This window comes from Lathyrus oleraceus, chromosome 1 (genome assembly GCF_024323335.1).
Source record: "Lathyrus oleraceus cultivar Zhongwan6 chromosome 1, CAAS_Psat_ZW6_1.0, whole genome shotgun sequence".
Taxonomy (NCBI): domain Eukaryota; kingdom Viridiplantae; phylum Streptophyta; class Magnoliopsida; order Fabales; family Fabaceae; genus Lathyrus; species Lathyrus oleraceus.
In genome coordinates, this window is record NC_066579.1 from 455,702,631 (window position 1) to 455,774,719 (window position 72,089).

General features: G+C 33.6%; 2 protein-coding genes across 6 annotated transcripts; both read right to left on the reverse strand.

Moving 5' to 3' along the window:
• Positions 1–20,434: 20,434 nt before the first annotated feature.
• Positions 20,435–34,265, reverse strand: LOC127084454 (probable DNA helicase MCM9). Of its 4 annotated transcripts, none has more exons than XM_051024905.1 (20): positions 34,000–34,264; positions 33,808–33,910; positions 33,575–33,680; positions 33,347–33,485; positions 32,279–32,345; positions 31,739–31,916; positions 29,028–29,127; positions 27,695–27,792; positions 27,344–27,409; positions 25,777–25,869; positions 25,305–25,421; positions 24,898–24,970; positions 23,859–23,925; positions 23,650–23,731; positions 23,299–23,420; positions 23,154–23,221; positions 21,920–22,029; positions 21,668–21,715; positions 21,430–21,582; positions 20,435–20,729 (listed from the first exon to the last, which is right to left on the reverse strand). In XM_051024905.1, the coding sequence occupies exons 1-20, from the start codon at positions 34,128–34,130 to the stop codon at positions 20,650–20,652; spliced, it is 2,001 nt and encodes a 666-aa protein (XP_050880862.1). In that variant the 5' UTR covers positions 34,131–34,264; the 3' UTR covers positions 20,435–20,649. The 4 variants fall into 4 exon arrangements, with proteins under 4 accessions (XP_050880862.1, XP_050880870.1, XP_050880877.1 ...); XM_051024913.1 differs by having other exon boundaries at positions 31,739–31,913; positions 34,000–34,263; XM_051024920.1 differs by lacking the exon at positions 20,435–20,729 and having other exon boundaries at positions 21,668–21,711; positions 34,000–34,265.
• Positions 34,266–52,773: 18,508 nt separating this feature from the next.
• LOC127084478 (tRNA (cytosine(38)-C(5))-methyltransferase 2) lies at positions 52,774–56,101 on the reverse strand. 2 transcript variants are annotated; one of them, XM_051024938.1, is made up of 10 exons: positions 55,935–56,101; positions 55,742–55,852; positions 55,497–55,590; positions 55,304–55,422; positions 55,090–55,212; positions 54,355–54,691; positions 54,125–54,219; positions 53,629–53,691; positions 53,397–53,461; positions 52,774–53,212 (listed from the first exon to the last, which is right to left on the reverse strand). In XM_051024938.1, exons 1-10 carry the CDS (start codon positions 55,986–55,988, stop codon positions 53,137–53,139), a joined length of 1,137 nt encoding a protein of 378 aa, XP_050880895.1. In that variant the 5' UTR covers positions 55,989–56,101; the 3' UTR covers positions 52,774–53,136. The 2 variants fall into 2 exon arrangements, with proteins under 2 accessions (XP_050880895.1, XP_050880903.1); XM_051024946.1 differs by lacking the exon at positions 55,935–56,101 and having other exon boundaries at positions 55,304–55,414; positions 55,742–55,857.
• Positions 56,102–72,089: the final 15,988 nt, after the last annotated feature.

A 72,089-nucleotide genomic window follows, 5' to 3' on the forward strand; every position in this document is an offset into this window, starting at 1 on the left:
TTCAGACGTGGTTGAGACTCATTGGATTGTCCAATAGGGATATCAATTTTTATTGGAGTATTTGCAGCTGGTATATATGATTTAGTCACACCTTTTGGATCAGTGAATGCATTTGATAATTGATTTGCTAAGTTTTGCAGCTGGATTATCTTTTGAACTTCTAGTTCACATTGTTTTGTTCGAGGATCAAGATGAGATAATGATAATTCATTCCAACTAATCTCTTTTTCCAACTTCCTATTCTCTCCCCATAATGCTGAAAAGTTTGATTCATCAAAATGACAATTAGCAAAACGAGCAGTGAATAAATCTCTTGTTGTTGGTTCAAGATACTTTACAATAGATGGAGATTCATATCCACCATATATTCTCATTCTCCTTTGAGGAACCATCTTATTGCTTTGTGGTAGAGAAATTGGAACATACACCGCACATCCAAAAATTCTTAGATGGAAAATATTAAGTTATTTATCAAAAACTAATTGTAAAGGGGAAGAGGTGTGGTAATTCGCTGGTCTGATGCGAATCAATGTTGCAGCATGCAAAATTGCATGTCCCCAAGCAGAAATTGGGAGTTTGCATATCATAATAAGTGGTCTTGTAATTAATTTTGTTCGTTTAATAAATGATTATGCAAGTCCATTTTGTGTATGAACATGTGCTACTGGGTTTTCGATGTCAATTCCAATAGACATACAATACCATTAAATGCTTGAGATGAAAATTCTACAACATTATCAAGATGTATTTTCTTGACAGGATAATCGGGGAAATGAGCTCTTATTCGAATCAGTTGAGCTAGCAATCTCGCAAACGCCTGGTTGCGAGTTGACAACAAACTAACATGTGACCATCTAGTTGATGCATCAATTAAAATCATAAAATGTCTAAATGGTCCACATGATGGGTGTATTGGCCCATAAATATCACCATGTATACGTTCTAAAAAACTGATAGATTCATTTCCAATTTTTGTTAGTGATGGCTAAATTATCAACTTCCCTTGCGAGGAAGAGTTGAATGAAAACTTATTTTATTGAATAATTTCCCTACTCATTAATTGATGATCGCATGAACTTTCAATTATTTTTTGCATCATTATATAACCGGGATGACCCAACCGGTCATGCCAAATTAAAAATTTATCATTATTTGTAAACTTCTGGTTGACAGTTGTATGTGCTTCAGTTGTACTGATATAAGTGTACTACAAGCCAGATGATAAAACCGATAGCTTTTCCATTACACATTTTGTGTCTGAATTGTGTTTTGTAATACAAAGATATTCAATCCCTCCATCATCTATTGTTTCAATATGGCATCCATTTAGGCGGATATCTTTGAAACTTAACAAGTTTTTATGGGACTTTGGGGAATATAATGCATTATCAATGTGCAATATTATTCCTCCATGTAACAACATATTGGCTCTTTCGGAGCCTTCGATTATTTTCGAGATGCTAGATATAGTACTAAAATCAGTCTTTCAATTCACTAAATTATAGAAATATCTTTTATTCTTGAGAATTATGTGGGTTGTTGCACTGTCAGCAAGGCACATATCTTCATTGCTGGTGCTAGTGTCCATACTCATTCTAAAAGAAATAATAATTTTTAACAATAAGTTATAAGTTCACTTTAAAAACACAAGTCATTTAAATAATAAATTATGTAAATAAACAAGTAGAAAACACACTTTATTATTATTAAAAAATAAAATTCAAAACATCCATAAACGCTTATTTAATAACTAAAAAGGAGATTTCCATAAATTTTATTTCTTGACATTTCCATCTCCAATCAGGTGATCAATTTTTCTATCCGGAGCAGCAAAGAAGTCACCAATATCTAAATAGGTAACATGCATATTAACGTAATCTGGATCATCATCTTCATTAGCAAAGTGAGTCTCAATCCTTGCCCTTTTATTTTTTTGTGATTTTTGATAAAGATCAATAAGGTGTTTTTGAGTACGACTAGTGCAACTCCAATGACGTTTTCCTCCACAACGGTATCAAGTATTTTCATTGGTTTTGATACTCTGACACTCTTTTTCATTCTTTTCAATATTTTTCCACTTATGGTGGAAATATGTGTTCTTATGATTACCATTGCGACCACGATCAAAACGAAGACCATGAGCATAATTATGACCATGTGCGCATGCACAACCGGGACCACAGTTTTTCCCATAGTGATTGTGTCTTGCCACATTCACTTTTGGGAATGGAGTTGTACCAGTGGGACGAGTCTCGTGATTTTTCAACAATAATTCATTATTTTGCTCAGCCACAAGAAGACAAGATATTAGGTCAGAATATTTATTAAACCTTTTTTCTCAATATTGTTATTGCAGGAGCACATTGGATGCATGAAAAGTGGAAAATATTTTTTCTAACATATCTTCATCCGTTACTTTTTCTCCACATAGTGTCAGCTTAGAAGTTATTCTAAACATTGCAGAATTATAATCACTTACACTTTTAAAATCCTGCAAACGTAAATGAATCAAATCATATCGAGCTTTTGGTAGGATGATCGTTTTTTGATGATCATATCTATCTTTCAAATTTTTCCATAGAACATGTGGCTCAGTTACGGTAAGATATTCATTTTTAAGATCCTCATGAAGGTGACGATGAAGAAATGTCATTATTTTTGTCTTTTGTGGATCAGATAATTTATTTCCTTCTTTAATAGTGTCACCGTGACCTTCTGCATTTAAATGAATTTTAACGTCTTGAGCTCATGTCAAATAGTTTTTTTCCGAAATATCAAGAGTCCCAAAATCCAATTTTGTAAGATTTGACATACTTAGTTCTATCATAAAAAATAAAAATTAGATAAAATATTAAGTATTAAATATTATAATGAGATAATTATCATAAAGACAATATTCAATATTAATATTTAAAATAACACTTTTGTAAATTCCAATATTTAAAATAACACAATAGTAAACTAAATTGTTACATTGGTCTTAAAATTATCTATTTAAAAAATACCAAATTAGAGACAAAATACATCTTGCATTTTCTTTTAATTGTTATAAAATCTAAATTGCTAACTCGATCAAAATCATGAAGTAATAATATTTCAAACAAATTTCAATCTTTTGACACAATAATAAATATAAGGATTAATAAATTCCGGTATTTTAAAAATAACAACTAATAATCTAGAGTGTATACTTTAACAACAACAAAATTCTCAACTTCCTTCCTTATGAGAAACAAAAAATTTCTTGCTTCATCTTAAACAAAAAATAGCAAATAGAGCGTTACAAGTTCTTCAGGAACTATACAATATTATTTTCCTATCCTTCAGGGATGCTATACTTTATAAGTTCTTCAGGAATTATATAAATGATTTGTTACAAACAATGATATAAAAATTATAATCATCCTTCTGGAATGCGTTAAAATTATTTGTGTCATTCTTCCGGAATGACAATCTTTTGGCAACTTTTTAAAATTACAAGAATTCATCAATAATAGTATACTTTTCTAATGTTAAATAAATTATATCACATACTCAACTATTTTTTCTTATTTTCATGATTCTAAACAAATGATGGTTCAAGATTAATTTGATATGGAAACGAAAGAATCATACTTGAGAGCTTCGTGCTAATAACGTGTTATAAAACTAAATGAAACAATATAGAGATCAAAGAGAGGAAGAGAAGAGAGAAAGTAATATTATATTATCTCCTTCAAAAGTACATTTTACATTGCAATGTGGATCTTATTTATAGGACCTAAAGGAAATGGAAAACCAGAGCTATTAATAGGGAATAAGAAGATGAAAAGAAGAATAAGGATGAAAATCAACTTTTATCTTTATTCATAACAAATCAATAGATATACGTGAATTTTAGTTAGAGGAATATTAGGAGATGAATCATGAAATATGAAAATAGACGTGTTTTAACTAATATAGTTTATAAATGAAACGTTACACATTTTTCTCAAATGAATAGTTGAAGTTTTAGAAGGTTGTATTTTGAAGAGTGTTGCATCATATTTTTAGTGATGTGGCAAGAGAATGATTTGTCAAAACAATAGTTTGTGACCCAATTTTAATATATTATAATAATAGATAGATTGTTAAATATTGATCTACTCCCTCAGTTATAACATAAGTGTCGCATTTGAGTATTTCATATAGATTAAGGAAGTGTGATAAATAAAATAGAGAGAATATCAATTTTACCATATTGTTCTTATTCGTTATTGGTTATTCTAACTAATTATCATAGATGGTAAGTGAGAGAATAGTAAATTAAGAGGGACGTAAATAGTTTTTTTGAATGAAGGCCAAAAAAAAAGGAAAAGGTGAGCATAAAATGAGAGGGGGCTATACAAGACCCTCTCAAAAGGAGACAAACCTATAGAAAATCAATCTCAGTATATTTTTTTTTACAAAATCACTTCTAATTGCTAATGGGATTGAGTCAAAAAGAGTTAGTGAGTGAGAAGTACAACCTAAAGAAGTAAAAAGAATCCGCATAAGAGTTGTCTTCCCTGTAAATATGAGTTATGACAAAAGACATATTAGAAATAATATTTTAACAGTGAAGCCATATATTTCTAAGACCCGAGGAACTAAATCATCATTTGAAAAAGCTAGGTAAATAATGATATAGTCACTTTCCATCTAAAGATTAAGTCATGTTCTTTCCCTAGCAATTTCGATGGCCCTAAAATCTGCAGAGAACTCCGCATGTAAGGAGTTTGGGCTATTTGTTTTCTCAGTGAAACCTAAGATGAAGTTACCTTTCTTATCTCTGAAAATGCCACCGATCCACTAGCTTGAGAGTCAAAAGAGCCATCGCAATTGCATTTGAGTCATTTGTTAACAGGTTTTCGAAATGACATTTTTCACCCATGGTACTTTTGGTGGGCGAAAGTTAACATTAAAGGATTTGAGGAGCTTTAAGTCAGACATGGAAGAGAAAGAATGAAGCAAAGAGTTGTTTCCAGACAATCTGATTTGAGTAACAATGTTTGAGATAGTTGTATGAGTAGGCATACTCTTATTATGATACTTTGCCTGATTGTGAACTAAAGGAGAATTGCGATCCAAAACGAAGCGGAATTTAAACTTTTCTCCTTTAATGATCCTTATGAATGGGCATGATCAGTGATAGAATCGTTACCTCTTGTGGCGATCACGAACGTTGAACAATGACAACGCCTCTACTCAGTCCACACGAACAGATTCCTTCAATCTCAGTGCTAGCTGCTATGAATGAAGGCTTTGAGTGAGAGAGAGAGAGAGAGAGAGAGAGAGAGAAACGAAATTCAAGAGTGACAATGCTTCTACCCAAGGGTTCTATTTATAGAGCCACTTGTGTGGGCTTCAAGCTAAAAAGCCCACTTAAGTGTATTTTGGCCCATATCTTATAATATGCCCAAAATCACTTAAGCGTGTGGTACCTTACCATATTTCATATTCCATTTAAGTGCACCGTACCTTACGGTGTTCCTTAGTTACTCTATCTCTCATCAATCTGTCCTTTGTGTGTGACCCTGTAGGTTTTCGCGACGTTGGTAATTATATTAAATCACGCATTTAACATAATAAACAGTGAGCGGTATCTAGCAACACATCACTGCTACCCAAGACACGAAAATGTCATGTGATCTGACAATTCCTTCTGTGATAATAATTATGTGTATAATTACTCTTTTGCCCTTATGTCTATATTGAACACAAGGCATAGACCGTGTCATCCTTGTCTAGTTCAATATTTGGCCCATAGACATTTATCCTGTTACGCAGGATGGGCAAATTCCATCTAGGTCACTCATGTCCCTTAGTATGCTTTGTGGAGTACCCATCAACTATCTTTATGGTTATCTAGTTACGGACAACGTTGGATCAGCAATAAAGCACTCGACTCTACATCTAGGGTCCATAGTGGTTTCAGGTCGAAGAGTGGTATACACCATTATCACCATGAGAATAACTTATGACACTTTGCATAACATTCTATATAGTATTCTCATAGCGGGTCAATCCAGTATAAATATTACTCTTAGTATTCATACCTATGTTTAAGACTTGATAACTCTTTATCCATGATCCATGAGATGTGATCATCAGTCTACAAACATAATAGTCTTCATGCTTTAATGTTATCCCACTTCACAATAAAGCTTGACTACGGATACTTTAAGAATAGTGTCCTTATGTTTAATGTGATCTCATGATTAAGTCATACTTGATACATTAAACGGACTAGCAATTCTAGGGACTTTATTAAACAAACATAATAAGGAAAAATCCTTTTATTATTAATAAATAATTCGATACAAGTACCAAAAGTATTTGCCTCTAGGGCTTACACCAACAATCTCCCACTAGCACTAGAGCCATTTAGGCATACCCCTAATGCCCATAGATCTAGTATGGCCATCATGCTTCTGCTGCTCAAGAGGCTTTGTCAGTGGGTCAACGATATTGTCAAGTGTAGGTACTCTACAAATTTTCACATCTCCTCTATCTATTATCTCTCAAATGAGGTGATAACGCCTAAGTATATGTTTGGATCGTTGGTGAGATCTAGGCTCCTTAGCTTGTGCGATAGCACCATTGTTATCACAATAGAGACCAATGGGATCCACAATGCTAGGAACTATGTCAAGTTCACTAATGAACTTTTTGATCCAAACAGCTTCCTTTGCTGCACTTGAGGCGCAATATACTCGGCCTCGGTTGTAGAATCAGCAACTGTATCTTGTTTTGAACTTTTCCAGCTCACAGCGCCACCGTTTAAGCAAAACACATAACCAGATTGCGATCTAAAGTCATCCTTATCTGTCTGGAAGCTAGCATCGGTGTATCCAATTACAGCCAACTCTTCCTGACCTCCATATATCAAGAATGAGTCCTTAGTCCTTCTCAAGTACTTAAGGATATTCTTGACAGCTACCCAATGGGCATCACCAGGATCAGATTGGTACCTACTCGTTGCACTTAAAGCATACGAGACATATGATCGAGTACATAACATGGCATACATGATAGATCCTATTGCAGATGCATATGGAATCTTATTCATGCGATCCCTTTCTTCCTTAGTTGAAGGGGATTGTGTTTTTGATAGACACAGGTCATGTTGCATATGTATGAATCCTTTATTGGAATCATGCATGTTAAAGCGTCTCAGCACTTTGTCTATGTACGTACTCTGACTTAGGCCAAACAGTTTTTGTGATCTATCTCTATAGATTCTGATTCCTAATATATAGGCTGCTTCACCTAGGTCCTTCATAGAAAAGCATTTCCCCAACCAAGACTTTACTTGTTGCAGGGTAGGGACATCGTTTCCAATGAGTAATATGTCATCTACATATAATACCAGGAACACGATCATGCTCCCACTAACCTTCTTGTAGACACAAGGCTCATCTTCGTTCTTGATGAATCCATATTGTTTTACTGTTTCATCAAAACAAAGATTCCAGCTTCTGGAAGCTTGCTTCAATCCATAGATTGACCTTTGTAACTTACATATCTTTTGGGCTTCTTCTGGTATGTCAAATCCTTCAGGTTGTGTCATGTACACATCCTCAAGAAGATTCCCATTAAGGAAAGCAGTTTTGACATCCATCTTCCATATTTCATAATCATGATATGCAGTGATAGCAAGTAAAATCCGAACAGATTTAAGCATTGCAACTGGTGAAAAGGTTTCATCATAGTCAACCCCATGAATTTGTTTATATCCTTTTACAACCAGTCTTGCCTTATAGGTATGTACCTTACCATCCATGTCAGTCTTCTTTTTGAAGACCCACTTGCATCCTATAGGGTTAACTCCTACAGGAGGCTCTACCAAGGTCCAAACTTGGTTTGTGTACATGGAATCCATTTCAGATTTCATGGCTTCTAGCCACTTCTCAGACTCGGGACCACTTATGGCCTCTTGGTAGGTCACAGGCTCATCTTGATCCATGAGTAATACATCACCTTGATCTGTTTTGAAATATCCATATCTCTCAGGTAGGTGACGTATCCTGCTTGACCTACGCTGGTCTTGTTCTACTTGAGCAGGTTGCTCTTCCACAACCACTTGTGTTTCCTGCTCTAATTCCTCCATAGGTGTATCGATGCTTTGTGATTCTTGAATTTCTTCAAGCTCTACTTTCCTCCCACTGATTCCTTTGGAAATAAAATCCTTTTCTAGGAAAACTCCAGTTCGAGCGGCAAACACTTTGCCCTCATAAGGATTGTAGAAGTAATACCCTCTTGTTTCTTTAGGATACCCCACAAATAAGCATTTGTCAGATTTTGGCTCAAGCTTAGTTGAAATTTGTCGTTTCACATAAACTTCGCAACCCCAAATCTTTATGTAAGACATATGTGGTTTCTTACCACTCCATATCTCATATGGTGTCTTCTTAACCTTTTTGGATGGAACATGGTTAAGTGTGTAAGTTGCTGTCAATAGTGCATGTCCCCAAAAGGAGTTTGGAAGATCGACGTGACTCATCATGGATCGGACCATGTCTAACATGGTTCGATTTCTTCTCTCAGATACACCATTCCATTGGGGTGTTCCAGGAGGAGTGAGTTGGGATAGGATCTCACACTCTTTCAGATGGTCATCAAACTCTAGGCTTAAATACTCACCACCTCGATTTGATCGAAGAGTTTTAATATTCTTACCTAGTTGGTTTTGTACTTCATTCTTGAATTCCTTGAACTTTTCAAAGGACTCTGATTTGTGTTTCATTAAATACACATAACCATATCTACTGAAATCATCAGTAAATGTGATGAAGTATTGAAAACCTCCTCTGGCTGGTATATTCAGTGGTCCACATACATCAGTATGTATGAGGGCCAAAGATCATTAGCTCTTTCACCTTTTCTTGTGAATGGAGACTTTGTCATCTTTCTAATTAAACAAGATCTGCATGTCTCATATGATTCATAATCAAAGGAGTCCAAGAGTCCATCTTTATGGAGTTTGGAAATGCGTTTCTCATTTATGTGACCTAATCGACAATGCCAAAGGTAAGTTGGATTTAACTCATTAGGTTTCATCCTTTTAGTATTAATGTTATAAATAGGCCTTTCAAGATCAAGGACATATAGTTCATTGTTCATTTGTGCAGTAGCATAGAATATATCATTCAAAAAAATTGAGCAACAATTATTCTTTATTATAAATGAAAAACCAAACTTGTCCAAACAAGAAACGGAAATAATATTCCTGCTAATTGCAGGTACATAATAACAGTTCTCTAACTGAATTATTAAACCACTAGGTAAAGGCAATACATAAGTTCCTACGGCTAAAGCAACAATCTTTGCTCCATTGCCAACTCGTAGGTCGACTTCACCTTTTGCCAAATCTCTACTCCTTCTTAGTCCCTGCACATTTGTACAAATGTGAGAACCGCATCCAGTATCTAATACCCATGATGCAGAAGTAGATAAATTAATTTCAATAACAAAAATACCTGAAGTTGAAGTCTCTACTCCATTCTTCTTATCTTCCAGGTACTTTGGGCAGTTTCTCTTCCAATGTCCGGTCTTACCGCAATGGAAACAGGTGCCTTCTTTTGCTATGCCTCCACTAGGCTTTAAAGCAGCAACGGTGGGTTTGGGTTTAGCAACTTCCTTGCCTTTCCCTTTATCACCCTGCTTAGTGGGCCTTTTGTTCTGTCTCTTTCCATTTCTGATCATCAGAATGGACTTCCCTTTTGACTTCAGATTCTGCTCAGCAGTTCTTAACATGGCGAGCAGTTCAAGAAGAGATTTATCCATATCATTCATATTAAAATTTAGGACAAATTGACTGAATCTATCTGGCAACAATTGCAAGATCAAATCAGTTGCAAGTTCCTTTCTGAGGGGAAAACCCAATCTCTCAAGGTTTTCCACATACCCAATCATCTTGAGCACATGGGGACCTACAGGGGCTCCCTCAGCTAACTTGCCTTGAAAAAGGGCTTTTGAAACTTCAAACCTCTCATGCCTATCTTGCTCTTGATAGAGCATCTTCAGGTGTTCGATCATATCGAACGCTGCCATATTCTCATGTTGCTTTTGCAATTCTGAGTTCATGGTAGCTAGCATGAGACAAGCAGTTTCATTGGCATCATCGACATGCTTCTTATAAGCATCTCTTTCTGCCTTAGGTGTAGAACTGGGAGGTTCCTCTTCAGGAACAGGTTTCTCCAAGACATACAGCTTTTTATCATGTTTGAGGACAATCCTCAGGTTTCGGTGCCAATCCAGAAAATTTGTCCCAGACAATTTTTCTTTGTCAAGGATTGATCGCAAGATGTTGTTAGAGGTGTTTGTTGTCATGGTAATCTACATAAGAATTAATGAAAATATAAGTATCATTGACATATTTAATTAGGCTTTTAATTAAATATGCTCCCACTATTTTACTCAAAACAAATGACCCTCATCATTTGATTCGGAAAATTCCGTTGGAAGATTTTCTAGTGGGTCGAGATCCATATTTCACTTCGTTCTAAGTCCGCGTAGGCGGATTACACAAAACTAGGTTATTTAGGTAGGAACTCCTTCCAATTGTATCTAATACAACTCTCGAATATTTTAGTTGGGTGAATAACTCCTTATTCCAATCCATCACATGGATAATTTCCAACTATTGCTTCTAAACATATATAATCTTATTATAATTTGTTTAGTCAAGTTTGACCCATTGTTTTAACATTTGGATATTACAATTATCCCATCGCACCTTACTAATATAGAACATGCACCTCACGTAGGCGAAACCTACATTATCCGATACTAGTCTTGATGAGTGTTAAAACTTGGAAAACATAAACTTAATATTTAATTTTGAGGGAATTGCAATTATTCTGATCTCACCGGCTTATTTATCATATAAATCGTCTCTCACATGCATCAACATACATACACATGCATCAACATACATATATAATGAAACAGTTATGGCCCCTAGCGCAATTGTTCTCCCAAGCCAATGAAAGAACCTAAGCTAACCTAATAACGATCTAAGCTTCTCCAAGCAAGACCTTTAAGGTTGTCCTCCTTTGGCACTGACTTCTTTGCTTTCTTCATAATATTATATTACATAAAGAAACTCATTTTACATACGAGGGAGTGAGATGAGAAAAGAAGTTACATTGAGAGATTAAAAGAGAGGCACGACACGCAGGTCGTATTTTAAAAACCCAAAACAAAATAAAGGAAAACTAAGGCCATAACCGATCACCACAAGACAATAATAAACACATTATTATTATTATCAATTTTAATTCTTTTAATCAATTAAAACCAAATTAAATCTCGACGACCGATCACATTACGCAGAGTTAGCCGAACGGGTGAATTTTGCCTTGCGTTAACCGGTTAACACTGTTTGAAAGTCTGTTCATAATTTGTATTCTGTTTTGCGTTAACCGGTTAACCAAATACGTTAACCGGTTAACACTGTTGAAAAACTGTTAGAAAGTTGTATTCTGTTTCGCGTTAACCGGTTAACCATATGCGTTAACCGGTTAACACTGTTTGAAAATCTTTTAGAAAACAGTATTCCGTCTTGCATTAACCGGTTAACCATATGCGTTAACCGGTTAACACTGTACGAAAATTTGTTAGAAAGCACAACTCTTGTGCAGTCACAACCCCAATCGCATAACTCTCTGACAACACAACCCTTGTGCCGTCACTAACCCTGATGCACCAATTTTAGACCGTCAATCACATCTCGATTGTTGATTCAGTATGATTGATCAACACGTCATTGCTTCACCGTACTAATGTCAGATCAAAAACCAAACGACCATTGATCGCTCAAAGGAAAATAACCATTGAATGTTTGAATGAACGAAATAAGAACACTATATCATATATAATGTATTTTGCATCAGGATTACTTATATCATATATATAACTTGATCGATCTCAATTTAATCTTTGATTCATTCTGTCCTTAATCGTATTAATACAGAAAATAAACAGTTAACAGATTCATGGTTTCGTAAGTGGCTCTGATACCACTGAAGGAGAATTGCGATCCAAAATGCAGCGGAATTTAAAATTTTCTCATTTAATGATCCTTACGAATGGGCATGATCAGTGATAGAATCGTTACCTTTTGTGGCGATCACGAACGTTGAACGATGGCAACGCCTCTACTCAGTCCACACGAACAGATTCCTTCAATCTCAGTGCTAGCTGCTATGAATGAAGGCTTTGAGTGAGAGAGAGAAACGAAATTCAAGAGTGACAATGCTTCTACCCAAGGGTTCTATTTATAGAACCACTTGTGTGGGCTTCAAGCTAAAAAGCCCACTTAAGTGTATTTTGGCCCATATCTTATAATATGCCCAAAATCACTCAAGCGTGTGGTACCTTACCATATTTCATATTCCATTTAAGTGCACCGTACCTTACGGTGTTCCTTAGTTACTCTATCTCTCATCAATCCGTCCTTTGTGTGTGACCCTGTAGGTTTTCGCGACGTTGGTAATTATATTAAATCACGCATTTAACATAATAAACAGTGAGCGGTATCTAGCAACACATCACTGCTACCCAAGACACGAAAATGTCATGTGATCTGACAATTCCTTTTGTGATAATAATTATGTGTATAATTACCCTTTTTCCCTTATGTTTATATTGAACACAAGGCATAGACCGTGTCATCCTTGTCCAGTTCAATATTGGGCCCATAGACATTTATCCTGTTACGCAGGATGGGCAAATTCCATCTAGGTCACTCATGTCCCTTAACATGCTTTGTGGAGTACCTATCAACTGTCTTTATGGTTATCCAGTTACGGACAACGTTGGATCAGCAATAAAGCACTCGACTCTACATCTAGGGTCCATAGTGGTTTCAGGTCGAAGAGTGGTATACACCATTATCACCATGAGAATAACTTATGACACTTTGCATAACATTCTATATAGTATTCTCATAGCGGGTCAATCCAGTATAAATATTACTCTTAATATTCATACCTATGTTTAAGACTTGATAACTCTTTATCCATGATCCATGAGATGTGATCATCAGTCTACAAACATAATAGTCTTCATGCTTTAATGTTATCCCACTTCACAATAAAGATTGACTACGGATACTTTAAGAATAATGTCCTTATGTTTAATGTGATCTCATGATTAAGTCATACTTGATACATTAAACGGACTAGCAATTCTAGGGACTTTATTAAACAAACATAATAAAGAAAAAACCTTTTATTATTAATAAATAATTCGATACAAGTATCAAAAGTATTGGCCTCTAGGGCTTACACCAACATGAACATGTCAGACGGTGTAGATAATGTTGACTACAGTTGCTTTGATAACTAGAAATCCTTTAGGGGAGTAACTCTTATTACATCAGGGCATATATCATCTTTAGAAGAGATATTGCTTGAACAACTGATCTTATTGCCAAACCAATTCCATATTTTGATAGCATATGGGAAGAGGAAGAAAACATTAGTCGAGGTTTCGAAGTTATACTTACAAATGGAGAAGATGGAAGCCAAGTTGAAACCCCTTTATTGAAGCATATCGTCAGAAGTAATTTTGTTGTACATTAAACGCCATATCATGAAGGACTTTTAGTTGCATGTCCCTAATACATTCACAGAGAGCACCCCAATCAGATTATTGTGTTACTTGTTTTTTCGCTTTCATCTTTTACTTACTTTCTATTATTGAGTCTCTTTCATGATTGCACGTCTAGAAATCAAGTTTTAAAATTATTCGTTTTAGCATGCATAAACCATTGGTTATGTTTGATCTTGATCATGATATTTTCAACCAATTGTATGAGTAAGTGGAATAAAAACTTTTTATGTTTTTTTATTTGATTTGGATTCAAAGAAAAATCTCAAAAGTGCTTTTAAAATTATGAAAATTTGAGATTTTATGTGTTTGATTCGAATCATCAAAATCAAATACACTTTCTGATTCAAATCAAATCGGGCAGAGGCAAACCGTGGATTTTTTAACCATTTGATCCTAATCATTTTTTGCACATGATTCAAATCAATTTTTCACTGGTCACCTCTTCTTGATTTGATTCGAATCAGACAGTTTTTCAGCATTTTCCAGTTGGGCCTATAGCATCTGATTCGGATCAGCATTTGCACATGATTGAATCACGAGGTCCTTGATTTGAATCACACTTTCCTCTGATTTAAATCAACTGAAAATGGGTCAAAACTATGGTTTTTTGTTATTCCACTATACTTGTTCATTTGATTTAAATCAGAAATTGTTCTTGATTCAAATCTAACTGACTTTTTCAAACATTTTCAGCACTTAATCTCAAGCATATATAAAACATTTTTGTCATCATTTTTAATCATATCATAATCAGAATTCTGATTTAGTGAAAAATCAGTTTCCTCTGTTTTGAAAGTTCAAAGTCTTGCAACGAAATTCTTGCATCTTCAACTTCAATTTGATTCAGATCTTGACAACGAGAGATTTGTAATTGATTGAAACAGGTGTGTTCTTGAAACCAATAGTTCCTGAAGGGGATTGTCAAGTTGTTTGCAAGATTGAGGGGATTGTCAATGGTGATGACAAATTCCATTTAAAAGAAGTAGGTTCTTCTCTCCAAAATTGACTTAATTGTGACTGTGTGGAAGGATACTGATAAAGTGGAGTTCTTCTCAAATATTCAGACAATTCGTCGCTCAAGGAATCGGTAGGATAAAGGGGTTGATTGCTATATATGAAGGCTTGGAGCAGATTGGTTATATTGGAATATTCAAGAAGCATTAATCGATTAAGTATTACGTAAAAGAGTTTGGCATTGTGTTATATACAAGTCAAGATCCAGATAGGAGATTTTAATTCTCTCAGTTGTATTTTGATTGGTTATTATATGAAATTTCGCAAACATTTCTCAAATATAAAGGAACTATGCAAGTTCTAATGGGAAACCATTGAATAGTGCTCGTAGGCAAAATGAGGGCGAACATCGAAGCACTACAAATTTTGGTGTCCTCTCTCTCTCTCTCTCTCTCTCTCTCTCTCTCTCTCTCTCTCTCTCTCTCTCTCTCTCTCTCTCTCTCTCTCTCATATTTAATTTTATAATATTTGCATGCTTAGGTATTTCAATTATAGCGTAGTTTATCGTTGATTCAATTTATAGCGATTTATTACGTAAGCATTAGATTTTGTTGGAATTGGATACCTTTTAGAGTTGAATTGGTGATTAAAATTCTAATAAACAATTGACGTTAGAACTCTTCACATTGATTCATTGTGTAAACACACCTTGTGGATTACACAATCTAATTAATTGAATACCTAGTGTTTCATCATATTCGTATTTGGTGTTTGTACAGCGATCTAGTGTTAACGTGATCGAAATTTTGAATAGTATATTTTTTACATTTTTGCATCAAACCTTCCACTCGTAATTACTTTTGAAAACACAGTGAATTTTTTTGTAAACGACGGTTGAATTTTATTTGGGTCTATTCACCCCCCTCTAAACCATTTTTCTACTCTCATATTCACACCCAACAATTGACATCAATAGTTGGTCTTTTGATTGTGTATAATTGACATCCAAATTTTATGAATATGGCGGAAGATGACGATCCTAAGGGATCGTATAATATAACACCTATTTTCAAAGGCGAAAATTATACTTATTGGAAAGCGAACATGTATGTACACTTGTTATCGGTTGACAAAGATTTGTGGTGTATTGTCATCGAGAGACCATATATTCCCAAGGGAAATGACGACGTTATTAAACATCCAAAAGATTGGGATGATGTTGAAACCAAAAAGGCTTCATATAATTTGAAAGCGAGGAACATATTATGGCAAGTCCTATCAGAGGCAAGTAACTTCAAGAATCGGTCGCATCAGAGGCAGATCTCTTGAAGACCTTGTTAAGTAAGGGCAAATGGCTTCCAAATTCCTTTCGAGGTCATATTATGGCAAATGGATTCCAAATTCCTTTCGAGGTAAACTTCTTCAAAAATCCAACAGACTGGGACAAAATGAGCTACATATGGGCAAGTCCTCTCCAGACCTTCAAGTTGCTCAAGTAAACCTTATCATACATTAACAACTGTTGAGTTTAAAACGAGTGTTGGGAGATCATGCTAGTACCTATCCTATAACCTTTGCCTTTTGACAAGAAGCTTTGTTGCAAAAGAACCCTTACATCCATTACCCACCACATATGCGCTTTTGGAAACCCTCAAGTTAGTGCATAAATCATCTTCATGCATCATCCATGTTTGCACTGCATCTAGCATCAAACCATACATCTCATCATGCACATCATTGCATCACACATGTGCCAAAGGTCTAAAAGCGTCATAACATAAACAAAAACAGACATCTACAATCAAAAGGCCCAACCTTCAGTGGCACAACCCGAAATCAACATATCACATGCATCGATTAGTCATCACACTTCATGCATTTCTAAAACCAATATCGCCTAAACGATCATCATACTTCATAAAAACAAATCTCATGCATAGCACGAATCGTGAGTGGCGCTCACCCTTATTCCCAAAGACTGGCACTCATCTGGGAAAGTTGAAACTCTTTCCGAATCTGATGCTTGTTCGGAATTTGTCAAATCTAAAGTCCAGTTCTCGTATGGCAGTTCAATTTAAAGACCAGTTCCCGCCTGGTGATTTAATCCAGTACCCTTTTGGAATTTGAACTTTTTCATTTGTAGGACCAGTTATCATATGGAATTTAATTCAAAGTCATGTTCCCTTCAGGCGTCTTATCAGTTTCAAAGTCTAATTCATGTCTAGCAATTTTCATTTTTAAGTTCAATTCCCGTCTGGAAATTCTCATCTTTAAGTCCAGTTCCTATATGACAATTCTCATTTTTAAGTTCCAGTTCCTGTCTAGTAATTCTCATTTTTAAGTTCCAGTTCTCGTCTATCAATTCTCAATTTTCAAGTCCAATTCTCGTCTGACAGTCAAATTTCAAAGTATAATACTCGTTATGTGATCTCCATTTTAAAAACTAGTTCTCGTCTGGAAACTTAATATTTTTCACCAATTCACATCTGGTAGCCTATTTATAAAATTCAGTTCCCAACTGACAGTTCAACGTCAAAGTCCATATTTTATTGGCACACACATCCATTAACCCATCACATGCATTGACCATGCATTATATTTCTTGCATCATCATAAAGCATACATGCATAGCATAAGTAAGGATTATGTGACTGCTCATGGAAGTCCAAATTAATCCCCAGCAAAGCCAATGACCGTCTAAAAATCAGCATAAGTGGTTGATGACAACCTGTTTTCTCAACGAGTCTCGACATTAGATTCGTCAGCAAACCTCGGCAGTAGGTACTTATCTCCATGCCTCCCTGATTTCACATGCCCCCCCCCCCTCTCTTGCATTTTGTTTCTATTTCATTATTTATGTCATTATTTTCCTTTTTGTTCTATTGATTGACTAATTAATGAAAAATAAAATAGAATCAAAACCTTTTTCCACTTCGAAATCTAACTTGTTTTTATTAAATTCAAATCATCTTTCAAAATAAAATCAAACCTATTTTTTAAATAAAAATTATTTAAAAAAATAGTTGATCAACATCAAGTTAATTTTCAAAACAAAAGCATTTCATCACTCCTTCATCAAATTCAAAATCACTTAACCATCAAATCAAAAACTTTTCAAAACAAAAACCAATCAAATCACTTGAGCAAGTTCAAGTCAATTTTCACACTTAATCAAACGCTTCGAAATATTTTTTTTCAATAAAACCGATTGAAAAGGGAATGGGGTGCACATCCTTCCGCTCCTCGAATAAATGAGTGGTTGACGTATGCTTCATTGCTCGAATATTTGTCTTCCGAATAAAACACTTTAATCATCTTGGATGAAAAAGGAATAGGGGATGCACATCCTTTTGCTCCTCGAATAAACGAGTGGTTGACATATGTTTCATTGCTCGAATATTCTTCTTCTGTCAATAATTTTCAAAATTCTAAACTTGACCGAAAATGGAATGTGGGATGCACATCCTTCTGCTCCTCAAATAAACTAGTGGTTGGCGTATGCTTCATTGCTCGAGTATTCGACGTCCACCTAAAAACAATATCAACTCATCAAACCACTTTTCGCCCAAGTGCGACTTCAAACTTTTTCATAAACGACCGGTGTTTTATCTATTCTACCATGATATAAACAAACGCTTAAGCCTCCCACACACGAGCATACAAGTATTGTTTAACCTCTACAATGCGATCAAACAAGATTAATTCTACTGTGATACAAACAAACTCTTAAGCCTCCCACGCGCAAGCATACAAGCAACATTTAACCGCTAGAATACGACCTAAACATCATTCACTAAAATCAACCAATAAACAACATTTGTTGTCTATAACTACGTAGCTTTGAATTCCTCATCACCAAACAAGATTAATTCTACCGCGATACAAACAAACGTTTAAGTCTGCCACGCGCAAGCATAAAAGCAACGTTTAACCGCTAGAAAACGACATAAACATTGTTCACTAAAACCAACCAATAAACATGCGTTTGTTGTCTATAACTACATAGTTTTGAATTCCTCATCACGCTAAAGGATACATAGGAGTGCGATTCAACGTCTCGTCAAACACTATAATAAAAAATCCAAAATTATCTTTTTCTTGCATAGAACTATGTAGCTTTGAATTCCTTATTGCACCAGATGATACAAAGGAGAAAGATTCAACGTCTCGTCAAACACTATAATAAAAAATCTAAAAATATATTTTTTTTGCCCAGAACTATGTACCTTTGAATTTTGCATCGCACTTTAGGATATGTAAGAACAAAACTCACAATCTTGTCAAACCCCCTAATAAAAAACTTATTTTTAGTCATGTTCTTTTTTTCTTTTAAACTTTTAATAACTATAAAAAATCATAAACACTTACGCTAACTCTTATTTGCAAAGTTGACTAAATGATTTCCGTTGAGTACAATGAATGTGAGCGGTGTTAATATCTTCATCTCGCATAACCAACTCTCGAACTCTAATTTAGTTGCGACGATCATATTTTTGTTTTTTAAGAATTTTATCAATATTTTTCTTTTTCTTATAAAATAAATAAACTTCGCTGAGGACTCTATTATATTTCAAGCGTTCTTTACACTCCGGTATTTTTTCGCGCCGCGAAAATAAGTTAAGCTCGTTCTCTCTATACAACTTTGCATAATGATCTAGTTGATCTAATTGCTAAACATGATAGTGTACTGAATGGTCAAACACCAGATTGTTTTTTTTTGAAAGGGAAGTATGATGAAAGTTATTCAGTATCATAAGATTATGCATGGTTGACGGAGAAGATAGTTAATTTGAACTATGAGTTTTCTTGGTCTCAGATATGGAAGATTAGTATCCCCAGTTTTTGTCATCAAGCGATTCCAACACTTAGTCTACTACATAATTGGAACGTGGTTGCTACTAATTTTTGTCCTCGCTGCTTGATTCATGAAGAACATATTCTCCATTGCCTACGTGATTGTAATGTGGCCAGTTGGATTTGAAAGGTCATATGATTCATTAATTTAGCTTTTGTTGCTAACCCTAATATTGTTAGTTGGATTGAAGAAAACTGGGTGGTCCTAAGTCCAATTTGTTTCTTTCAGGTCTATAGTAGAGTTGGAGGAATAGAAATATGTTATGCATTGATAAGGACACAAACACACTTCATCAATTGGTTTCTTATATTCCGAGGAATAGAAATATGGTATGCATTGATAAGGACACAAACACACTTCATCAATTGGTTTCTTATATTCCAAGGCTTGAAGCTGATATGGGCAAAGTATTTCCTCTCTCTTCAAATGATGTTATTCTGTGGTGAATGTAGATGGAAATTGTTATGGTAGCCAAGGTAGAGCTGGTGCAGGAGAGGTCATTCGAAGTAGTTATGGGAGCTGGATTATTGATTTTAGCAACTTCATTGACATATCCAACGTGCTGAACTTTGGCTCTCTTAGTCTGCTTAAAACTGGCTAGATTGTAAGGTCTCAATAACATTTGTTGCTATTCCGATTCTAAAACTATTATTGAATTGGTCTTCAAGTCAATCTTGAAACTTCACATACTCCATTCAATTATAGAAGAGATTCAAGATATCCTTAGTGCAGATTTAGTGGTGAATATTAAACACTCTTTTAGAAAAGAAAATGCAAGTGCAGAGCAAAAAATGATGATCATCTTAAAATTTAAACTTCCCCCCTTAATGGAATGAATGAGTTGCTCTTGAAAGACTCCTCAAAAACCCCTCGGCTCTGACATTTTTTCCTTTTTATTCCCTCGTTTTTAGCAAATATGCTAAAAAAAACTTCTAACTTGTGAAATCACGGCAAGCTACTGTAATTTTTACAATCACACCATTATTCCAAACATGCACCAAAAGATAACACAAGTAATTTTTAGAATCATTTTCAGTTAAATAGACAATCATTCTTCTATCAATATAAATATACATCTCAGAAGTACTTAACTTCAGTCACCCAAAATTACACAAGAAATGGAAATATATAACAAAAGAATAAGGTATCTATCTACATACACAATCTTGGAAATGGTTTCATCGACCCGATCTTCAATTTTGTTTTTCTTTTCTTTGCCTTCAGTCTTCCATGATATTCATATCAGAAAAGTTGTCTTTGCATCCCAGTTTTTCTAGGATCAACCTTTCTTGCTTTGCATCTGTTGTATTGTGTATTAAAGAATTGCTAATTGAAGCAAATCAAAATGCTGTATTAACAGGTGCACATACTAGCTTAGTAGAAAATGAATGGTCGTTCACATGCATTGACTATCCCTAAGATTCATTTCTACTCCCCCTTCTCCACTGGAGATAGATTCCCTTTGATTAGGATGAATTAAATTTCTCTATGAAAAAATGACACCAAATATACAATCCAAATAGTAAAATGAAATGGAGGAATTTTTTGGGTTTAATCTGCAATAGAAAAAAAGTACAAGTATAAAAGAAAATGTGCAAGACCTACAGTCTTGTAAATGGACAAAATTATCATTAAGCAATTTAATTTAATGCCGCTCACATAAAAATCTAAGTCAGATGAATGATTAGTTATACAAAATAAGATATGATTAATTAATATAACTATTAGAGAGAAAACTGAGATAGTCTCCATTGTAAAAAAAAAACTGTAGTTTTGTCAGTGATTTGAACATGGGTGGAAAAAACTTATAACAGCACTAAGGAAAGTTGACTGACCAAGTAAAACATAGTTTAATAGTTAGAGATATAGGAGACCTTGAAGCACTGATGCCATCAATTGATCTATGTACTCCGGCCCCGCAGTCTTAAAAACTAAAAAGATATCAGTTATTGAAGCAAAAAGTTATGTAAAACTCCATTATGCAAAGAAAGCAAGGATACATTCCTGATCAGGGTTGTCAGTGAAATTGGAATGCAGAGCATTCCCAATGCAATCCACAATAGCTGAGGTGGTCATGGAAGATTCTATACATAAAATAGCTGTAATGGCATCTAGCCGAGTCACCTCGTTTCTGAACATCAGCCGTGCATGAGCTGTGACATTTAATGAGTAATAGCGCATAAGATAGGGAAGTTGACTGGGGAGTTGGACTGAGAAGTTTCAGTGACAGTCACGTACCTTGAGCAAGGCGAATCAAACTTTCAAGCATGCGGACAGTTGTTCTAGCTACATTGCAAATTTACAACTAAATAAAATGACATGAATAAGTGTTGGACTCAATTAAGAAGCTACATTGTAAATTTACAACTAAATAAAATGACACGAATAAGTGTTGGACTCAAAGAAGCTACATTGTAAATTTACAACTAAATAAAATGACATGAATAAGTGTTGGACTCAATTAAGAAAAAGATCATTTTTAGATCAAACCTGCATTATCGGTGGCAGATCTCCTTTGAAGTTGATAATAGCTGGATATAACTGCTTCGGCCTCTCTCGTAAGGACTGGTCTGAATTTTTCTTTTAAATAGTGTACATATCTGCAAGGTTCTTTTCACTACTATAAATAATCACAAACATCTTACATAGTCATCAATATTAAAATCAAGAAATTTGGATAAGTTCAGATCAATCAAATTTTAGAGCATTCTATTGGACCAAATGTACTCAATAGACATGATTTTGCAAGACTTAAGATCGATATATTTTTGTTACTTGTCCATACTACACAATGGTTTATCATGTTTTAATTTTCTTTCTTTTTTTGAAGCTATTAGGAGTCTGCATACCAAAAGGAAGAAAAAGGATATGCAAAGGAAGTTAGATTAGAGTGTATCTTTTGTTAAAAACCTAAGCCCCGTGTTGGTTATAGATAGAGTCAACAAAGGGTTTATAGAGAGTGACCCCCCTCACCTTATAAGTCGGTTTTGTAAGGATGAGTTATGTCAAATTCTAATTCTATCATGGTATCACAAGCCTATCAATTTGGGTCACCCACCATTTATATGCGCATCGAGCCCAATAATACTGAGCATAAGAGGGTGTATTAGAAAAACCATGTCTCGACAATTCGGGTCATCCATTGTTTATATCTCTACACCAAGCCCAAGTCCAATAGTGTTGAACGTGAGGAGTGTATTGGAAAAAACTCAAGTCCCACATATCGACAATTCATACCACTTACCGTTTATATCAACGCACCAAACCCAATAGTGTTGGACGTGAGGGGTATACTGGGAAAAACTCAAATCTCACATTGATGATAGATAGAGTCCACAAAGAATTTATATAAAATGACACCCCTCACCTTACAAGCCGGTTTTGTAGGGATGAGTTATGACATACTCTAATTCTATCAGTACCAACCATCAACAAATCAAAGCATCCATTATATGATATTCAAAGTTGGGAAAAAAAGATGGGAGGCTACAAGTTATCATTAAAAAATGGAGCACAGAATCAAGTTAGATAGAACAGATACCAAAATTCTAGATCCCTAATTTGCTGACAGAGTTTAACCATGACCAATTTTCGAAAGTCATCTATCATGCAGTGTAATACCAATGAAAGACAGGTTCAAACATCCTTTTGAAAAGAAAAGAAAAAGAGATTCACTTGCAAACAGTGTTAGTCAATATCCATTAGCATTAACTTCGTACTTTACCTCTTAAGAGTAGAAAGAGGCCAGATATTTGCTAGATCTTCATCATTGGATGTTCTATCTGGTTCTGCCTGGATATTAGTTTTCATACAAGTATTATAATCTTAATCATAGGAAGCTGAATGCATTGTACAGGGATCCAGATTACCTCAGAAAGAATATGAGATGAAACTACTGCATCCCATTCAGGATTCTTTGTATCCAAGAGCACTAGGACTATATCAAACCTGCTTAACAAGGGGCCAGAGAGGGTTGTATTGACAGACAGAGCTACCTTGTGTTAAGTCAGACAAGTAATCAATCGAAGCAAACTACAATAAACTACTTCAGACATTTAGCAGCAACCAGCATGGTTTATATATCATGGTTTGGAAATTCCTAACCAAACGGCAAGAGGATAGAATTATATCCACCTCAAAGTGTACATCAAGAATAATAGAGACTGTAACTCGACAGATTTGAGAAATATTAAACTAAAATATATTGACTAAAGTGATACGTTGGTCAGGATCATAATGTCCCTTAGGATTTGTGGCGCCAAATACTGTTGTTTTGGTGCTGAGGGTTGTTACAAGACCAGCCTGGTTAAAACAAGAGTTAATCAGTAGCTAAACTTTTTTACGCCAAACCTACCAGGACAAGTTGACTTCTATTTTGAACAAAGATGAAGTTCATTCATATTTTGTATAATTGATTAAAATAGTATACCTTGGCAACACTTATTGTCTGCTGCTCCATGGCTTCATGTATTGTTGCTCTGTCATGTTCCCTCATACTGCCAAATGAACTCTTAGTTTCATACCCAATACCAGCATGTTAAAGAATCATAAACAGTTCTGGCAGAATTTACATTAAGTCTATACTTTCACAAGTCTAAAGAAAACAACCACACTAAAATGTATGGAAGTTTTGAGGTAGTTAAAACTATAGATATTGTTAAATATGCTTGGATCTCAACCCCAAAAACTAGCTCAAACGGTGAGGTTGTCCTCACATATTTATATGTTCAACAGCCCGAGAACCTAAGCAATGTGGGACTTCAAACAAACACCAAAAGCACAAATACATATTCAACACCCACCCTTACGGCTATCGTGGATCTGAGTCAAATGCCCATATTGTAGTCCAACCCGGCTCTGATTTCATGTTAAAAATGCTTGGATCTCAATCTCAAAAGCTAGCTCAAAGGGTGAGGTTGCCCTCACATATTTATACATTCAGCAACTTAGAAACCTAAGCAGTGTGGGACTTCAAACAAACACCAACAACACAAATACAAATTCAACAGAACTATTAAGTGTGTATCTTGTTGAGTTATTTGAAGTTCCAAATGCAAAAGAATTTGGTGTAGTTAGTATTTAAACTTTAGCTGCTCTTAAAACGGAGAATGCTTTCGTATGACAGACACTGAGCTTTATTGTGTCGCTCATAAGCAGTAAAGATGAAAATAATGATTAGTTAAGGCACTGTGTAAATGATATCATCTCTTTGCAAAGATAATCATCCAATATTTAAATATAATGAACAAAACAAAAACAAAATAAGTTTTGTAATTCTTACCAACACCATATGTCATGTATGTAATATTCAATCTAAACCTCCAAGCTCCAACCATAAATATACTTTTAATTTTATTTTGTTTTCCAGCTTCACAATTGGGTATTACTTGGCCACATATTACATTTTGGTCAAAGACTAAAGCTCCAGAAAAAAATATCAAACCCAAAGCAATTATACCCGAGCTTACCTATCAAATTCATCTATGCAACACAATCCTCCATCTGCCAAGACAAGGGCCCCGGCTTCCAACATCCACTCACCTAAAGATTCCATAAATTGGTGTAGCACTCAGAATAACCAACTACATGGTGCAGATTCATGCATATTGAAATTTATAATCAACAATTTATGGTAAATTGTAAGAAAACAGAGCTATGACACAATAATTGGAGTTTCTTCTGTATGACCAGAAGATCATAAGTTCAAAACCTCATGCAAAGGTAGGACTTCCTATAAGAGATCCAATACAAGTCCAACTCTTCCCTGGATCCCACCATTGCAGGAGCCAGGAGCTTTGTGGTACTACTAGGTTGCCTCTTTATGTGATGGAAAAAGAAATTGTTCAGGTGTAAAATATGGCTTTAGCAAAATTACCCCCATCTTTCACGGCAGTAACAGTCAATCCTGCACTAGTGCTTCCCAACCCAGTTGTAATAACAGATCGGTTGCTCAGTTTTGCAGCAAATTTCAGAAACTGTGATTTTCCAGTGCCTAAAACAAAATTGACATAGACAATAAGTGAGTGAAATGTACACAAAGGGAGCATGCAAAGAAAAATAGCCAAATTAAAAATACTAAACTAGTGGCAGCATCGCTGAAGTACCACAAAGAACTTAAGCAATTAGGTGGCATACATGCTACACTCATAACATTTTTGCAACCCGGCAGCACTAGAGTGGTAAAAGTCCCCTCTTTTTTAGTCTATTTTATGTCACTTTCAGGAGTTTCAGGATGTATTGTAGCATTCATCAAGCATTAAATGATAATACAGGTTAAGAATTTAAAGTAATAGTAGTAGTATTAATGGCGGTGATAGTAGAAATAGTAATAGCAATTGATTGCATACCAGGATCACCGACCAAGAGTAAGTGGGACTCCCCCCTTACCCTTGTTCCAGAAGCATCGACGTGTTGCACACCTCCGATCAATGTTAACGCAACTGAGCCGAAAACCACAAGACATGAAATGTTTACATCGAGACATGATAAGTATTTGCAGAAAAGGGAAACTTCAGTTAAAGAACAAAAAGACTGCTATATTAATTTATCAAAGCAAATGAATAATTCTTAATTTGTGAAGAACAAATCCTTCCACATTTTACATGAGTGATTCCTGTCCAGGAGATGGAGATTGATTTCTTCTGTAAACTGAAGTGTGATTACAGAGAGAGGAAACTTTTACCCAAGGCACAAGCCACAACAGAAAAGATGACACCCAATGTAAACTAGCCCCACTGCACCCTTATTCCAAAAGATTTGGTTTGTTGGGCGTTAGAAAACGTTTTCTGTTTTTGTTTCTTATTTTAGAATTTGTATAGAAAAGGTGAAAACAATATTTTGTTGTTTTCATTGCTTGCTTTCTGAACACAACTTTAAAAACCAAAAACAAAGTGAAAACAATATAGCATTTAAATAATTAAAATTTATAACTAATAATAATGAAAGTTGATAATGTTTTTTGAAACCAAACATGCCCTCGTATACCTTTTCCTTTCATGTAATTAACTCCCACCAATTGATCAATTTCCCTCCACTACTAGTTCCTACCACTTTAACACCTTTCCTAATTCCTACTTTGGATCGGCCTATGAAAGCTTTGCGTTTGGGTAAAGTCCTAATCATAGTCATTTCATGCCATTGACAATTGTTAATATAAATAAATGAAGGTTTTCTTTTCACATTTATTTTCTCAACTTTTCCAAATCTAAGTCCTATTATGGTCATGTATTTCTTTCCACAATTTTTAGAAAGTTCTTCTTTGAAATAATATTCAAGTGCTCCAAAGAGACCATGTCTATTGCCTTCATCCTAAGGGTTCTCATTTTCAAGTATCTGGATTAGTTAAAATTTTGATTCTATTTGAAAAGCTCGTTTTATGGTTCAATTGCTATTGCTATTAATAAGTTAACATAATATGAATCCTATAAATTATTTAATTTGCATTATTTTTGTGAGCACTATCTTGGGATAAAATAGATGTATATTCCTGCAGTATAGTTGTCTTTTCTTTTGGTCTGAGACGAAGGGACACACCTGAAACTAACATACACGACTGCATTTAAATCCGAGTAAAATTGTCCAGCCTACAAATATATGTATTGCCATTTGAGGTAGGCCTTAAGTACAATTTGGTTCTTTATTTGGACAAATTTACATTTTATTTTCCATTACAGGTAGAAGTCTATAAATTGTATATCACCTATGTACAGAAAAATTCTGTGAATATTATTTGGATTATTATTCCTTCATTTCTTTCAAGGCCACCTCATACAACATGTAGAAATATGTCAAAGGAAATCACAGAGAGAATAAGAATGTGATCAGAGCATCCAAATAGAAACTATCAAATGTACAACAGCAAAAAATCTCAAGGTGAATATGTAAATAACCATAACCTTGGGTAAATGTGTTTACCCGCCAGCTTGACAGTGAAAAGGCCAAATATTTGAGGGCAGATTCCTCGTAGAATAGCATTCCTTCCTGGATAAAAAAATGGATTTGAAGTTTTACATCACAAAACATAATACATAAATCAAAACCATCCAGAAAATTTTGACAGTTGTGAACCAAATTTGACCTGCGATGGGTGAGCAGAGTTGGTCCAAACATTTTAGATGATGGATTATACTGTATTGTACAGTCCAGTTTCTCAAGGACGATATAAAATAATAAATATTGGGAGAGGCAGTCACTAAAGGTTCAAAAATATGAATTTGAATGATACAATGATACCAAATATGTGTTACAGCCTTGTCAGAATACCACCTTTTAAAGGTGCATCTTTGAATTGATTCCAAAACTGCTTGAATTTCATAACCATGACATCAGAAATATCAATTTCTGACTTCAATTCATTGATTCTCCTGACATCAATAAGAAAATAAGTAAGAGAATGAACTATATCAGTTTTTTCGCTTGCCTTTCGTTAAGTCATAGTAAATAATTAATTTGAAGGTGTAAGTTCCTGAAGGCACTCAATCTGTGCATCATCTAAAAACATTAAAACATAAATGTAATACTTAATCTCTGATAAATTAGTTGTAGCAAAGTTTTACCTAGGAGAAATAAGGGGAAGAGTTACAAATAGTACATGCAAGCAATGATGATCATGAAAGGAATGTTTACTAGCAGATCCAATTTCACAAACAGACTCGGAGGGCGTAACATATTGGACACGTGGCCAGGAGAAAGAAAGGATTTCTTTGGATAAAGGTAAAAAGGAACTTCAGAGGAGAGTGGTGAAGTGTGAATGAATGAATTGAATGAATAGTATGCTTTAACTGGTCCTTATCCAAATATATAACATATTCTTAATTGTTTTAATATAGATACCAAATATAATGAGATAGTTTCCATATATTGCAACAGGTCCACTTTAAGTGGGTTAGTTTCAAATACAATGCTTATAGTATCTATCTTTAAGTGGTCCTAGATCCACTTTACCAATATAATTTAATCAAGAATAATCAAGGAAGCGTGAACTGATCTACAGACCGACAATATTAGGTGAAGGTGCTTGAATTGTTTTTATCTTAGCGTCCTGGGCATCAGAGGACTAAAGTAATGGAAAAATAATTAGGCATTGGCAATCATTATGAGCAGGAAAGTGAATGCTTAAAAAAATAATGTTGAAAGTGGGATTCATATTAAGGTAGTACCTAATATGGGAAAGGAATGGTAATCCAAGCTACAAAGGATTCTTACTAATAAATGAGTAGCTCAAAATGAGAACGAAGAAACATTACCAAAAAAGGTAGGCATTTCAACCTTAGGTATCACTGCTAGGTCTATAAACTATAAGGAGTTGGGGAAAATTAAGTAAGAATGTGCATAAATAGATATATTTTTTCACGCGGCAAACTTTTTTGTAAAGAGCACAAAAATTTCTAATATCAGGAAGCTTTATTTTCTTATATTTATTTCGAAGACAAACACAGTGAGAAGTTTATTTCACCTTACATAGTTGGCTATTAATAGGAGAATAATTTAGAACGTGCATAAACAAATATACATTACAAATATATATCTTTTCCCCTCAAGAGCACCAAAATATCAAATACCAGGATGCTCATTTTATTATAACTACCGTATTTCTCACCTTACATTGTTGGCTATTAATACAGGATCAAGGTCACAACGCACATCCTTCAACTCTGGAGACCATTTTGCTGTTAAGAGACCGGTGACAATCACATCATCTGCAAGTAAAAAAGAATTAAAGTCCTTCATAACCAACTTCCAACAACAACTATTGCATTTATGAATGCATCAACCCTCTTACACCTTGGGCAACACATATACACTGAAACAATAGATTGCAATCCTGCAAGGTTGAGTTAACTTCAAAAACCTGTTCCAAATTCAGCTTGTATTCCGCAACTCACCAAACAATCTTTATTAGGTATATATTGCTCAACATTTTCATGCATACTTTAATAATATCATCTACAGAAATTTCTTGATTTAATTATTTTAGAAGAAACATAAATAATAGATATCCACTATAATAGGACTAATCAGTTAGTGTTTCCTTAGATTTCCATTAACAAAAGAATATACCGTTACCACATAATCTTATTGATGGAAGAAAACTCCATCAATATTTATTTTTCTGTTTTACCATAAATGCCCAATACCATTTATCAATATTGTCTTGCAGCACTCCGGCTTTAGCTTGTGATAAACCATCAGACTTTCAGGAAACTACTTCTAGCAAAATCACACTATCCACCGAAAACTGAAAAGTATCTATCAAAATAAAAAGACCCAATACTCTAGAGCGGTGTTATTTGAAAAATGTGGTGTATTAAATCATGTGAGTCCCACATAAATTTGATACAATCTATATTAATTTCCACCGATAGAAAAATGTGTGTCGGAAATAACGTATTTGAGGAAGTGTTGCTGGCATTCTTCAATAAATTAATAAATAACAAGCTTTCTTGTTTATTTTAAAAATTAGTGTAACCGGGGAAGCAACACATGACACAGGGAGATGAGAAAATAAACATGGAAATGAGCATAGTATGACCAACATTATCCATCATGATCAATGAAGGCTATGAGCGGACACATAACTTTCAAGCCCTACTTCGAATGCACTAAGGCTCATTGTAACTGAGATTCAATAAACTATCCAGTACAACTTGTAACATGTGATCTCACTATATGTAGATTGGTGCTGGATTAAAAGACCAGAGATCAACACTAATATATCAATGAAAAAAATTAAGAAATAAAACAGCAGTCAGATCATATGACAGGCCAAACCCAAAATAAAATGCAATTAATTTTATAACACTAACCATTAGAATGTAAGAAAATATCTAATTATATCTTGATATAATGCTAGAACTAAAAGATCTTAGTTTATTTCACTGTCTCTAATCTTAGAGTATCTTTAAGTATTAGTTTCCAAATTACTTACTTAATATCATGATTTGTTTCTTGATTTTCTATTTTATTTAGAATTAAAAGTCTTATATCCCTTTAAATAGGGGTTGGTGTTTAGTCTTTTTGTGTCGAGCTCTTATTATCTCTTTCCTTTTACTTATAACACATAACTTCATCATAGCATCACAACATGAGTAAGACATTTGATACTGACTTGGCTACTATTAAATTGAGAAATGGCTTGGGGCAGGGATGGAGAAGACATAGCAATTTCTGTAGTTTGCTTAAAAACTCTCCTAACCTAAATGCTCTGGAAATCTAATATCTTATTATCTCTTGAAGTGCACTCTTGATCTATCTCAAGAATCAATACATTTTTGTCATTTCTTCTACGTATTTAGTCCTGTTTGTTGCACTTGTCTAGGAACCACGAATTCTACTCTACATTGTCTTAAACTTTTGTTTCTAGGGTTCAATTGAATTGATTTTGGAACAGCCTTCTTCCTTGGAGCCGTGATTCATCATTCCAGTTATCATTTTGAAGATTCGTATGGTATTATGGTCCAACATACTTTTTGAGTTTGAAACATCCATCCAAAGGGTCTGTATGAATCGGACACTGATCATTCATGAATATTAGAGTCTAGTGACTTTTACTTTGTTGGATAAATTCATTTCATAATTTTAATATACAAGTTTACATGGTTTAATCTTCACTTATAGACCTTCAGAGTAAAAGTGTGGTGAAACTCTCAAATGGATCACAAGAGTCATTCTCTTGTTTCTGTATTCTTCTCTTTCTCATTATCATGTGAGTCATAGGGTTGGTTTTCATCAACAATGAGACTTGCTCTCAGAAGAGGTCTTATGCACATGAAGAAAGCTTCAGAGGCTCTAGTACCGAACTCTTCGTTGAGGCCTTCAATGACCAAAGGAATTGAGCTTATAGAGAATATTAAGACTAAATTGGTTACCAAACTCTACATTCTGGCCTTCAATGACCAGAGGGAATCGAGCTTATAGAGAATATTAAGACTAAATTGTTTTGTTCAACCGCATATTGGCAAAATGCTTATCAACATCTTTTTGCAGGTTGTTATCAGATTATGGATAAGTGGTCTAGATTTGATTGACATTTAAGTGCTTCTTTTCAGAGGGATTCTAGCTGGCCTTCCTTTCACTATTGTGACCCAAATAATTTATTTTGCTATATGCCTAAGTAACTTAAATGACCTTGCACACAAGGTTTACCATGAACTGTATCTTGAAACTATATTCATTAGTTATCAGTTACAGATACATGCATTCAAACATGAAGGAGAGAGACCTGTGAATGAACTAAATATTTTCAGCCCACTATGTTGAATGAGCCAAAGTTAGATAGCATAGTAAGATTAAAATTTGAGGGAATAATACCTCCAGCTTTAACAACATCAACAAGGTCATCCTTCAAGATGACGAGAATTGAACGAGGAATCGCTCCAACACCTAGCACTTGTGTACTTTCTTGGACTTTTATCTCCTGATAATCATGGCACACAATAGTATTCTCTACATACTGGAATTTTGAACCACCACAGGGCTTCGACTTCTGCTAATAAAAACAACAAACAAACATAACCAAATGAAATAGGATTGTCTACCAATTGAACTATACTAGTAAAGTAAATCTTATTACATAAAAATGAGAAGATAAATATTCAAAAGATAGAAGTCCAAAAATCAAATTTTAAGCTTCCCAAACCTATTTAGATAGATTGAGTTACAAATTCCTTAATTTATAGCAAGAAACTTCACAATAGTATGCAAGCAACTTCTTACATAACACTAAGCTAACATTACATATTAATATATGATGATTGCAATCATGATTTTTTAGGTACGTAATGCAAAAAAATGCTAAGGATACCTGAATTAAGAAAACACAAGATTTCAAACTAAAGATGCAAAAGATACCTGAATTGGGCACATTGAAGGTAATGATATAAAGTTTCGAGCTTCCACCTCAGGATGAACTGTGAAGCTGCACAAATGCTTTGTTAGTTGGTAATCAACAAATGTATCTAGGTGGACATGGCCATAAAAAATATAACATTACTAAGTTGTGACTGTACATGTTATATATTATATACTATAGTATATAGTATATACTATATAGACACATAAAATATGACTACGCTTTTAATTACAGACCGTATTTTAATACCAAATAATACAACTTTATAAGTATACAGCAATTGAAGTATATAGTACAGATAATTTTAACAACATTCAAGCACTTTCCTTGTGCTGGCATGTCATGTTCCCAAGCTTGGCACTTACATAAACAATTATGGTCTTCGAGAGATAGTTTGACTTCCAAACAATTGTTATATCTACCAAGGTAAAATAAAGGTTTCCACTATCCTGGTAGGAGTGTAGTATTTGATCCATTAGGATACCAAGCAAGGTAAAATAAAAGGCGTATAGCCAACAAGAGAAAGAACTGGATTGATGAGCAGCCAAAAGGGCAAGAAACTAGAATTTCTACCCAGCCCCTTCGATCATGGTTTGAAATAAAGATTAGTTGCTGCAATTGAGGCCACATTGTCAATATTTCGAAACTTGCACGACTGTAATTGCATTTGCATCGACCTCATATGTCCACAGCATGAAAGATGGCAACTAAACCTTAACCATGAGCACAATATAAAACCTTGCTTGTGATAACATTTTGTGAAAGAGACAGAGAAACCAAGGTATTGTAAAAATTAATAAGTGCTTGGAAATGAATCAGAATTGCATATGTATGCATGTCCATTGTCGAAAGTCACATTACATGTATAGAGTTAAATATATTAATAGTTCCTGATGACTAGTACTAAAACAAAATTATTAAATATTTAATAGTACAGCTAATATTTAAAAAAAAAACAGTTTAACATAACCCTTATCTTAAACCCTCGCCAAGAGTGGTTAATAGATGATATTTTTTCCCTACAAATTATTAAGTGAAGAAAATGGGGAAGAGGAGATCGCAAGCACCTGTTTTTGCATTTGTGGCACATGTACTTCCTCTCCCCTTCATGCATCTTGATTGCTCCAGACCTGATTACTATCCCTTTGACAGTGAGTAGAATCCCTCGGTGCTGCACCCGTACACGCCCTATGCTCGGAAAAGTCTCTAATGGAATCACATCATCATCAGTAAGAATTTGACTTAAAAATCCTTAATGAGGAATTGTAACAAACAAGTGGTGAGCAGAAACAAACCAGGGCATTCAAGAGGAGAACCACCGACATTAATGCGAACATGAATGAATTTTTTCTCAACCACTTTATTCTTTTCATCAGCAGCCATTTCTCCTAACACAATTCTCTACCATCAACCAAAACGTAAAATAAAGTCAAGCTTATTAACCTCTAATTTTCTAGTTAAACTCAATTATTTATAAATTAATAAAAAAAGCGAGACTAAATCTAACGGAGAAAGATATACATCATACATGAGCTAAAAGAGCAGCATCGTCGAATAGTTGAAGGTAGGTGTTGGATTGGGAGAAGATTAGATGAGCGATGCGAGGATCATAATCCATCAACTCTGCGAAGCTAAAGAGTCGAAAGAAAAAAGTTAGGGTTAGGGTTAGGGTTAATATAGAAGCAAAGTAAGTAGGTGAAATGAAAAAGAAGAAGTGTACTCGACGTAGAGAGGAAAGTGAAGATGGGAATCGGGAGAAGAGGCAATGGATCGGAGTTGATGGACGGAATGGTCGCTGAAGAGATAACTGACCATCCGTTTCTTCAAGTCTTCTGAATCGGTGGTGTTCATGTTGCTTCGTTCGTTTCTTCCGGTGGAAGATTTTTCAGTGACAGTGGTTTGGGCGGGAAGGAGAGTGGAAACGAAACGACTATATGTGGGGCGGATTGTGTAATATTCCACGCCAAAATAGTTATGGTTTGGCTACTTGTGCATTAAATATAAATGTTACAATTTTGATTCTATTATGAAATTAATGTTCTAACATGATTTTAAAAAGTTTCGGTCTCTCATCTTAATTTCAAGTTAAAAATGGTCGATGTGGAATATTTTTTAATATGCGACAATTAATTCATGATGTATAATATAGTTGGGTTAATGAATTTGACATGTCATTTTTTTATTTAAGAAACAATTTAATACTTCAATAACTATTATAATTTAACATTAAATAAATTAAACAAGTTAAAATATAGGTTAAATAAATTAAACAAGTTAAAATATAGGTTAGAAATTTTGTTAAAGGGGTAATGAGACTCAAAGATGAAGACAAAGAAGACAAAATCCGAAGAAGTGAAATTGAAGAACGGCGTGGAAAGTTTCAAATCGAAGACCAAATCATTTCCAACATGCATTTGCTTTCTTGAATATGTATCTAAGATCGAAGCTAAGCGAAAAATGAAGAAAGTGAAAATTCTAAATTTGAAATCAAAAACTTCAATGTAATGTTTAGTCCGGATGGAATCTCGTACATTTACAATGGACCTTAGTTTGAGACTAAAGAAGATCCTAAATTTTGGTTGAAGTGTGTTGTTTATTACACTAAATAATATATTGATATAAAATATTATTTTTATCGATCTGATATGCTATATGTATTAGTGTGGTTTATTTAAATGAAATGGTGTAGGATTTATGTTCTTTCTAGTTTATCAATTGTGTTATAATAGGGTATTCATGGGAAATATTTTGGAGATCATGTTCTGATTCTTGTGTTATGCTTTGCGTGGTCCAAATATTATTATAGTATATACAAAAATTGAATCATTTAATTTTGTCAATGTATTGGTACTGTTTTAATATATGTTTTTCGTTGATGTTGTTTTTTCAATTATGATGTCTTATATGCCAACTTAGGCAAACACGGCTAGATTAAGAATTAATCATGTGGGTTTTGCTTCAATACCCTTTTAAGTTTTATGTAAATGAAAAAATAAATAAAATGAATTTGAAATAGAGTGTGGATTTTATGTCTTATATCTATATAATTAAAATAATCAACAAATTAGGTTATTTAAATATCAAATGCATGCGGTATCATCATCCTAAAATTTAATTTGAGTGTGAACTTAGACCTCTCAACAATGATATATATGTACTAAAAGTTGGGAAATACCTAAATGATTATGAGTGTGTTGATATTTATGTTGAGCATATTATAGATGAACGCATTATCTTAACATAATGGGAATTAAAGGAGTATGTTGAACCTATACATGAATCAATACATATTACATATATCATGGTAAGAACTGAGACAATAAACTCTTTGCAGTGGTTCTTAGATATATTAGTCGAATATACAAATAACATCATTTGAAGATCTTATTCCTTCATTCCGTATCAACAAAAGGTGTATTGTTTTCATTTATAATTGTTATGATTCACATTACTAGTTGTATAATGTATGGTTATTATAATATTTCCTATTTTTTATAGAATATGGTATCAACAATTGCTAAGGTTGACTAGAATGTAGAACACATATTTTGTGTTAAACATATGAAAACTTGAAAAAGAAGTATCATTATGGACACTTGAAATAATTACTCTAACAGGTAGCAAGGGCTAAAATTATGTAGGTTTGGGAAAAACTATGCAAAAATAAATAAAGCATATAAATAAAGATGTTTGGAAGATATGATTAGACTTCCATATTCTTTGTGGATCGAATTTGCATTATGTACCGAACATGTGATTTGCAAGTGAACAATATGTGTAATGCACTTAATTTGGGTACAATGGAGTATGCATTGTTATGTTGTATTGGTATATCCAATGGTTTATTATAGTTTTAATATGTTGATTCTTATGTATTAGTTATATGATATGCTAATTATGTAAAGTTTTACACAAGATTTTACTATGTTATATGAATGTGTTGCTTTTTAATATGATGTACTAGTGTGTTGAGTTTCTTATGTCGTTGATTGTTATGTTATATTGGTTTTTATGATGTACTTGTGTGCATAATTGCTTATGAATGTGTGTGTATGCTGAAAAAACAAGTTTTTTGTCAGCTTATTCATTTCCTACATTGTTTTGTCATCTAATGGTATAATATTTAGGTCTAAACCTAATGGATAACCAATTGATCCACCGATTGTGAAAAGAGTTTTGGATAGTCGGGAGAATAAGAGAACCAAATTTAATGATGAATCATGTGCTAGCAAATAGCAATGTACTACCTAAAATTTTGACAACAGCGAAATATAAAAGATGTGGGTTTTTTGGCACAAGTCAAGGATGTGCAGATGAAAAATATGTGTGGATTGATAATTTCCAAAAAATAGTAATAAGGCAAACAAGCAAGAGATAACATCATTTAAATAGTCACCAATAGTTATGACCTAAGAGTTGCATGCATCGTAACCACAAGAAACACATGCATCTTGATTTTGATTTAGTTAATTTGAAAATATGGTAAAACGAGCTTTTAAGCATAATTTGGACATGTAAGTACATTTTTCTTTAGTAGTATTGGATGTGCAGTGGCTCTAATGTGTAAGCATGTCTTTTGGTTAATATTGGATTTGTAATGTGTTTGAACAAAATTGGTTTGTCCCATATCCCTTATGTTTTTATGAAAAATGAAGAAGGTGAAAATTCTAAATTTGAAATCAAAAACTTCAATGTAATGTCTAGTCCGGGTGGAATCTCGTACATTCACAATGGACCTTAGTTTGAGACTAAAAAAGATCCTAAATTTTGGTTGAAGTGTGTTGTTTTTTACACTAAATAATATATTGATATAAAATATTATTTTTATCGATCTGATATGCTATATGTATTAGTGTGGTTTATTTAAATGAAATGTTATAGGATTTATGTTCTTTGTAGTTTATCAATTGTGTTATAATAGGGTATTTATGGTAAATATTTTGGAGATCATGTTTTGATTCTTGTGTTATGTTTTGTGTGATTCAAACATTATTATACTATATGCAAAAATTCAACCATTTAGTTTTGTCAATGCATTGGTACTGTTATAACATATGTTTTTAGTTGATGTTTTTTCAATTATGTTGTCTTATATGTCAACTTAGGAAACACAGTTAGACTAAGAATTAATCATGTGGGCTTTGCTTCAATACCTTTTTAAGCTTTTATGTAAATGGAAAAGTAAATAAAATGAATTTGAAATAGAGTGTGGATTTTATGTCTTATATTTATATAATTAAAGTAATCAACAAATTAGATTATTTAAACATCAAATGCATGCGGTATCATCATCCTAAAATTTAATTTCAGTGTCGACTTAAACCTCTCAACAATGATATATATGTACTAAAAGTTGAGAAATACCTAAATGATTATGAGTGTGTTGATATTTATGTTGAGCATATTATAAATGAACGTATTGTCTTAACATAATGGAAATTAAAGAAGAATGTTGAACTTATACATGAATCAGTACATATTGCATATATCATTGTAAGAACTAAGATAATAAACTCTTTGCAGTGGTTCTTAGATCTATTAGTCGAATATACAAATAACATCCTTCTAAGGTCTTATTCCTTCATTTCGTATCAACAAAAGATATATTGTTTCCATTTATAATTGTTATGATTCACGTTACTAGTTGTATAATGTATGATTGTTATAATATTTTCTATTTTTATAGGATTTGGTACCAACAATTGCTAAGGTTGACTAGAATGTAGAACACATATTTTGCGTTAAACACGTGTATGGAAATTTGAAAAAGAAGTATCCTTATGGACACTTGAAATAATTACTTTGACAGGTAACAAGGGCTACAATTATGTAGGTTTGGGAAAAACTATGCAAAAATAAATAAATAAAGCATATAAATAAAGATGTTTGGAAAGATATGATTAGACTTCCGCCTTCTTTGCGGATCGGATTTGCATTATGTACCAAGACACGTAATTTGCAAGTGAATAATATGTGTAATGCGTTTAATTTGGGTATAATGGAGTATGCATTGTTACGTTGTATTGTTATATCCAATGTTCTATTCTAGTTTTAATATGTTGATTCCTATGTATTGGTTATATGATATGTTGATTATGTAAAGTTTTACACTCTTACTATGTTATATGAGTGTGTTGATGTTTAATATGATGTACCAGTGTGTTGAGTTTCTTATGTCATTGGTTGTTATGTTATATTGGTTTTTATGATGTACTTGTGCATAATTGCTTATGACTGTGTGTGTATGCAGAAACAACAAGTTTTTTTGTCAACTTATTCATTTTCTACATTGTTTTGTCATCTAGTGGTATAATATTTAGGTCTAAATCTAATGGATAACCAATTGATCCATCGATCGTGAAAAGAGTTTTTGGTAGTCAGGAGAATAAGAGAACCAAACTTAATGATGAATCATATGCTAGCAAATAGCAAAGTACTACCTAATATTTTGACAATAATGAAATATAAAAGTTGTGGGTTTCTTGGCACAAGTCAAGGATATGCAAATGAAAAATATGTGTGGATTGATAATTTCCCAAAAATAGTAATAAGGCAAACAAACAAGAGATAGCATCATTTAGATAGCCACCAACAGTTATGGCCTAAGAGTTGCATACACCACAACCACAAGAAACACATGCATCTTGATTTTGATTTAGTTAATTTGAAAATGTGGTAAAACGTTCTTTTAGGCGTAATTTGGACATGTAAGTACAATTTTCTTTGCTAATATTGGGTGTGTAAGCATGTCTTTTGGTTAATATTGGATTTGTAATGTGTTTGAACAAAATTGGTTTTCCCATATCTCTTATGTTTTGATGATAATTAAGTATTTAAAGAACTATTGGGCATATTAATGTTTGCTCAAGTGTGTAGGACCATAGACTATAATTTCATGTAAAATCCAAATATTGGTTCTGACTCCGAACATTAAAAAAAACATAATGATCAAACTTTGATGAATTAAAAGCTGAAGAACTGACTCTAAAGAAGTCATCATCTAAAGAGGTCAACATTCAAACATCATAGTATAAAGGAATCAGCCTTAGAAGAATGGACTTTGGAGAAGTCTACTTCTAGTGATCAGTACCTGAGTTAGTTAAAACGTATGGACCAAGATGACACTGATATGTCATTGTTCATCTCTGAACATACTTTATCAAGTGATGACCTGAACTCTAGTTTCTTCATAGAGTCAGTTGGGGTACAACTGCTAATTCCTTTTGTAGCAAATGATTTTCAAACTAGGTTTTACCTAACCTAACAATTTGGTGAAACATCCCAACGTCTCTTTTGAAGCTTCTCAACGGACTCTACAGTGTTGTATCTTCAATGATTATTTTTCTTCTCTATTTAAGGAGCTAAAAGACTAAAAGAAAAAAGTGGAACATACACACGCATACACGCTAAACATGCAAAAAGAAAAAACGATTGACAACTAAAGAGAAGTTACTATGTCAAAATTTTAGCACAAGTTAAACTTAGGATTTCCTATCCTTATATATCTTAGAAATCCCTAAGTCTTAAAAGATTCATATTGCATTGTATTATTTATACACCTGTGATAGTATATCAAGTGTATTCACCCAACAATCATTTACCTACCAGGTAGATTGTTAGATATCTCTTACTAAGTGTTTGAGAAAGGAAGTCTCAGGCTCATATGCTTGAGTAATAAAGTCACATATGTGTGTGTGATCAAAGAAGTCTCATACTTGTGTGCTTGAGCAAGGAAGTCTCGTACTTGTGTGTATGAGCAAGAAAGTCTATAGTTTGTATGTTATAGCAAAGAAGACTCTTACTTGTGCATTTGAGTAAAGGAATTCTCTTGTTTGTATGCTTGAGCAAATTGTAATCTTGTGTGATTATAGTGAAAATCTCCTATAAGTACAAGGGAACTGAATTACTCTCAAGTTGTAAGAGGAACTAGGATAACTTTGTGCGTTACTCTTATTTCTTACACTTTATATATGTTGTCTATCTCTAACAAACTCATACTATATAACCTTAGGGTTGGAATCTGACTTAATAGTTCTAAAATAAATAAATAAAAACACAATCCCCCCCTACCCCCCTCTTGTATTTTTCTCACCCTTAATTGGCATTAGAGCACAATCTGTGCTTAACACTTAATTATGGTACATAAAACATCCTAAGAAAATATATTGATCTATGTTTGGTGTATTTGAATCTAGGAGTGGTATTACTACTTCTCATGATGTTATAAATCATGACGATAGTGATTTAGAAAAGAATAACCACATAACTAGATCTCCAACCTTCAGTGGAGACTCTACTAAGTTTGAATGGAGGATGAGTAGGATGTATACTCATGTCATAGGCCTTGATTACGAGTTGTGGGATATTCTAAACGACGGCATTGATATTCCAGTTAATGGAGTTGGAATAGTGTCTGACAGAAAAGCTCTCACACCAGCTCAGAAAAAGGCTTATATAAAACATCATAGAGTTCTAGGCATCTTGGTTGATGCCTTACCTCATTCATAGTATATCAAAATCATTGACAAATATACTTCTAAGACCATTTTCAATTCCATATGTGCTACTTGTGAAGGGAATCAACAAGTTCGGGAAACTAAGGTTAACCTTCTGGATCAGCATTATGAGTTGTTCAAAATGAAGGAAGATGAAGACATTGAAATCATGTTTTATAGGTTTTAAGTTCTTGTTTTTGGACTCTAAGTTCTGAACAAGAGTTATACTACGTCTGATCATGTCAAGAAGATTATTATGAGTCTTTCTGTCAGATACAACCCCAAAGTGATAGTTATATCGGAGGTTAAAGACTTAAACACATTAAGTCTTGAGAGCCTTGTCAGTAATCTTCATAGCCATGAGATGGAGCTCAATGGAGATGAAACTATCAAAAATTTAAAGCCTTTTGTTTTGAAATCTATTACTAAAACTGCAAAAGCTCCTCAAGTTCGAGAGTATGTAGAAACTTCTCACGCAAAAGATTCTGAAGACGACTAAAATGATGAGGAAATGGCATTCATCATTAAAATATTTTAGCATCTGACCAGGAAGAACAAGATATTCTCTGACAGAAGTAGTGGCTTCGAAGGATTTGGCTCCAAAGAAAAGAAGGATGATCAAAAAGGATGTTTCAACTACGAGAAGCTTGGTCATTTCATTGTTGAATGTCCTGAGCTACAAAAGCACAAGCCAAATAAGGGAAGCTTTCAGAAGGATAACTTCAAGAACAGATTCAAGAAAAATCTCGTGGCAACATTGGGTGAACTTGACAACGAGGAAAACTCTGAAAATGATGAAGAACAAGTCAACCTTGCATTGGTGGCTTTTACATCTTTAGAAGCAGAATCTGACTCAGATTCTGGCTCAAATTATGAGGAAGAGGATGAGGTATTTTCTAAACTATCTCGTTCTAATTTAATTACTTTTGTTCAAGAGCTTATGGGAAGATGTCAAGAGAAATCCAAACACATGAAAATACTGAAAAATCAACATGATCTTTTGAAAGATGAGTTAAAGGTTGTTCAAAATAAAAATGAAGCTCTGGAGAAACATCGTATTGCTCTAGTAAATGAAGTGTTTAATAAACCTCTTAATGAGCATGAAATGGCTCTTTAATATTTTCTCAAAAATGGCTTCAATAGAACTATACTTACTTCCATGATTTATGGAGTAAGTAGAAGCAATGGATAAGGTCTTGGTTACTCTAAGAAATCACTTAATCCTAGGTTTGAGACCTTAAGTAAACCATCAAATCCTTATTCTTCATGCTCTGATCAGAAAGGGGTTGACTCTTATTTTGTACCTGTTATTGAAAATGCAGAGGTTCAAATACAATTAGAACCTAAAACTGTTGAGTCAAAGGTTTTGAAGAAACCATAGCCTAAAACTCTAAAGTTAAGGGTTTTGAAGAAGCCAAAACCTAAGACAGTAAGAGCTAAGGTTATGAAAGGTGCAGAACCTAATGCAAAGGTCTATTTAAGACAACAAACTTTTAAATTAAAAATCTTGAATAGTCCTAAACCCTATCATATGAGAGCAAAGGTACAAAACAAGAAGAAACCTATCAGAACTAACCATAAAGGACCAATAAGATCATGGTACCTAAATATTAAATTGTCTTTCTTAGATATGTGTTTCAAGGGAGAAGCAAAACAACAACCATGCTACCTGAGCAGTGGGTTCTCATGACATATGATAAGAGAAAAGCTTATGTTCCAAACCTTAACTCTGAAAGAGGGAGGAACTGTGGGATTTGGAGGAAACCATAAATGAAAGATCACTGGTATGGGTACTATTTGTAACTCCTCTATTTCAATTAATAATGTTTGGTTTGTAGATGAACTTAAACATAACTTACTGAACATTTTTTTAATATGCGGCAATTAATTCATGATGTATAATATAGTTGGGTTAATGAATTTGACATGTCATTTTTTTATTTAAGAAACAATTTAATACTTCAATAACTATTATAATTTAACATTAAATAAATTGGGTTGGGTTTGAGTGACTTCAGGGCGCCAAAGTCACCGTGACTTTGTGTCTGTCTCTCACTAGAAATTGTTTTCTCTCATTCTTTTTTCCTCCTTTTTTTCACTTTCTCTTTCATCAAAAACAACCAAAGTCACCCAAAGTTACCAAAGCCAAAGTAAATGAATCCTTTTCCAAATAAATTAAACAAGTTAAAATATAGGTTAGAAATTTGTTAGAGGGATAGTGAAACTCAAAGATGAAGCTCGAAGACGAAGAAGACAAAACTCGAAGAAAGGAAAATTGAAGACCGGCGTGTAAAGTTTCAAATCGAAGACCAAATTGTTTCCAACATGCATTTGCTTTCTTGAATCTATATCTAAGATCGAAGCTAAGCGAAAAATGAAGAAGGTGAAAATTCTAAATTTGAAATCGAAAACTTTAATGTAATGTCTAGTAATGGTGGAATCTCGAACATTTACGATGCACCTTAGTTTGAGACTAAAGAAGATCCTAAATTTTGGTTAAAATATGTTGTTTTTTACACTAAATAATAAATTGATATAAAATATTATTTTTATCGGTCTGATATGCTATATGTATTAGTGTGGTTTATTTAAATGAAATGTTATAGGATTTATGTTCTTTGTAGTTTATCAATTGCGTTATAATAGGGTATTTATGGTAAATATTTTGGAGATCATGTTTTTATTCTTGTGTTATGCTTTGTGTGGTCCAAACATTATTATATTATATACAAAAATTCAACCATTTAGTTTTGTCAATGCATTGGTACTGTTATAATATATGTTTTTAGTTGATGTTTTTTCAATTATGTTGTCTTATATGTCAACTTAGGCAAACACAATTAGACAAAGAATTAATCATGTGGGCTTTGCTTCAATACCTTTTTAAGCTTTTATGTAAATGGAAAAGTAAATAAAATGAATTTGAAATAGAGTGTGGATTTTATCATCATCCTAAAATTTAATTTCAGTGTGGACTTAGACCTCTCAACAATGATATATATATATATATATATATATATATATATATATATATATATATATATATATATATATATATATATATATATATATATATATATATATATATATATATATATATATATATATATAATATATATATATATATATATATATATATATATATATATATATATATATATATATATATATATATATATATATATATATATATATATATATATATATATATATATATATATATATATATATATATATATATATATATATATATATATATATATATATATATATATATATATATATATATATATACTAAAAGTTGGGAAATACCTAAATGATTATGAGTGTGTTGATATTTATGTTGAGCATATTATAAATGAACGTATTGTCTTAACATAATGGAAATTAAAGAAGAATGTTGAACCTATACATGAATCAATACATATTGCATATATCATTGTTCATCTCTGAACATACTTTATCAAGTGATGACCTGAACTCTAGTTTCTTCATAGAGTCAGTTGGAGTACAATTGCTAATTCCTTTTGTAGCAAAGCATTTTCAAACTAGGCTTTACCTAACCTAACAATTTGGTGAAACATCCCAACGTCTCTTTTGAAGCTTCTCAACGGACTCTACAGTGTTGTATCTTCAATGATTATTTTTCTTCTCTATTTAAGGAGCTAAAAGACTTAAAGAAAAAACTGGAACATACACACGTATACACGTTAAACATGCAAAAAGAAACAACGATTGACAACTAAAGAGAAGTTACTATGTCAAAATTTTAGCACAAGTTAAACTTAGGATTTCCTATCCTTATATATCTTAGAAATCCCTAAGTCTTAAAAGAGTCATATTGCATTGTATTATTTATACACATGTGATAGTATATCAAGTGTATTCACCCAACAATCATTTACCTATTAGGTAGATTGTTATATGTCGCTTACTAAGTGTTTGAGCAAGGAAGTCTCAAGCTTTTGTGTTTGAGCAATGAAGTCTCATACTTATGTGTAAGACCCCAATTTTGATCATAAGATCCCTCATGTTATCTCATCATATGCATTGGCATTGGGAGCACACCTTGGCATCCTCCTTACCCCTCATTCATTGGGTTTGCATTGGGAGAGATCACCGAACATATTTGATTGTATCATACTTCATTTTTCTTTATTTACTAACCAAAATACCAAAAATATGTCATTGTATAGTTTAACTCTTTTTGTAGGCAGTGCACATCCTCGCCTATGCTCTATCAAGCTCATATTTAGGATTTGAGACCCTCAATGCAAGGAGCTCAATCAAAAAATGGTTTAATATGGCTCTAAGTATCATATATAGATACCCATGATCTTCACATGTTATTTTTATCAAGAAATCATCAAGAGTTTGGAGTTTGTTTGCCTTGGAAACCCTAATTCATCTGGGTATCTTGTGTGACTTCTTCCACAAGTCTCTTCACCAATTGATCAAATATTTCAAGGGATACTTCACATTATATCATCTTATGCATATATGATCCTCCATGATTCCCAAAAGTCAAGAGAATATCAAGCTAGCAAGTTGGTTCATGGTGGTTGACCAGAGGAATTCAACTGGTCAAAATTGGGGTTCCCTATACCCTATCTCCTACAATTTTTATCATATGAAAATGATTCCAAGAGCAACTTTACTCTAAATTAAATTACAAACAATTTTCATGTTAAGGTAAAGATCTAGTTTTTCTTGGGAAGTCATTTTTTATGGTGAAAGATTATAGATCATTTTGTCTAAACCCTAATTTGAAGGTCAAATTCCCAAGATCATAACTTGCTCATTTGGTATGAGATAAAAGCCATTCAAATTGCATGATCAAATTCAAGATGTCTAATTCAACTTTTATGTTTGGAGGAAGTGCAAATTCAACTTGCAAATGCATGTGCCAAGAGGAAACATTATAGGTCATTTTGGGTCAATACCATTGAACAAGTGATTTTCCTTAACTTCTAAAATTCATAACTCCTTCATTCTAAAACCAAATTAGGTCTAATTTGTGACCAAATTGAAGGTATTTTAAAGAGCTACAACTTTGATGAAGGAACTTTTATCATTTGAAACCCATAGAAAAAGTTATTCAAGGTGTAAGAAGTGAACATATGGCTTAGTACTTAGAGTTTTTTTTGATATGTTTGATTTTCCAAACTTCCACCTAAAAATTCATCATGATCCAAGCTTCAAATGAAAAAGTGTTCAACATGAAAGTTGTTCCTCTTGTTCTAACCTTTCCCAAAAGTCTAGAATTATCTCATTTGGACAAAGTATGAGGCACTTGCGCATGGCTTAAAGTTGAAGGATCATTTGGAAGATTTGAAGTTCCACTTTTCATACACGAGTGCATGGCTTCACAACATGATTTCAGCATGGCTTACACTCATTTTTGGACCTAAGCGCATCACTTAAGGGGCCTATCACACGTCCATGCAAGAGAGATTTTCAAATTTTTCCAAAAATGGAAGTGTGCAATTATCAATCCCATTGGCCTATAAATAGAAGCTCTCTTGCTCAGAAATAAGGACCTCATGCGCCAACTTTGATTCAGCAACCCTAAACCCTCACCATTAAAGGATAAGCTTGAAGATTTTCTTTGAAAATCGAGTTTAAATCTCCCACTATTTTTGAGATTGAAACTCCAAGAGTCCATCCCTTTCCTTGATTCATTTCCACTCCATCAAGCATCTGAAGCAAGACCAAGCATAATTGAGAGCAAGATCGTGTCAATCTGAAGCTCCATTAAAGGTGATTTTTTAGATTTTTTTCACTATTCGGTTCTCTCTTATTTCTCCACTATTCTTGTTGATTTTGGTTGTCTGAAGTCCTACCAATTTAGGCAACAAGATTGAGTTGCTTAGAGGTCAAATCGAAGCAACTGAAATCATGATCCTCAAAATTCAGCTCCCTGTATCTTCCTATATACTTGGAGTTAGACAAAATTGAGGTCAGATTCGAGCTCCTGAGCATTTTTTCTTTAAATCCATGTCTTGCTTTTTCATTTTGGTGATGGTTGAAGGTGGACCAGTCCGGTGAGGTCCACCGGAGAAGAAGACCGGAGCTCTGGCAGCGACGGTGTGTTGGCATGTCTCTGAACCACATGATCCATTTGAATTGTTTTAATCTCACGCGTTGGTTTTAATTACCACATGTGTAGTGTTGTTGACTCAAGACCACATGGAACGCGCGCTAGGGACCATCTGATTTGCCACCTCAATTAATGAGGGAGATCAGATGGTCCACGTATTTTTGTAATTTCTGATATTCATTTTAATTGCTTTATTTTCATTAATTCATATTAATTTTAATATTGATCCAGAAAATATGGGACTTTCACCAAAAATTTCCAAATATTTTTCTCTTTCATTTTCTAAATTAAAATTATTTTTTGGATCAATATTAATATTTTTCATGATTTTATTGTTTTTGTGCATATTTTTAATTGTTTAAAAATACTTTTGCATTTCCAAAAATAATGAATTCTTTTCTCCAAGGCCTTTTGACCTTGTTTGACCTATGATAAATCTCTTTGCCATTTATTTGGTGTTTTGAAAAAGTTTTAGGTTTTTGATCAAACATAATTTAATTTAATGCATTTTTAATTGATTTTTAATTGTTTAATTGTGAATAAATTGTGTTGAGCTATTTTTATTGACTTGTGAAGTTTGACTATTGTGTTTGAGGCCTTGATCAAGGTTGATTTGACTTTGTTGGATTAAAATCATTGGATTTAGGGGATTGATGAAAGGTATATTTCATCTCCCAAAATGAATGAATGATTTTAATTTGATAAAATCCTTCCCTTGTCCAATTTGTGTTTGTCTCATTTCCCCTCCCTCTTCATCTTTGATCCCCTTCTATCTCATTCATTCCATTCACCTATGATATCTCTATATTCTAAGACCAATTGGTTGATAAATCAATACAACTATGGATGAGATTAGGTCCCCCCTTTTGCCATTTTCTTTTAAGTGTGATATATTTTAGGAGTATGGTTCATTATACCATATCTCTAACATGCATTAACACTAAAAATTCTATTGCCCGACCTCAGATAGTTGTGACTTCTACATAAGTCCAATTAGGATTGCTTAACATATCGCTAAATTTTGACCCGAAAGCATAGCATTATAGTAAGTGAGATTGTAAGTCTCCCTCCTTTCATGGTATTGTGTGGAAACTTGGCCTTTTTTCCTTCCTTTGGAAGATGTCTTGGTTCAAGGATCCATGCTTGTGAATAGAGGGTTGAGTGTTCTCCAAAGAATGACTTAAACAAATTGAAAAGCAAAAACAATACTAACATATAATCAACTAACATTTGACTAACTTTTAATTTCAAGTCATTTACTTTATGCACTTTAAATTCCAGCCCTTTTATCATTTGTCATTATTCATATCATTTAACTTGTTTATTTTAATGTCATTTTTACTTTGCTCACTTGAGCTTTATATTGTGATTGCATATATTTGTTTGTGTACCTTATTTGTGTTTGTGGTCTTAGGACCTTAATGTACATAATAACAACAAAAACCCTTAAAAAATGTTTGTGTAGACTGTTGGATTTGATATGAGACTTGGACTTAGAATTAGGCAACGCTCCCTATGCAAAAGGACTTGACCAATGCCAACTTTTCTGAAGCCAAGTCATTGAGATTTGAACTTTCATTTGATGCAAGTATTGAGATCCCTCTTGAGTTCATCCGCTACATGGTCTTGATGCAAATGTTACTTTGAACCTGTGTCTAATGCCTATTTCTGAGCCATTTAAGGAGTATGTCATTTGATACATGGGAGTTTAAGAAGAAGACTATGAAGTTGCTAGCTTGGATGTGACTATCTTTATTTGATATCTTGCTCTTCATCTTACTTGCTTATTGATATTGCTTGATTTTAAAGTCCAAAGGAAAAGTGAGTTTCTATATGACATTCTTGTCTATTGGATTGCATTCCACATGTCAGATATTTTCAACTCTTAACTTTTAAATGTTTGCTTAGGATTAGTCTCTTCATCTCCTCCCACTTCTTAAATTTCAAATCTCTCCCATCTTTCAAAATCTTCTTTGCTTGTGATTTTTTTTTAAACTTAGACTTTATTGCAAATTAAAAACTTTGGCCTTATGTCATTGCATTTTTTTAAACTTCTTTTCTTAATACAAACTTGTAAATGAACTTAACCATACTTGACTTAAAATTTCAAAAGACAAAAAGAACTAACACTCATTCAAACTCTTTTAGGCTTTTTGGGTCTCTTTCAAACTTAAATTTTTGTTAAAAGCAATTCATTCATTTTGAAATTAATACCACGAACTACGAGGTTTTTATCCCTCATTTTGTGTTGGTACGTAGGCACAAGTCTGAAGGTCTTATCAAACACAAAAATATAATTAATGAATTCTTTTCTCATCCCCACACTCTATTTATTGCAAACATCTTTTATGCCAAAACACACACACACACACATAAAAAAGGGCTTCCTAGGAGTACCTAGGACACTTTGGATGCTAACACCTTCCCTATGTGTAACCAACCCCCTTACTTGTAATCTCTACCATTTTATTAGTTTTGATTTGAAAACTTATTATCTTTGAGTTTTGTTCGTACTTTTCCCTTTTCCTTTGGAAACAATAAAAGCGTGGTGACGACTCTGGTTTTATTGACATTAAGTTTATCCGTAGCTTAAGGGTCATGAATTTACCGCTACATAAATTAAGTGGTGACTCTGCTGGGGAGTAGTCCTCAGTGGGTTTAGCCTACTTTTTTGTGTATAGAATTGTATATTTGATGTTTGTATATTTGTTTGTGTGATATAATCTGTTTGTTGTGCTTGGTGATCTCTGAGTGGTGAGATAAGTTCTAACCCGAACTTGAGTGCAATTAAGATAGGAGGATGGTATAGTCATGTTCGACTTGTGTGGAGTAGTCCTTAACAAGTTGACTTGAGACCCATCTGCTCAGTGGAGACCCTTTTGGAGTTATGAATGTCACACAAGTTATTTGTGGTTAGACATTACTTTCTCTGATTTGGGGTCCGAGAAGCTGAGGACCGTAGAACATTTAACCCAACTTGGCCTATTTAGAACGTAGTGCAGAGACTGTTCAGGTGTAGACTTGATAACAGTTGTTACGCGATACTACACTCAGACGAGTTTCTCTTGAGAATATTATGGGTTGATGAGTCAGTCATCCTAACCTGTAATATCCGATAGATGGAATTAAGACTTTGGGAACTTTTTAGAACATGATCTACAGGTTTTTATCCTTAGTACACTCCTTTGGGATGGTTCTTAACATGACTCCATGCTCGTGACTCACAACAAACCCTTTGATTCTTGGTTGGTCCAATCAAGTCTTGTCAATATCAATGGAACTTGGGTGTTGATAAGGTGAAAACCATAATCCACCAAAATAGATGATTAATCTTGACAATGACTTGATTCATCCCTTGACCTTTGTTTGTTTGCCTTGTGTGTGATCCCTTATTTGTGATTGTTGCATTCATGCATTCATGCACATCATGACACTCATCACACGAAAATAACTTCAAGGAATTGAGGTTTTATTTGCAAATATTTTCAGACCATGGATTATGGACGAAGGAACACTAAGAAGTACAGTTTCAGATGCCCGAATTTGAATGAGTTAAGGAAGCTATCATCTTTTGTATTAGATCCCTTGGACATCAAACAACGTCATGGGAAGCTTTTGTCTGTGTTATATGCTGATGTAGTCGAAGGACTCTTGAGTGTGTTGGTTCAGTTTTATGATCCTCTCTACTGTTGCTTCACTTTTCCCGATTATTAGCTTATGCCTAAGTTGGAGGAATATGCCCATCTCTTGGGAATACCTGTTTCTGACAAAGTGTCGTTTAGTGGATTGGAAGAGATTCCCAGATCTCATATCATAGCTGAAGCTCTTCATCTGAAGAAGTCTGAGATTGAGGCTCATTGGGTGAAGAAAGGAGGAATGTTTGGGTTGACTTCTGAGTTCCTCATAGGGAAAGCTACTGCCTTTGCCCAAGTCGGTAGTGTGGATGCTTTCGAAGCCATCTTTGTGTTGCTCATCTATGGTTTGGCTTTGTTCCCTAACATGATTGTTTTTGTATTATTTCGGAATAACTTTTATTTTTTTGCATTCAAACTCACCACATCCCCCATTGTTATTTTTTATACTTGCACAACCATTGTTTTGTTAAATATCAGTCTCGGTGGAATCAATATCTTTTTATTATTACGATACTATCAATACACTTGTCGAGAAGTCATCAACTGATATTTCCACGTCCAAGGAACGCAACATAACTCTTAATCGAATAATAAGGACCATCAAGAATAGTATAAACGACACTAAATTCGACCGAAATTCTGACACCCGACTTGCAGACTCTTGTTAATGTAGCCTTTATTGTGGCACCTCTTTGCAGTTTTTTTTCTGTTCTCCTACTACATATTGAGAATCATTTGTCATAGTTTCAATTGTATATGTAGCTTCGTCGCTACTAGATGAAGAAAGAGCCATATATCAAGACATAAAAAATCAACATCAAGACACAAACATCATCAACAATAGCATCATCAAGACAATGGCATCATCAAGAACAATGACATCATCAACACAATGACATCAACAACAATAGTGGCATCATCAGCACAATGACATTAACAACAATATGACATCATCAACAACAATGATATTAACAACAACAATAGCATCATCAACAACAATGACATCAACAACAACATATACATAAACATCAGTGGCATCATCAACACAATGACATTAACAATTACAGATATATAAACAAAAATGGAAAATGATGGTATTGTAGATGCATGGGGAAAATGTTTACGTACCAAAAACATGACGAATAAGTAAAAAAATATTGTCATAATCTTTGTGTTCCTCCTTGACAGCTAAGCCAAAGGCTAGTCAAGAACGAAGAACAGAGTGTCGGCTCCTTCCTCGATAGTACGAAAACACAGAAGTTGGTTGACATGTTGTTTCTTTAGGTTTGAAGATGATGTTGTATGTTTCGTTAGAGTTGAAATTGGTTTTGTTTCGTTAAGGTTGAAAATGGTGTTGTTTGGTTAGAGTTGAAAATCACATTGTTTCGTCAGGGTTTATTTCTTAATGGAAATGAAAATATGAAATTGAAGAGACAAGTTAACAAAATATGTTTAAAGTGATTAATTATATCAATACAGTTATTTATCAAAACTATTGTGATATATGATGAAACTTTATAAAAAACACCAGATTTTAAGCAATTAATTTTTTTCTAAATAATGAAAAATATATTATAACGGTGTTTTTAGACAACCGTGATAATATAAGATTTATATTTAAATAGTCTTTGGTGTGTTTTTGTAAGTTGATGTGTTTTTGTTTTTCCTTTATGTATCTTTTTTTAGATAAAGTTCTTAAATGTTGAATTTCATTTAATTTTAGTCCCTAAAATTATAATCCGTAGAAAAAATCCACAGATTTTAGGGACTAAAACCAAAAGAATTTTAACATTCAAGAATTTTTTCCAGAAAAAAAAAAAAGATACATAGACGAAAGACAAGAACACACCAACTTACCTATACCAAAAAATTATTTAAACTTAAGATTTACATTAATGATATTTTATAAAAAAAACATCAGATTTTAAGTAATTAAATTATTTTAAAAATTAGAAAATATATAACGGTTAGTTTAAAGAGCCGTAGTGATATAACTTTCTTTTTTAAAATAAAAATGAAAATCGATACTAAAATATTGAGGAAATCACAAATTAGTGATATAACTTTCTTTATTTTAATATCACTATATTTGTTTTAAAAACTCCTGGTAATTCTGGTTTGATTCACTAATTCTGAACCATTTAACTAAACCCATATATATATATATATATATATATATATATATATATATATATATATATATATATATATATATATATATATATATATATATATATGGGTTTAGTTAAATGGTTCAAAATTAGTGAATCAAACCAATAATTTTGTCAGGTTTGGTTACCAATATTCTTATTACAAATATGTATAATACCAGATCCTATCCTTTGATCTGCAAGATACTTGGCATGCACATTTTAACTCTACAAACCTCAAATTACATTTTTTGCATTCCCCTCAGTCAGTTTTAAAAACAATGGTCACATTATTCTACACTAGAATTATGAATTCTGCAGTAAAAGTACTCAAACTCAGGCTTTGATTACCATGGTTGAAAGAATAACTCACAGCATTGTGTCACAGCTTACAAGGTCTCACTGTCTTTGCATAATAGGCCCTGGGTAGAAACTCTCTGCTTCTTCTGTTGAATGGATAGTATGATTGAAAAATCACTACGCTTCAGTGAAAAGATAATGAAGTAAGGGAGCAACGACCGATATGCTTAAACTGTTCCCGAGCAATGCATACCTGTGTAGAAAGAACACTGTTTATATTTTAAAAATCAAAATAAATCTACGAATGTCAATGCAACTCGGCACTCACCGAACCAACTAATTAATCATACAAAGCAGAAAAAAAAATGAAATTACAGCGACAAACCCATTCTACATAGGAATGTAAAAGTATTGTTTAAGCAAACAAAACACCATACCGTTGTTTGAGACTGACGTGTTCTGGAAACTCAAAATCTTCAGGAAAGGAATGTAGGTTTGCAACCTAGTTGGAGGATGATAAATACCTTTTAAATTAGTAATACTGCTTGAAATCTAAACAATAGAATTTTATAGGCACATACATTCTTGTGCATGTGTTCATGTTTCCGCATGTAGGCAAAGATTTACAAAAATGCATGATATCCCTGAGAATATAGAAAACCCACTCACCTCTCTTGGTGTAAAGTACCTAAGTCGCTGCTCCTTGAGTGATGTTTTGTCCCTCTTCATTGGCTGCACATTCATTCGTATGAGAATCGCTACAAAGTTATGAGAAAACTATTTCTGTGCTATCACTGCGAATATTCTTTTCTTCATGAAAAGGAAAGAGAAAAAAAACTGAAACTACAAGGTGGTTTGAAAAAGTGTATGAGAAGAAACATCATACAACTGTAACATAATAATTGTATTATGTCTGAATCGGTATTTAAAACTGCATATTTTATGTCAAAATACGGAGACACTTTTAACGTCAAATGGATAATAATTCCAAAGTTTGTATTGTTAATCTATCCTTTCACAAAACTGAGAATAGCTACCAAACATAAGATGTCGAGGATGATTATTAAGCACAGAATAGCAGCCGAGTGCTTCAAAGGGATAAATGAATTGCAGTGTTATGTCGTATGCATATGGTCAAGAAAGGTTTTCATTAAGAATCTCTAACCTGAACAGTAGCCAAAAGGGAGCCAGTTCCCTTCACATATCTGTAATAACTTTTCGTAAAACAGCAGCAGCGCTTTGAATCAGGGTACACAACATCTAAGCTCTTTTAAGGAAAGGGGTCTGGTCCAGAGAGAATATAATTGAAGCATAATTTTTCTTGGGAATAAATAGTGTTTAGTTATAGCATGATGATTAAAATATGTCCAAAACCAATAAATGGGATAAGGATACCCATAGCACTTCCCCACCGCTCTAACAAGCTTGGGTGAACGTAATACTTGTCTAAAGGGTCGTATTCATTCTCGTTATCTTCTCCTGAAGTTCTAGAAATGTCATTGGACACACCGGTCGTCGAAGCCGCAGATTCAACATCTGTATCATTGCTAGGATTCTTTAATACAAGAAACTTCTCAATAGGTTGACATGACTGCAACAAATTGTGTCTATCCTCTAGTGATAAATCATCTTCCTTAGAGTCTACATTGAAGGGCTCAAATAATGGCTTTGGAGATTGAATTAGCTGGCGGTTCAAAAATTCATTTCCAAAAGATGACGGTTTTCTCTTAGCCTGAAAAAATTAAACACATTCAAGTCCACTATCAAATACTCATAAGCCAAAAGGTCACAAACTCATAAGCCAAAAGGTCTACAGCTTCGACTAACAAGAACCCTAGTTAAAGAGAAAAACTAAATCTACATTTGCCATCTCCGTCTCTGAAATGTGAAATAAGCCATTGTTAACACAGCTTGCAAATCAAGTAATTAAGAACAACTTTCTTCACGAGACTACGGTGTAAATAAAGATCCAGCAGCAACAAAAAGAGTATTCCAACTATATGAACATATACCAAATTATATTTCCTGAAACAACCGATTCCTTGATGATATGAAATACAACCCAAATCTTTTGAAACAAGCATTAAAACTTCAGAAGAGAAGAATAGTACAAGGCTAAAGAAAACCTACCAGACAAAAATAACGGGGCCTAGAATATGGAATTCCAAACTGTAAAGGGCTGAGAATGAACTCTTGTGTGATAAAATTAGTTTTCTCCAGTATTTCAATCAGTTTTGCATGCGTATCCGATGTCTATAGCCAGAAAGGACAGAAAAGGAATCAGAAACCATGAATGAAACTTATTTAGGGTCTTAGTCAACCTATTGAATTGAAGAACACAAACCTCAAATCCGACAACATTTTCCACAAACAACATACTAGGAGGCTGCAATAAGAATGGGATGAGCTCAAGAATCTGAAGAAAAGAAAACGCCCGGGCATCCCCAGTGTCCTTCTGGAGACCTAACACAAATTATTGAGACACATTTTGCTTACAGAATTAAATAAGTTATCGTAGAATGAGATGAAAAATTCACCTTGTCGCGTGTAAGGTTGACAGGGAGGGGAAAGAAGCCATGCATCGGCCGCATATTTGTCTAGATCAGCAGCAGTTAGGCATTGAATATTTCCCTAAGTAAGCCAGCACAAATAAATCTCAATCAGGTAGAACAGAAATTAAAAAGTAATAAAAATGTCACTTGAAAAATGAAACACCATTTGAAACTACAGAATTTACAGCAGAAAAGTAATAAAAATGTCAAATGGGAAAATAATCGGAAACCTGATAAGGACGATGAGAAAAGTTATGTTGGTAAACGTCATTTGCAATGTTATTGATTTCAAATGCTTCGATCACTTGCGCGTTCACTTGGGCTTTCATCAGCGAGTATCTCTGATAGAACAAAACAAAACAAACCAAAAATTCAATTTGCAAATTGGTATAAAAATGATTAAGAGTTCGATTGGGTGCTTACCATGCCGCCGATTCCACTGTAGAACTCAAGTACTCTCTGCATCTCTTTCCCCATTATTGCTGCTTGCAACAATCAAGCAACTTCCCACACTTACAAAAATCAATGACCCAAACCACTAGGGTTAGGTACCGTATAATTTCTTTTCAATAAACTCTTATTAATTTTAAGTTGTAGTTATTACTTCCTCCCGTTTTTATTATAAATTGGTTTTTTAAAAAATATTTTATATTATAAATTGTTTTATAATATGAATGAATCATTATTATTTTTTAATTATATATATTTTTTTCAATTATGTCAATTTATCTTTTCAATATCATTAAAGAATAATAATTTTGTAAAATCTTTCGTTAATTTCTCTTTTTATATCATAATTATTATATTTATTAATGAGATTAATTACTATACACTGTCAGTGTAAAAAGTTTTACACCGTCGGTTCATCACTATCACCCGTTTGTATTACTTTATAGATTTTTAAAATAAAAGTCAAACTTCTTTTAATATCCAACGTCTATAATTAACTGATGGTGTAAAACCCTTTTACACCGACAGTGTATTTCAATTAATCTCTTTATTAATACGTATAAAAAGTCAAAAACGATTTATAATAAAAAACGAATGAAATATTATATTATACTTATTTGTATTAACAGTTTAAGATTTTTTTTAATAAGATATTTTAAAAGTTCATTTTAGAAAATACACTTATCTCAGGTCTTTCTTAATTGTCAAGGATTATTAGAAAGACTTTGAACCACAATTAGAGAATATGTTTTTATCCACAAGTTGAGTAAGTCTTTTTTTAAGTAATTGTGATAGCTATGATCACAAGAAAGGAAACGTCATTAATGTAGCACGTACTTCGAATCAAGTTATCAAATTTAAAAATCTTTGTTCCACTCAAGGCAAGGATCTATTTTATTTGAATGAGCTTGATTCGGTTTCTGACACTGGGTACAAATATGACCTTGCTCTCCACAATTGAAATATATCACAACTGCACCCTTGCATTCATTAGTACGATGATCCATTTTACCACACTTAAAACACTTCACGACAGTACATTGTGAAGCATGATGTCACAATCCTCCACACTTTAAACACGTAAGAGAAGTATGAGCATTTTCCTTACTTGTTCCTTTCTCACCTAAGATCTTTGGATGAAACTTATGTTTCCCCTTATCAGCTGGAGACACGTGAGGTTTTCCATGATATTGATTCCCATTTTTCTTCTCACTAGCAATCTTGTAGTGAGTAGCTCTGACACGACTATCTTCATCGTAGATCCTGCACTTGTTGACTAGCACAAAAAACTGACGAATCTATTGATCCCAATGAATTCCTTGATTTTAGGATGTAAGTCGCTCTCAAACCAAACACACTTCGACACTTCGGCTTCCACACCATTATAATGGGGACAAAATCTCACCAACTCTTCAAATTTAGCCACATAATTTGGAACAGTCATGGTTCCTTGCTTCAACTGCAAGAATTCAATCTCTTTCATACTACGAATAATAACCGGAAAGTACTTCTCCAAGTGATCTCAGTACATGTAGCTTCCAACCTCTGACGGGCATTATCCCACCAATACTTAGCCTCTTCTGACAACATATGTGTCCCAAACATAACCTTTTGAGCATCTATGCAAGCCATAACCTAGAAGGTCTTCTCGATTATCCCACCAATACTCAACCTCTTCTGACAACTTATGCGTCCTAAACATAACCTTTTGAGCATTCGTCCAAGCCATAACCTGAAAGATCTTATCGATTTCCTGAAGCCAACTTTAAGTACCCTTAAAGATAGGCATATTATTTCTCTGAAATTTTCCTAGCCTACGAAATTCATCAGCTACACCTGTCATACCCTAATTTTCAACCCTAAGATGCCATCATCATTTGTATCATTTGCATGACATCTAGCATCTTTGCACTACTAACCTATTGAAAATACAAAAAGATTTTCTACTTTGTTTGTCTTAAGCTAGGGTTTTGCACCAAGAGCTTTCAAAGATTGATCAACCAAGACTTGACATGAGTTTTAAAATTTCAAACTCCTCGTCCTTCCCAAGTAATCAAGTGACTTTCATCAATAAGAATCAATTTCAAGATCATTTCATCTCAAATTTATCAAGGCCAGAGTTCATCTAATACCCTAAACTAGGGTTTTGACCCAAAGACAACTGGTTGACTTTTTAGCCAATGCATGATCCCAAAGCTTTAAGTATGGTTCAAATACATCATAAGTAATCCATTCACATCATCCAATATGCCTAAGAGATCTCATTCATTAAAGATTGCAAGAATTGGATTCATCCGATACAAAGTCAACTGAGGCAAAGTCAAAGTTTGACTTTCGATATTTTTGGTCAACCATGGACTTCCCAACTCAAGGATAATGAAAATATGGTTGATGGATGCATTTGATCAAGAGTAAACAATAAATTCGAGGTTACTTGCAAAAAGGGCAAGATTTGGTTTTGTAAATTTTTCTAAGTTATGAAAAAATACATGTTCAAGTACCCATCTTTCCAAGGCCATAACTTGTGATCCATACCACCATTTTCTTTGCTCCAATGATCATATTAAAGTTCTTACTTCATACTTCAACTTTGTCCTTGATGATTGGTTCCCAAAAAATGCAAGGATTTCAAGTTATGAAGCCATGAAGTTGGTACCATAAAATTAAAACACTTAGAAAAACTTTCAACCATATTTGCCTTCAAAAAGTGGCTTACTTGATCATCACTTTTAAGCAAGATCCACATTGGTTCAAGGAAAACTCCCAACATTAAAGTTATAGAGGATGGTCTTATCTTTCCAAAAAGTCCAAGAGCATGAAATTATCATATTTGAGCTAGGAGTTTTGAAGAGTTGAAGTTGGCTCTCCAAATCTGAATTTTTGGTCATTTTCATGACAAATTCATCATGTAACCTTGAGCCAAAGCTATATGATCTTGCTTTACAGGCTATATTTCTTCTAAATATCACCTTAATAAGAATATTACACAAACCTTTGATGCATTATACAAGGGATTGAGTCATTGACCAATTCTTGATGCCATATTTGGAAGGTTTTGCAAAAAGCTTCATATCCATTTTGATAAAGGCCAACTTTTCCAACCACTCTTGCATTGAGCTTCTAACGTGTTTCTTCTGATCACACTTAACCTCTAAACCATAAGCAACATCCTAAAAGTACCTCTAAACTCCTCCTTTCACTCCATCTTTTCATCATGGTCCATTATGATTTTTTGTGCAAAATGAAACCAAGTCACCAAACTAGCATTCCAACTGAACCAAGATTGATTTCTTCAAGTTACATGAACCATATGGAGCCTCTATAAATAGAGAAACAAGCCTCATAACTTAATACACCAGAATTGGCACAAAAACTCCATTGTAGCAAATTCTCCAAACCTCAAACTTCCAAATTCCATTGTGCTTGTGTTTTCTCCAAACCAGCACTTCTAACAACTTCTAAACATCCATTAGAAGTTGTCCAAACACTTAAACAACTTCTGTAACAACCCTACCATCACCTTCCAAATCAGATTTTCATAAATTGTAACTTGATTTGGAAAGGAAGAATCAATCACCCTCAACTCAAGCCAGGCATTCAAACACCTTTCTAGAGGTGTAAGGAAGTTGTTCAGATCATAAAATCACATCTGGAACACCCCTACTCCAAAGGACGATTTTCATTTTTGAGGTATGTATTTATTTCTACAATTTATGATTTAAGGCACCATGTTGCATCATTCTTGTTACCATTACAATTGCCAAGATGTCAGGAACAAAATCCTTATGATCATTGGTCTTAATCGATGATGTTTGGAATTTAATTTTAAATTCAAATTTTAGGGTTCATATGCATTTTGTTTGATTTATGGATATTTATGAAAAACAAATGAAATGGTGAGTACCATTAGATTCCTTGCGAAATTCTAAGCAATTTTGGTCTTTACAACTTTTGATTTCGTTAAAAATTGAGAGAGTTAGAGTTTTAACAATATGTGAAAATGGTGGAAATTATGGACTGCGGGATGAATGAGGAAGATGAATTTTGGAGCCATTTTTAAATTTTAAAAGTCACTTTAATATATATTTTAATTGATATAACTGAATACATGAGTTGGCATTGCGCCCCAGTGGTAAAACATTGGTTTGTTAAGTTACTAGGCATGGGTTCAAAGATGGGTAGTGTAATGTTTTTTAGTTTTCATAACTTCATGATCCCTTAACATTTTTGACCCATTATTTTTGCCATGTGTTCGTGAGAATGTCTATTTTATGATGACACCAAAAAATCCCAAAAATATTATTTATTTCACCACCTTTTATTGGATGGAAAACATGTGTTTTAAGTGTTTTTTTAAGGCTCCTAATTGATTCTTTTGGCTTATGTCTTATTTGTTCTTGATGTTGAAAGTTTGTATGATTAAAGCATACTCTTTTAAATGTTGATTGTTATCCTTAACATGTTTGAACTTGATTATATTCATACAATGTATCAATTGATTCACCTTAAAAACATGCTTGAATGAATGGTTAGGAGGTGATTAGGTTTCCACTTAAGTTTGGTCTTATCATGAACTTTGATTCAAGTCTAATGTTTATTTTGTGAAGACTTATAATGTGATGCATGTTTGACCTAAATTGATTCATGTTGTATTTATCATGTACCAATGAATGATTTCACCATGTCAAATATGATTTTGTCTTCACCATCAATATGTTGTGTCTTGTGATGTTATGTGAAACTTCGTCATTGTCTTGTTTATGCTTATCTCAATGCCTAAAAACCATGATTAATATTGTCATCCATACCTCACTCATCTTGTGATTGCCATTGTAATTAGCCATATTTTGTGCCATAATATTAATGCATGATAAATCTTGTTATTGTTTATATCCAAGGGAAAAGAATCATGACATTATTGTCATTTTGCATGTGTGTGTTCATCTACATTCTATATAACTTTTCTTAATCCAAAAACTTCTAGATACAATCTTAGGTTCCCCTCAATTTAAACCTTAGGATTCTATCTCTCTCTCCTTCTTATAACCACTTTCATAATAAACTTTGACTTAGGTCATTGTTTCCCCTTTTATTTCTTAATCAAATGCTTCAAAACACTTAAGCATATTCAAAGATCTTTTCATAAGACCTAAAAAACACAAACTTAATTCAAACCCTTTTGCCACTTTGGCTTTTCCATGTTTAAAACTTTTTCATAAAAGGATTAGACATGAGTCATCCCTAGTTGAGATTTAAATCTCCTACCCCATAACATTGTTGAGATTGATATTGATTCTTTTCCATTTGGAAGAGGTATGTGGCATACTTCTTGATTCTATATCCAAGTGAAAGCCCTTCTTTCAATTTGATGCAAATATCTATCTTCCACATGTTTGTGGTGGTTTAAAAGTGAGTTTTCTCCTTAAGATGGCAATTTGTCTCTTTCTCATAAAATCAACCCCAACAAATCCCTTCTTACTTTTGAACCTGAACTACGAGGTTTTGATCCTTCACGGGCACGTAGGCATAAGACTCAATGTCTTTCCAAATCATAAAACAATAAAAAATATTATTTTTCTCATCTCCCCAGTCAAATAGCAAACAATTTTAAACCAAACACATATATTTAAAAGTTTCCTGTAGAGTACTACAGATGATTAGGATGCTAATACCTTCCCTTTTCATAACACACCCCCGTACCTTTAGAATCTCCCCCCCCCCCTTTTGCTTAGCTTAAGTTTAATCTTCTAGCTTTGCATATACATATTGGGTTTATTTTTGAATCTTTTCCCCTTCCCTTGGATAAATTAAAGTTCGGTGGTGATATTTTGATTCATGAGTCAAGTCTAATCAATAACTTAGTCTCCGATTCTTCACCGCGACAACACCATGTTGATTTTGATTCGCCTGCAAAGCTACATTTGTATGCGCCATCACATGAGTCATTGCTCTCAAAGCATCAGCAATCACACAATCATTCTTTCTAACCATTTCTTTCTGCACAATCAGCCAAAACAAATTAACTAATCGTAAACAGTAAAGCAAGCATCGATTAACGAAATAAGCATAGACAATGTTTCACACATATGTCGCGCATAAAAGGTCACAGAATTAATCACAACATAGACCGAATAGATTGTCCTGCTCTGATACAAATTATGTAACACCCTAACCTCTACAAACTCTTAATTAAAATAAAAATATGCAATATTCACATTTAAACAACAAAGGTGTCACACATCTCCCTCTAATAATCATGTCCTCAAAAGATTTTATAACAACACATGGGGAATCCAATTCATAATATTTTGACATAAGCAATTTAGTCAACAATATCAGAAAATTAAAATAACATAAACTCGTCTCGATGTTACACTATCAGAGCAACACAGTAAAAACTAAACTCAAAATAATAAATAAAAGAAGTTGGCATCTATGACAATCATTCTCAAGAAGAAGCATCTAGTGCTCCTCTACTCGAGCTTCTGGAATACCGGCATAACAAACGACACAACAACAAAAAGTGGTGAGAATAACTTCACATATGTTATCGGTGTATTAAACAGTAAGGATAGTTTTTCATATAACGATAGCATTAAACATATATTAATTCACACCCATAATTAACTAAAATACAAATGAAATGTTATGTCATTCTCTTCCAATATGCATGTGATACAAATGTTTGGATTTCAGAGTTATGTTACTGATTATCCATGTCTTTTGTTCCTCTTTGAACCGTATTCCTCTTTGAACTTGAGATCGTCACTTGTTCCTTTATAAACCTAACCTCATTGGACCAAAGTCCTACATATCTTCGATATACATGAATGCATGATACTCAACAATAATTTTAAAAACAGATATTCAATAGTCAAGTCAAAAATAAAGAAATAACATGCGCATCTCTTGCTCAACAAGGTTCACTATGAACCACAATTTTGCCAATTTAAGTTCAACTTCGTAGTTCCTCTATGAACTACTCAAATCCAAATATGTTATTGTAGCGGGGTATTCGTTACCATTAGAGATATTGACTAAATCCAAGGTAAATCATACAAGTCGAGTCGCCACCGCACTTCTATTTATCCAAAGGAATGGTTAGAAAGTGAACAAAAACCTAAAATTTTTATCGAATCAAAAACTAGTAAAAATGTCAGAGATCTGGGTAAGGGGGTTGGTTATGCAATGGGAAGGTGTTAGGCACCCAAAACATCCTAGGTACTCCTAGGGAGCCCTTTTCACACTTGTTGTAAAGGTTGTTGTTTTTGTGAAAAATTTATTTGTGCAAACATGATTGAAGGGATGAGAGGAGAATATACAAGTTTATTTACATTTTTTATGTTTGAATGGATGAACCCATTGCCTACGTACCATCTTAAAAAAGATTAGGATCAAAACCTCGTAGTTCGGAGTAAAACTCTCAAAATGAGTTGGTGAATTGATTGGTCCAAAAGCCTTAAGGTCTTTTGTTATCCAAGGGAGAAAACTCAAACCAAGACCACAAATCCACCATGTGAGGATAGATTCAACATGCTAGTGAGGGGTTAACCCTATAATAAGCATGGAAGACTCATTGTCCATCACTAAGGATATAGGTGAGTATTATATCTACCACAAAGATAACTCAAACCTAATAGCTAAAGATTATGAAAAAAGTTTTGATTAGAAAGTGGCCTTTGGAACCACAAAAAGACATTTGAATGGGTTATATTTACCAATTAGAAGTATATACAAAATGGTCAAAGTTGACTTAAAGATTCAATTCAAAATAAGTATTATGAAAAGAAAGTTTGAAAATTAAAAGCATAAGGCTTAGGTTTCTAATGTTTGAAAACAAGTGTTAAATGTTTGCACAAAAGTTTTGGCTTGGGTTAGAGTGGAGAGAAGAAGAAGATGGGCTAAAGTCCTAAGCATGCAAGAGGTAAGGAATAAGAAACAAAACCACAATGGAGTTCCTCTCTTAAGATCATATTGATGATCCAAGTAGCTCCCATCCTTTGGAATAAGCAATCACACAAAGCATAAACTCAAGCAATCATCAATCAAAGTGAATTCTTGGAAAGACTCCTCAATGCATCTTGGATCTCTCTCTCTTCTAAGCTCATGGCAATGGTTCCCCAAATAAGCTCAAGTTAGACCTCCTAGCACAAGAAAACACACATCAAAAGATTCTATAGTACAATAAAAGAATGGACAAGAGGGAGTTTAGAATATGGTCCTTTCAATGTTCATCTTCAATGTTAAGAATTCTAAAGGCCCAATGCCTAGTTGCTCTTTGACTCCAAATTTGCATAGGTAAAGTCCTAAAGTCTAAGTCTATTTGTCCACTTTTTGCATTTTTGTCCACATCAATCAAAACAAAACACAAGCACAATAGTATATACAAAATTATGTGCTCAAGTGAGCAAAAGGCAAATGACATTAACATAAACATGTGCTCAAGTGAGCAAAGAGAAAAGCAAATGGATAATATGTGCAAGAATAGTAAATTGCATAAAAGTAAAGAACAATAAGTAAATGTTAATTGTTAATGGTTAGTGTTAGTAGTTAGTGTGCCATAAGGCAAATTTAGCGCTATGTTAAGCAATCGTAATTGGACTTATGTAGAAGTCACAACTATCTGAGGCCGGTTAATAATAATGTAGGCAACAACACAAGTTAGAAGTCTTGATTAGTGAACCAAGTTCCAACAACTTGCCATGCCAAAAAAGAAAAAGAGAATTGATCTTGTATTGGTTTAAGCCTATTGCATGATTTAGAAAACAACATATCCTTAATGCAAAACCATTCACTTGATCAATTGATCAAGATGAATTAGATTTGAATCAAGGAAGATTAAGTCTTCCTAATCAATGCCAACTTATCAACCTTCAACTCATTGATCAAAAAGAAAGAAGAAGAAGAAGGAGATGAATAATGAATAAGGAAATGGAAAAATCAAAATGCATAAGGTAAAATAAAAATGTACCAATCCATGTGTATTGACCAAATGACATTGAAAGTCAAAGTCAAACAATGAGAAATCAGAAATGAGATGAAGATTGGAGATCAAACAATAAGCAAAATATTTTTGACATTTTTAATATTAAAATAAACTTGCATTAAAAATAAAAGAAAGGTCAAACTTCAAAATCACTTCAAATCAACCTTGAAAGGTCCAAGTGATTTATCCTAAGTTCAACAAGATCAAACAAAGTTTGACAAAAAATTTCAGCATTTTTAAAAAGTCAGAAACTATTTTTAATCAATTAAAAATGAATAAAAATAACCTAATTGAACTAAAATCTCAAATAAATCTCAAATCAATTAAAAATTGATGAGAATATTTTTCATAGATTCATCATCATCCAAATAGGTTAGGAAAATATTTTTGTATTTTTTGAATATCAAAAACTATTTAAAATGAATTAAAAATAACCAGAAAAGAGAAAATTCACAAAAAATATTAAATGACCAAATAAAAAATATTAAAAATCAGAATTAGAAACTAGAAATTATTTGGAGAAGAATGCAATTGGTCCCATATTTTTTGGATTTAAAATGAAGAAGATATTGATTTTTGAAAATAATGGAAATAAAAGAAATTAAAATCAGAAAATAGAAATTCAAAAAAACCAGGAGCGTTAGATTGGATCTCATTAATTGACGTGGTCAATCCTGTGGTTCAGAAGCGCACGCTCATGGTAAGTCCAAGTCAATGAGAAACATCCAACATTAAAAAAAGTCATAACAATGGAAGACCACGATTAGATCTGGAAAATGCATCCAACGATCCAGATTGGATCTGGCAATGGGACGGCCACCGGAGCCACCTTCTTCTCCGATGAGCTTGTGTTTTCCGGCCAAAATTACAAACAACCAAAACTTAACCAAAATACACGATCCATACACCGTTGGAAAGCTGGGATGATGTACATCATCCCTGTATCACTCAATTCCACTCTAGATCTCTATATTGAGAGAAATCAGAGATGGAAATTTTGTGATGTTCAAGTGAACTTCATGGATTTCAACAATTAAGTACTCAAATCAATTGCCTCTATGAAGATGACTTCAGCCAACACAAAATCCAAGCAAATAGATCAATAGATGATGAGTTTCGAAGAAAAAACCAGTTGAAGAACAACCTTGGATTCTGGAAATTTGAGCTTGATTCCTTGCTTCCTTTATCAAAACAGAAGATCAATGAACTGAAGGATGAAGGTTTAGAAGCTATAGATCCAAAGATTCAACCAGATGTAGTTGAATTTTAGATCTGAAAAATTTGAAGAAAAGTGAAATAGCTTCTTTGGTGAGAGGTTGGGTTTTGATTTCTGCAGCAATTCAGGTTAATTCAAGGATCAAATTTGAATGGAGTGAGGTCCTTATTTATAGAGGGAATGACAAGGTGAGTGTGATCAAAGTCGTGTGCATGGAATTGAATATTCATTGCATGGGCTTGCATGATCATGCAAAAGGCCCAAAATCAATGCCAAATGCAATCTGAAATGAATGTGAGATGAATTGGACGCGTGGTTTGGAGTGAAATGGCTTGTGCATGGAGTTTTGAGGTGTTATGCATAATTTAACCAAAAACTTCTCCTCTTCGAAAATGCCATTTGCCAAATCCAAACATGAGCATGTGAGTAATGGTTGGAAAGGATTTGATGTAAGGAAGGACTGTTATGTTGGGAAAAAATCCATTTGAAGTGTGGACATTGGTGAAATTGGAGTTTAAAGTGCAAGGTGCAAAACATGTAAAGGCAAAGTTTCTAAATTTGGCCAATATTCAGGCCCTTCTGTTTTGATGATGCAAGGCTCAAATGGAAAAAACTTCAACATAAAAGTTGTAGATATTTTCAAGACAATCAAAATGAACTTCAATTTTGCATCATTTTGATTTTTGATGAAGAAGTTATGGGCACTTGAAGTTGGACTTTTTTTGCCTTTTTATGCCTTTGGTCCAAAAGGACCTATAATGTCTTGCATTATCACATGTATTTCCTTTGAGATTTTGAAATTTTGTTCAACATAAAATTTGAATTAGACATCTTAATCTTTCCAATGCATTTGTTACCACCTCAAAATAATAAAAAATGAATGAGTTATGTCCTTGGGAAGTTGACCTAAAATTAGGGTTTCAGTCAAAATGACCTATAATGTATTGGAATGAGAGATGACCTTCCAAGCTTCAAATCAATTTTGGATGAACATGAAAGTTGTTAATATTGTCCTTAAGAACATTGTTTATTTTGGAATTATCTCCATTTGACCAACACATAAAACGTTAGGTCTCAGTGCATTTCAAAAATAGTCAGATGAATTGACTGATCAACTTCTCAAGTCCACAACTCATATCTTGATGAATTGATGATTGAGGACACTCAAATAAGTTTAAATATGCATGTAATGAAGAATTAAAGAACTTCCCTTGATTGTATTTGGCCAAGGGCTGAGGTTGCTTCAAGAGCAAGGCATTGTGGTGCACAGATGAATTAGGGTTTCTTTGGGGGACAAACCTCAAACCCTTTGACTTGCTTTGATCAAAATGATGAATTGAGATACTAGGGAGGCATATTTGATGGATGAGAGCTTTGGGAACCATTACCATGCTTTCTATCATCTTCATCTGATCATATCTCTGCACAAAGGATCTCCTTGAAGCTCTTGACCTTGTGATTGCTCAAGCTACAAACACGAGATGTTAGTGACATAATTTTGTGCTTTTGGTTAATAAACAAAAATGAGAAAAGAAATTATATACAAATCAAGCATGCTTGATGATCTCAAACCACTCACAAGAGGTCCCACCCAAAGGCAAAGGGAACCAAGATGCTTATGATCCTTGAGACAATGCAAATGCAATGTTATGATGCCACGAGGGATCTTAGGGACAAAATTGGGGTCTTACAGTTATGTAGTTACAACACAATCATATAAACATATCATACTCACACATACTCATCAACGGTACAAAATATATTACCCATGTAAGGCCACCAACAAGGTAAGGCAACAAATATTCAAGGTAACTCTAGCCTTATCAAAACAACTGTGAACATTTCAAATTACTCAAATTTTAACTCCAATAACTCAATAATATTATTATGATTTACTCGACCACTCAATTTTAGCTCTCTTGGCCTGACAACCTTAAACAAATAAAAATATTACTCAAAATACAATCATATGATGTCAAAAGGTTTTTAACTCAAGTAAAATGTATCCTATGTTCTGATCTCCAACTCAAAAGCAACTCTGACAACTCTAATGTAACAAATCTGACTCTTAAACTTATAAAAAGGGTAATGAAAATCACTCGACTCAAAATTGCTCAAAACTCACCGACTGGACAACGAATCTGAAAAAGCCAACTCGCCGACCACCGCGACCCGTTCGCGTCCACCACAGCCTGTCGTCGTTGACCGCAGTTTCCTCCGCCGTATCGCGGCCCAAAACCGACGTATAATCATGCCCGCACTATTGTGACACCTCTTCATACGTGTAGCTTGGCGCTGCCTACCACAACATCACACCGCTATGTAGCGTGCCGCTGCCGACCAGCCGCGACATCGTGTCCCTACCTGTCTAGCGCGACTCCCTGCCTTCATCGGCCAGGCGCGACTCCTTCGCTGCACTGCGTTTCCCCCTCCCTCAAATTTTGATTCGATTTTTCCAATTTATTTATTTACTTCATTTAATTTGATTTTCGGGAAAACATGAAATTTGGGAATTCTCTGACTTTTTATAACTTTTACCCAACAACACATATCAAAGCACATCATCAATAATGTAATTAACAAATATTTTAAGGAAAATCATATATCAGTACTCAAAAATTTAATCATAAGGGTTCAAGGTAACCCTTTTGGGCACAATATACAACACATATAAGGAATTGATAAGAAAAAGATATGAGGGTTAGGATCCCTCACCATCAGACTGTCAAAACATCTGTATGTAAAGAGTGTCCCCCTTACCTCGAAATTGGCGATTGTTGAATTTTCTTGGCCTTTGGATCTACCTCACTCTTCCTTCCTATGATCGTTCTAGCTTCTGCCTCTTTTCCACTTTTACACGTACAACACAAAAGTCCGCCCACTTATCTATTTATATTAACCTAAATATCCTAATTCTCACTCTTTCTTCAGACGATTATTCTAATTCTATTATTTCTAATTCTTACGACACCTCAGCTCTTACTCAATCTACCTCTGACTCTCTAATTTTAAATAAAATTATACTTCCTCCAAACTCTAAAATATCTCTAATATTATTTAAATTACATAAATTACCAATAAATCAAATAACGACTATATCATTCAAATAAATAAAATAAAATAATATAAATTCAATTAAAAATAATTAGCTAAAGTGTGGGTGTTACATAAAGCACTTTCAACTTCATTGTTTTGAGTTACATCCATAAACTCATATTCATCTAAGCTAATGGCTTCCTTATTTCCTTTAAATTCTCAATTCTAGTCACTTGACTTTGAAGATCCACATAATCCACAACTCTAGTTTGGTTGGAAGGATCCACTTCCACATCCTGATCCCGGGCCACATCTTTGTTCACATCGCTTGTATCTCCAACATTCAACAGCGCTTTGTGGGTTTCCAAGGGCTCCACACACGGGCTTTTCCCGTTTTTAACCACATGCGCAAATATTTTATTGACCTCTTTTGAAGTTTTTAAATTGATTTTTGGGTCCCCATTTCTCCTTTTACATTTGTCATATGTGTCTCCGATACATTTGCAAAACCTATAAAGTAATGACATTCTTTCATATTTAATTTCTACAAAAAAACACAGATCCTACTCTTTCAACGAGGGTTTTGTGTCTTGGTCCCTTTGTTAAATCTATGTCAACAAGTACCTTGTCATAGTGTCCAAATGCTTTATCAAAGAGAGCCTTGTATGAAATAGAATCTATACATTTTGATATTCCAAGACTACTTGCAATAATGAAGATGATCTTGGGTCTCCAATACTCCTGGGATAATTCATGAATACACACTCACACCTGAGCTAAGGTATTGTGAACATTCGATGGTATGAAATCGTGAATCCTAGGGAAAAGCTTAAGAACACCTGATTTTATGTTCCAAGAGTTAATAGATCTAATCCTACACACATATTCAAGAGAAGAGAAAGAGAACTCAAAAAATCCTTTCCGACGAAGTTATTCCCCATACCTTGACATCCACATAGTTTTCAAGTTTGATTCTCAGGTTTATAATAGTAAGAGGGATGATCCTTTTGGCAAAAGGATTCTATCATGAAGGTTGTGTTTGCAAGCATCTAGCCCAAGTAAATATCCATATTCTAGAACAGTTGTGGTGAGTTGATCCCCTTTCACACAAGGAGTTGGGAATTGACTTGTTGGAATGTCACAAACATTTTCACAACTTTGACAAAATATTTTGTAGATTTTAATAAGGAATTGTTACTTGTATCTTGATTTGGTGTTTATGTATTTTTCGTGGTTTCGATATTGATGGAATGGTTCTTAGTTTTTGGGAAAATGTCGTAGGTTATTGAGATGTCCATCGAGATTGCTAAGATAAGTCAATGGTGCATGTGGTTCAAGCATCATATTTAAAAGTACCATTTACGAATTAAAGTATACGAGATAGTTGAGAGAATAACTTGATACTTTATTATTATTATTTTTTGTAAAAACGTTTTAAAAATTTTAAGAGATTAAATGCATATATCCTTCTCTATAAAATATTATGATATCTCTAACCCATAAGTAAACACTAAATTATATTTGTGTAAACTATATAAATATTAAAATTAAGTCTAACCTAAACGATGTGATATTTGGTTTCAATATTATATTGTAGAATGAGCATTACATTGTGTAGAGAGTAAGCATTATGTGTAGATTGGACGTTAAATTATTTGATATTTGGCAGTTTGATATTTCAATATTTTTTGCAAGACTTTATAACATCTCAAAGTATTCAATTGATTTTTGTAAGAATATATCAATCATTTAGGTTTAAGAATGAAGAAACACATAATTATAATTTAGTTTACCTACGAGGGATATGATCAAGGAACATGGATGATGAAACAATAATATCATTGAAACTCTCTTTATTTGCTACCTAAGTGTTAGCTCCTAATTTCGACGTCCATTTTAGAGTTACAAAATGGAAATTCCATGTGAAGATGTTTTCGACTGAATCTGATATTAGGGAACTCTAGTCGAAAGTTCCTGGATGAGAAGGGTCAGTGTGCAGTTAGGACTTAGAAATATTCTTTAGTGTTTGAAGACGGTTTCAACTAGAGATTCAAAAATTCAAATAAAGGATAGAACTTTGTTCTTATCTGAAACTGCTGAAGGTACATGTGGAGCATAATGGATATTTGCATCCATGCAAAGCGCCATTTGTCTCGACGTGATTAAGAGGCCGTTAGAAACGGTTATTTCGATTAGTATAAATAGAAGGTCTTAGTGTTAGGATCAGAGTGTGTACAAAGTCTGTAAAATTTATCAAGTACTCGTGTGGAGAGGAACCGTAAATTAAGAAATGTACGTTCATTTTACACCATTGTCAATTACTTTGAAGTAATACAATATATCTTTATTTTTTCCACAAATACTTCTTTGTGTTCCAATATTCATTTTTGTTGTTAGTTATCTTCATTTCTATTACAATGTCTCTCTTTAATTTGTGTTAGTCTTTCATTGCCTAAGTAGTTTCACTAATCACCATCATTACAATATTGTCGAAGTATTCGTATTTACTAGAATTCACTTTAAACAATTAGCACATGTCCTAGGATCAATCTGATTGATCTTGTAAGTGGTCAAATTTAGTAATTTAGAAGATCAACGGTTGTTTACCAATTTTCACGGTAAACACTAAGCTTTATAACTTTTCTCCCTCTATATCATTCATCTTTGTCTACAATAATAGTATCATAATCATCATTAGCACTTCATTAAAAATACAAAATTTATCCTAACCATCATTGTCTCATCAATAAAAGTGGAGGATACTAATTTTTTTTAAGGAAAGTAAAGTTATAGGACCAAAAAGGTGAATTTTAAAATAGAGGGATCAAAAAGCTAAAAACACATAAATAGGGAGTCAAAAATACATTTAAGTCAAATTACATATATGCCA

Excerpts from the sequence above, each read along its gene's own strand:
- LOC127084478 (XM_051024938.1), bottom strand. The coding sequence starts at position 55,988 with ATGGGGAAAGAGATGCAGAGAGTACTTGAGTTCTACAGTGGAATCGGC. Across the intron at positions 55,591-55,741 it reads TTTCTCATCGTCCTTATCAG|GGAAATATTCAATGCCTAAC; the intron begins GTTTCCGATTAT and ends TGGCTTACTTAG. Across the intron at positions 54,220-54,354 it reads GCGGTGGGGAAGTGCTATGG|ATGTTGTGTACCCTGATTCA; the intron begins GTATCCTTATCC and ends AAAAGAGCTTAG.
- LOC127084454 (XM_051024905.1), bottom strand. The coding sequence starts at position 34,130 with ATGAACACCACCGATTCAGAAGACTTGAAGAAACGGATGGTCAGTTAT. Across the intron at positions 25,870-27,343 it reads TTTCACTGTCAAGCTGGCGG|TTGCGTTAACATTGATCGGA; the intron begins GTAAACACATTT and ends TTTTCGGCTCAG. Across the intron at positions 20,730-21,429 it reads TGACAACCCTGATCAGGAAT|ATGCAAAGCAAGAAAGGTTG; the intron begins GTATCCTTGCTT and ends ACAATACAACAG.